Here is a 56,912-nt window from a genome sequence, read left to right as displayed (position 1 = left end):
ACATCAGATATATCTAACCACCCCTAGGGCGTCGGACCCTCTTAGCCCTCTGCTGGGCACGGACAAGGCCCTCGGAGTAGGTGTGACGATCCAGAGACCTCACCTGTCGCTCAGGACGCAAAACGGGCTGCGGTGTCTGCTGCTGAGAGATCCCAAGTGGTGCTCCTCCTAGCTGTGAATACCCCCAAGACATCGGGGTCACCGTGCGCACCAAGTGAGTCTGGAGTCAGGCTGTCGAGTTCGTCTAAGGTGAAACCCTCGTTATCTGGAACGAACGTACTCGAAACAAACCCTGTGTAACACATAAACGTAAACCAATATATGTTGTGTGGTAAATTAGTGAGTGCATTGAGAGAGTGTTATGTACCAGGTCGAAAAGAGGAAGAAGAAGGTCCGACGCCCGCATCGGGGTAGAATCCTACGCATAAAAAGCGGATGTTAGTGTACGCTCGTGTCTTTCGTCATGACATGTAGAAACCGGAATACGAAACATAAACTAACCTGTGTAGGCCGGTATCTGTGGCCCCGGTACCATCCCTGGATACGGTCCGCCAACTGGTGTTGTCCCTCTAAACATTCCAGTATGGCCGAACGCAGTAGCTGGATCGTATCCTGTTTGTGATATTAGTAAATATGTAGGAACACTTGATCTAATTTTAAAGAGATATCTACGTTACCTGCACTTGGTAAGAACTGCGACGTCGGCCCGTGCACGGTCGACGGACACGGGAACGACGACGAGGCCTGGGACGACCCGTGGTTGTCTTCATACTGCACACGGCTTCCCAAGTTGTGCACTACCTGACACAACTGGTCACGCTGCCTCGACCATGCCCCTGTCTGCTCAAACTGGGTCATTGGGGATCTGGCACGTACCCTCGTCAGGTAAGTCGAGCAGTCCGTCTCGATCATGTTGTAAAGGCGAAACTGTATCCATTCAGTAAAAGAACAGTTAGAAAAACACATAAATTATCTTAAGAATATTAATATATATATGCAAATATGATCAAGAGACTAACCGCGCCAGCTATGCCTCCACGTGGTGCCGGGCATAGCCATCCTGAGGCCTCGCCTGGTGTGGCTGCGGGTGAGTGTCAACATAAACCAGACGAGCCCGAGTCCGAGGTAAGTACCAGGTGAGCTAAGCCCTAAAGGAGCTGTCTGTGTGTGGTCCTGTTGGATGGACCAAGTGCTCGTCTGCCTGTTCCCATTGGTCCACCCATGGCTGCATCTTGGTGAGCCAATCATCAGAGCACGGCAAGCCACTCATTGACAACCTACAAAGGTGGACCACGAGGAATCGTTAGATTCGACACGAATGTATGAGCCAAGTTCATTCATAATTACCTGTGGTCCTGGCGACTAACACGCTCCAACGCACTGGGCACCGGAAACTCCTGGCGCTGCCCAAACTGTCTCCTGACTCTCCAGGGGCAATATGCCTCAACCGCGATGCCATAAACCAGGACGGCTGTAGTAAGCCACAGGCCCGCATTCGCGAAGCAATGCAAAGACAGACCTGCTGGTGCACGGGTAGCCACAGCCTCTGGACTGTAAGGCTCCCAGACAATGTCCTCGGGCGTCAGCATGTCGAGCTCCGAAACAAACTCAAGATATGCGCGTCTAACCTGCGCATGCGCCCAGGACCTCTGCATTCCGATTAGGTAAAATTAAAAGTGCGCTAATGCATTATGTAACAATGAATAACAAAATTAGATTTGTTGCGAACATACCTGACGCTAGATCCAGATAGTTCCCATAGTGGGCATGTCGTCCTCCTTGTCGCCGTACATGGCCCCGTGGTAAGGCTCGTGGCTGACCATGGGCCGACCAACGGCTAGCCTCTCGTACGACCAAAGCTGTAGCAGTAGTGGGCACCCTACCAGAATAGCGTTCTCATGTGTCTTCATGCAGCCATCGCAGAGTCCACGGTAAGTGGCTGCAAGTACCGCCTCACCCCAGCTGTAGGCCGGTACGTCCTCGTCTCCATCTGTAATCTCCCGTGCATATGGAAGAAGAATCCTATCGACCGAGTTGCCATGAGTGTTGTTGAACATGATGTAACCAAACAACCAAAGTAGGTACGCCTCCAGCGATCTGGTCACACTGTACTCGTCGGCATCCACAGCCAACAGGACAGGGTGCATAAACAATTAAGATTAATGGTTTCAACTGACAATGCAACATGTGAATTGTAACAATTAAATTTAAATATGCAATGAATACGTACTGTAAACTGTAGGAACCAGGTCTTCGAAGGACCTTCTGCTCGCGGGTGCGGGTTGATCGGACCTGCTTCTTCCACGCGGTCAACCAGGGCAAAACGGGCCTCCAAGTCATCCTTCCACGAGGCCGCCAAGACATGCGGACCTACAGCCTCCCTGACGATAGGGAGGCCGAGGAGGTAGGCCACGTCCTGCAGCGTAGGAGTCATCTCCCCACACGGGAGGTGGAACGTGTGCGTCTCCGGCCTCCATCTGTTAACAAGCGCCGTCAGGAGGGATCGGTCGAGCTGAAAAGGCCCACCCTCGCCAAGACGGCCCAGAGTCAGCAGCATCGTGAAATGCATTCTGAGGACACTTCTTGTAGTTGTGACCCAATGCTCCACATTGGCTGCAACGCTTTTCTGCCTTGCTTGCTTCGGACTCGTCCATACCATTCCGAATACGACGTGTCTGACGGCGGCCTTTACCTTTCTTAGTGGCTGGATCAGGAATAAACATCTTATTCTCATTATCCTGAATGAAAGGCCCCACTATTCCAATCCCGTATACCTCATGTCCCCAGGTTGATACAGCTACTTCCTTGCTGAAGTAAGGTGAAACAAATACTCCTAGCTGCAACCCAGACTCTGCACATGCCGCAATGAGATGCGAGCATGGCAAATGCAATAACTTAGGCTTCATGCAGGAGCAGAAGGCTTTGCTATCTACTATAATCAAACTCTCATGTACCACCCAATCTCTACGGATACCACGACCAGTTCTATCCTTGCATAGAACCTCAAATCTATGCTCCATTGTACCTGTCGATATGACGCGGTGCAGTTTGGCCTTTTCAATCTTCTCTTGCATATATTGTGTCACTCTTGTGCAAAACTGAATTTGGGAGTTGCTGATGTTTATGCTTGCAGCCATGTAACGCTCTCTAAAATACTTCATGCACCCATACATGATGAACTCAACAATTTCCACAAGAGGAAAGGCACGACAAGAATGCATAACCATATTGAAACACTCCGCATGGTTCGTTGTCTAAATACCATACCGTATTCCGTTGGTATCATAAAGGAATGACCATTTCTCCTTAGGTGCACCTCGAATCCAGTGTGAAAATGGCTTCTCAATTGAATCCCTAGCCTCTGCAGCCTGACTCGTGCCTGTTCCTGATGCCCTTACCTTCACTAGCTCTGCAGTCAACTGATCAAGCATCTGCCATAATGCATTGAATTTTCTCTGTTGATTTTGGGTGCACAACCTCTTAAACATGGTCTTAAGATCCTTGTTCTTGAAGTGGTCATAGAAGTTTGCACTCATATGCCTAATGCACCACCTGTTTTGGACATCGAGCCACAATGGAGGCGTTGTCGCAGTTCCACATTGCAATTTCAGTATTGATTGCAGCAGACCCGCATGCCTATCACAAATAAAACACACATCTGGACGTGCAGCAACAACATGAACCTTCACTCGTTCAAGGAACCAATACCAACTGTCTAAGTTCTCATTCTCAACAAATGCAAATGCGAGCGGAACTATTTGGTTGTTGCAATCTACCCCGATTGCGGTGAGTATCTGACCTTTATACCTTACAGTCAGAAATATGCCATCAATGCAGATCACGGGAAGACAACATTGAAATGCTCTAACACAAGCACCTATGCAAAAGAAGGCTCGTTGCATAATTCTTTGCCCCCTAGTCACGGCTGGTACGAGGTATGTGTCATAAAAGCTTCCAGGATTTTTAGCAGCAACCTGGGATAACATACGAGGTAGGTTATCATATGATGCCTCGTATGTTCCGAACCGCATCTCGAACACTCTTTGTTTAGCCCGCCATGCCTTCAAATAACTAATGATGTACTGGTAATTCTGCTCAATGTGTCGAACAATCATTTTTTGGCTCATAATTTAGGTTGTCCATAATCAACCCATATATTTGCTTTGCAACAAAGTCGCATGATATATTGCGATGCGAGGGAAGAACTTCTGACAGCAAACAAGTGTGCTCTGTCACAATGGAACATTTCCAGTTCGACTTCCATTTTCCCTTGAATGCATGTACTCGCCATGGACATCCATCATTCACACACTTCACCTCATATTCTTTACTGCTAGACTTTACGACTCTAAATTCTCGTTTCAATGATATTGCCCATAGTCTCACAGCATCTTTTACGGCTTCAATGTTTGGATATGTTGCACCTTGAACAACCTCATTCCCTCTGTACTCCCACTCCTGATTTCGTACGTCTTCTGCGACATGACTGCCAAAACCATGCTCCTTCCACTCTTTTGGCAATGAGTACTGCTCGTCATCAGATGAGCCCTCATATTCTTCCATCTCTATTGCGGTTTGGTCTTCTGCCACCATCTCGTCCACAATGCTATGTATCCTCTCTCCCTCATCAGCAAGGCCCTGTGGTCCCATGTTTTGGTTCTCTATATCTTCTGACTCATCTTGCTCAACATAATTGGTCTCACTTCGAATAATCGGAGTTACTTGATCTGCACCATGTTGGATTTCATTTTGTATCTTCTCCCGGATTTGAACAAGAATGGCCAGAGGCCACCCACGCTCTAGAGCTACTTGCATGTACTTCTGCCAGTCATCAGTGCTGTGTATCATCATCAATTCCCATAAATCACTTTCTACCTCCCAATTAACAAGAGACTGGACGGTCATCACATGTGTCAACGGATCAACACGGAACCCACGCTGCAGCCACTTACATATGGAACCAAAACTCCTTTCCAGAGGTTTATCTATGGCGCTAGATGTGCACTTAAAGGCAGAAATGTCTACTCCATTTGGCCCATACAAAATATTGTAGTCACCATAAAATACTTGAAACTGCATCTTGCTCCACATATCTGTATATCACAGAATACTTATCGAGTTATACTCTTTACTTCACTACCTTATTCAATAATCCGTAAAAACTAAATATGGAATTCAACTACAACGTATAAGTATTCATAACTACGTGATGACACTCAAATTCTATACTGCATATGCCAAATTCTAATCTAAATCATAATTAATTTATAAACATGTCTCTAATAGTACTGCAATTGTAATAATAAATGCGTAGTACTAATTTTCTAAACTAATTTACTACTAAGTAACTAAAAACTAAAGTATTATTAAGCTCCTACTTAAATGGTTCTACTATAGCACTAATTAAATTAAATTACTCTACAATACAAATGGAAATATACATAAACTAAATATACTAACCTGCAGATCACAAGTGCGGAATCCGGCAGGACTTCGCCGCTTCCCTTCTCCTCACCCCTCTCTTTTTTTCTGGATTTTTGGTGAAATTTTTGGGTTTTCTGGATTTTTGGTGGAATTTTTGGGCTTAAATGAGGAGGAAATAGGGGTAGAATGCTTATATAGGGGAGCATGCCCCGGTCGCCCGAGGGGGGGCGACAGGCCCCCTGTCACGCTTGTGGGCGGGGCCCACCGGTCGCCCTAGGGGGTGCGACATGCCCCCTTTCATTTTTTTTCGGCCATGGATCTCGTTGGAAATTTGAAGAAAAAAAATTACATCTAAGGCCTGTCGCCCACCCATAGGGCGACCGGGGGTAGTTTTGAAATTTTTCAAAATGGACATATATTTTTGAAATTTTAATTTTTTTTTAAATATAAAAAAGAAAAGAACGCAAGGTAGTGGGGGCAAGAATTGGATGAGCAAGTTAAAAATCAGGAAGAATTGGTAGGGCTACGGACATGTTGATGCAGAAGTAACAAGTTATCTATAGATGCAAAAGTGTCTCTCCGCTCTCCTGTCTATCTATTTAATCTATATATATGTCCCGAAAACACGAGGCACCAGGCACAATATTTTAGCCCGATCTAAACACGGCACGGCTCGATAGCATGTGGGCTCTGGCCAGACCCGATATAGATATACCGTGCCACGCTTAAACTACCGTCTCAACCCGTTGGGCGGCACAGGCCCGGCTCGTTAAAAGAGCAGGCCTGAACATGGCCCATTAACCTCCTCAACAAGCAACAACCCACTTAAAATCCCGGCCTACTAACCAGCCTGCTGGAGGCCCACTTACACAACTAGAGCTTTTATGCCATCTTTTTCGCTAGATGCAGCAACCGACGAGCCGTCGAGCATCTAGTCTCCCCATTGTAAAGCAGATCCATGTTAGAAATAAACCACGTCATGTCCGTGCATGGCGTGTGTCAGGTCAAGTCGTCGATTGGCGCGTGTGTTCGAGCTCGCGTTTGTGGTCAAGTCCGTCGTGTGGAGTCCAGGTAGTGTACGTGCTACTTGATATTGTGTGTGCGTTTAGGTTGAGCCTTAGCTTGCTAGTTGTGCGTGTGTGCGTCCATAGGTTCAGGCTAAGACAGTTTGTTAGCATGTGTTAGTCGAGTCAGACACGTACGAGTTCGTGCTCGTGTGTGTGCGATGGCAGCGCGTGTGTGTGCTTGCGTCGTGCGTGTCCAGATCGGTTGAGCACGACGTGTTGGCGTGTGCTGGTAGTTGCAGGGGTGGGCGAGTCAGAGGCCGGTGGCGGCACTAGCGGAGGGAGTCTCATGGAGTACGCAGCTCTGGGAGCGTGGAGACGTGCGGATCGCCAGGAGAGCACGTTCGTGCGCGTGAAGCTGGACGTTGTGTGGGCGCTGCATTGTCTAGGGTCTATAAGAGTCCATGTAATCCCTATGTATCCTTGTTCAAGTCCTTTGTTCAGTAAAGCAGCCAACATACAGGCCGGTGCCATTTTTCTTGTGTAATCCTAGCCTGTACTGTACATCTTCTACCTTGCGTTCGTGTGCGTGAGTGAGAGATCCTAGGACTAGTTCCAACAATCCATTCCTTCGTCGAGTCCAGGCGCCGCCACGGCTGCCAGCCCCCAATGTGACGATGCTTCTAGACCTAGCGCCATTGCATCGCGACGCTCATGGCCGCTACTTCTCACTGCTCCAGCATTGCGCCTGCAGCCGATGCCACGTCGCCGGCCACCGGAAACCAGCCGATGCTCCATCTTCCTCTCCGATCCAGTTAGCCAAGAATCCGAAGGACGATCCGTTATCCGATCCGCGACATCCGCGATCCGTGATCCGGAAGAGAAGTTCCAGGAACGGGGATCGCGGCTACGATCCACACTCCTTGTGATAGTGCTCTCGCGTCGTGCGAGATTTCCAAACCGGCAAATTTACACTCCCGCTTGTCATAAGGGATAAGTCTATTTTACAACCTCGAATTAGTCAAGAAGTCCGTTTTTCAACCTCCTACTACGAAACCGGGTAACCTAGGCCCTCGAACTGGCAAAACCGTCCGAATCACCCCCTCGAGCACTGTAGCAAGATGTTTTGAGGGCGGTTTTGCTACAGTAACATTTTCGAATTTCTGAAATTTCACACCTCTCTCGATTAAATAAGAAAGAAAGCATAGTTAATATTGTCTAAAAATAATGATATTTTTTTAGGAGGTAGATAAAAAGACAAGGAATTTATTTTGGCTAGATGTGATACATTAAACATAATGAAATTTGAATTATAAAATTTTAAAAATGGGTAGAATTCAAAATTTCTTGAATTTTTGGGTTAGCTAAAACTTTGATAAAAATTAAATAAAAATATGATAATTCATAATTTTTTATTTAGTTTAATAAGGTATTTTTTATTGGCCCAAGTTTTTATGAAAGTTTTTGAATTCCTTCGCAATGCTCAAATTTGAATCAAATTTGATTCCTCATATTTTAATTTATGAATTTTCTATAGAACTTGGGCCAATAAAAAGTACCTAACTAAACTAAATAAAAAATTATGAATTATCATATTTTTATTTAATTTTTATCATAGGTTTAGTTGACCTAAAAATTCAAGGAATTTTGAATTCTACCTATTTTTAAAATTTTATCATTCAAATTCCTTTATGTCTATTGTAGCACATCTAGCCAAAATAGATTCCTTGTCTTTTGATCTACCTCCCAAAAAAATATCATGATTTTTAGACAATATTAATTATGCTTTCTTTATTATTTAATTGAGAGAGGTGTGAAATTCCAAAAATTCGAAAATTTTACTGTAGCAAACCCGTCTTTGGCTGAGTCAGGATTGTTTTTCAAACGGTTTCGTTAGTTGGAGGTGTATGATGTCCGATTTCGTAGTTCAAGGGCCAAAATCGGACTATCGTGATAGTTCAGGGAAAAATAGACTTTTCCCTTGTCATAATACTCGCCGAATCGCTTCTCCTAGCGCTCGCCATGCTCCGTGAAATGCTTCTCCAGGTTGCTAATCTCATCGAGGATGAGTTTGATGTCAGGATTCATGGCACCACGGCGACACTGGAACCGAGTGAAGAGATTGTGAGGAGGTGAAAGATCCAGCAGGGATCGGAATACTGGCCGCCGCAGTCTAACAAACTCAGCTGACCAAACCAAATCAAGTTACCAAACCAATCGATTGATCAGAAATTGAGAAGGAAATGCCATGATCGAATGAATCTGATACCAGTTTATTAACACAGCAAGGTAGCGGGGCAAGAATTGGAAGAACAAGGCAGGAATCAAGAAGAATTGGCAGGGTAGAGTAGCTTGATGAAGAAGTAACAAGTTGTTTACAGATGTGAAAGTGTCGCTCCTCTCTCCCTGTCTGTGTATTTAGGGCCTTTTTGGATTGCAGCCATACTCTGCCAAGCCAACTGTGGCGGCCCCACACTTCTTTGTGGCGGTGTTTTTGGCCGCCGCACATTGGGCAGGAAACTGGTCTGTAAAAACTACGGCCGCCGAAGATAAATCACCAACCAAACGACAACCATGCTGTGGCGGATGGTGGCGTCAATCCAAACACCCCTGATGCATGCGTGCAAGCATGTTGGCCCATTTCCGTTCAAAGATCCAAGCGTTGGGCCTCCTCGTATAACGACTTGCTTGCGGATCCGTTTGAGCCACAACTTGTGGTCCATCTCGGCAACGGTAACAGCCTTGTGGGCCTCAAGCCACTCTTTCGTATTACATGCAGATGCAGCACCTGTGTCAGCAGTAATCAAATGGACAAGCTCCCCCCCCCCCCCCCCAAACGTCCCTGGCCTCTCCGATGTTCATCTTCTTCAGGCTCGCCGCGGGTGATCCCATCCTTGGAAATTCGCCGGTGGCGCACGTAGTGAGTGTTGGCAGGGGCGGAGCCGCAGCTTCTCACCAGGTCTGCCGACCCCAACAAAATTTATAAAACACAATAAAACACTGTTTATAGTTGTTAATATTGCTTAATGACTCCGTCGTGTGATAGGCATGACCCGGTGAGCTTGTGTCCTGGCTTCACCCCTGCTGGGAACGTTACACACCTATATCAGAACTAAATTTACCAAATTAGTTTGTGTCGTCTATTGGCAAGCTTTGCAAACTGAAAATAAAAAATGCTCGAGAGCAACCCCAATCATGAGGCGCACATGCACCTCTCTACCTCATCTCCGACGGTGTGCTCCGGTCCACAGATTACGATCATCGACCGCACTTTTGCGCTGACCATTAGTAGTTAGTACCCAAAAACTCGTTCGGTGACCACACAACGCGACGAGGAACTGTGACTCGAGACACAAGTTTAGTCATTTGGAGAGCTTCTGCAAAGCATCACGCTGGGTGGCCTCGACACCTGTACGTGTCTACCTACCCCATGTGCTCGCGAATGAATTCGATCGCGCGACGAGAAAGAAGAATGCGCGTGTCGCGTTGTCAACGCGCGCGCTCACCACCGGCACCGACCGCAGGCAAGGACGTCGCCCGCCGCGGCAGCTGAGCTGCGGCCTCCGGCGTACGCGGTCGCCCAACTGAGGAGAGTCCCTGCTGTCGCCGCGCCATGCTCGCTGCTTTAACAAGTCGTACGCATTTTTTGCGATTAACTTTATCAACTTGGTTAAGCAGTTGACGAGGAATATAATCTATGGTCAGTTGTATGCTGGTATGTTCTGTCATCAATTTAACCCCTTTGGCTATTAATGGTTTTTAGGGAAGAAAATATTTTTAAAATGCAAAAGTCGTGGGTCTTTGGATTGACATAAACAATAATCTCACTACCTCACAAATATATTGTATTTTAAAAATACATACTAGCAGAGGAAATGTTTTATAATCTATTTTTTCACAAATATTTGCTAGAGGAAAAAAGTTGAAATTCATACGAAGACCGTGGGGCTTGCAGGTGTCACTTCACCTTACTGTCTTGTCTTCTCAGTGCAATGTTCAAGCAAAGGCGAACCGCGAACAATTGAACTAAAAATACGATTACAGTTGTCTTATGTGTAATTTTTATTTAGTTTGTACATAGTTTTCCATCAAATGTTTTTCCAAAAGAAAAGTCTGATAGCCTCGAACTATCGCAAAAGCTTGATTTTGAACTTTAAAATACAAAACCAGATACCAATGATCATCCAACTATCAAAATCGGGCAAATTTAGCTCTTATGGTGGTTTCGAAGGTGATTTTATTTTAAAAATTTATAATTTTATCTAAATAAATCAATAATAATTCATTTAAAATCAGAAAAATATGAAACAAGTACTAATTTTTTTTCTAAAAAAGTAATCTTTCTATTGTTACTCTATTTTTCTAAGAAATTTAACTGCCTACTATTTTTATTTTTGTTGATAAATAAAGACGGTTCAAGTTGAAAAATTAACTCCTAAGACTTTTTTACCTGAGGTATGAGGAAGTACTTGGTAGCATACTTAAGACCCGTGTGACCTCGCGTTGAACTTCTTCACAAGAATTGTAGAGCAACAACAATATATTTGCTCCTCCTGCGTACGCTACTAGAGAAAAGGCCGCCAGTTCAAAATGGCCTTAGTTACGGGTGAAAGTGATCGGGTGCTCTAGCCTAAGAGGGGGAGGGGTGAATTAGGCACTAATAAAAATTTAGACATATGGCTCCAACTAATTTGCACAAAACTTAAACTAAAACATGCTATCAAGATGTGCAACTAGGTTGTTCTAGTGTGAAACCCCTATCCCAAAAGAGTTTAGCAACTTTTAGCCTTTCCTATCAAGAAACTATTCTATGAAAGAAGGCACACAAATTGCTGGTGTGAAATGCGGAAGCTTAAAGAGCGGGATAGGAGATAGCAAACTCTTGACGCGGGTGTTTATCCCGTGGTTCGGTTAGCCACAAAGGCACACCTACATCCACATTGTTGTAGCACTCATTAAGAGTATTGCTACTCGGCCACCAAGTCTCTTCCCTAAACACAATCACGGTCACCTTGGCCCCAGGGTTCCATTAAGGAGCTTCTCCACAAAGGATGGGGGTCTCCACGTCCCCCGCACAAAAATGTCGTCGCCGCTCCACACCAAGTCGGAGGGTCGATGACGTTGCCGGCGAGCTTCACACTACAAGGTGCCGGCGCACCAAGCTCTTGTTTTGGTTCTCTAATGAACCATAGCACAAAGGCTTGAAGACTTGCAATCTCACTCACTAAGAGCTAATCCTTTGCACAACACTCTCAAAGTGTGCTAAGGGCTAAGGATATGATCTTGATGCTTTTGTATGGCTTGCAGATGTTCTTGGGTGTGTGTGGGATGTTCAGCAACTCCAGCAATCTTCAAATGGTCGGGGTGAGGCGTATAAATAGGACACCAAGTCTTGTAGTCGTTGCTCCAACGGTCAGCAGAAAATCTGCGTATCATCGGATGAACCGATGCCTCTGGCATGGGTAGCGTCGGTTCATCCGGTCACTCTAAGCAACTGAAGTAGCCGTTGGCTTCTCTGACACAGTTGCAGCGACTCCAGGGACCATCGGTTAAACCGATGCTTATGGCGTCGGTTCAACCGGTCTCTCACAGCAACTTATCGGGCTCTTCTCTTCTGCTGACGTCAATGCACCGACGCAATACTCCGATGCACCGTCGGTTGAACCGATGCTGAAGAAACTTCTCCTGAGCACTTGACATCGTCTCTGGTACATAGTACGCCCAATGCACCGATGCCCTTTCTTGGACCGTCGGTTCAACCGGTGCCTATAGGCTGACTTGGCTTCGATTCCCATCTGCACCAAACATCATAGCGTCGGTTCTTCCGACAAGCGTCGGATGCACCGATGCTTAGGCATCGGTTCTTCCGGTGCTCCTGATCCGAAGAGCTTTCAGGGCGCTGCCCTGAGACCTGTGAGGGGCGGCTCCCCCTCGACCCCCGTCCGCTAACCGGGTAGCAGAACCCCCGTAGGGGCGGCTCTTCGGCCTAGCTACGCCTATCTTCTTTCTCTTCGTCATCACTTGAACCTAAAAGCATGAGAATGGTCATCTTAACAATCATATTAGTCTCATTGATTGCGTTGTCATTCGATCACCAAAATCACTCGAAATGTCATAAATGGTGCCATGTTCATTTCAATCTCCCCCTTTTTGGTGATTGATGACAACACAATCAAAGCAAGCATAATATTTGCAAAAATTAATAAATTTAACCGCTTGATACCAATTGAAACCTCTTATACTTGCTTCGATGCTTACCATCATCCAATGATGACTTTGCCTTATCCAATGATGACTTGGTCTCCCCCTAAAACCATGATTTCCCCCTTTGTTCCTCCCCCTATCTTGCTACTTCTCCCCCATGACTTGATTCACTTAGGTATTTCTCCTCCTTTGGGATATGCTTTTTTTCTTGAGAAAATACCTTGCTTTGATCCACATTTCTCCCCCTTTGGAATCAAATCACCTAAAAGGTCTTGCTCCTAAAAAGGTCTTGCAAAAATAATATAGCTCAAAAGAGATTAGTAGCCTAGGGGGTTAGTTCCATGACTCATGATCCAATTGTATGATATCAATGAAGATATCAATTGAAATTTTTACTACGGTGGATCACAAAATCATGAAACTAGCATGACATGAGCTAAACTCTCCATAAGTGTGTACACAACATGATGATGTAAAAATCAAGTGCACAACTAGATATTATAACTAGAGAGCTTAGATCATATCATTCATGGAGGTAGCTCTAAAGTAAATAGGATATGACAAAGATGTCAATTGAAAGAATTTAGAACATTGCATACCTCCGGGGGTATTTGTTTACTTTGCATGTACCAATTGAAAGTGACATGCAACCAATTGAAAGTCTTTGAAAGAAGGGCTCTTGGTACACCAAGGTTAAGAAAATGTATGAGCGCATAGCTTATGAATTTAGATATGAGCATTTAAGTTCAATAGAGCATGGCTCAATATGCATGAAGCACAATTTATCTAATCACTCTTATAGTGTTGTTTGTTCACATTGAGCGTGAAACACATTCTCTTAGAGTGTTAACTCCACCGTGAGACTACAAAAGATAAACTTGAAAACTCGTTAGTCTCAAAATCACAACCTATAGAATGAACTCCCCCTAAAAGTGTGCATTTAGTGTTTGAATCACCAAGGAAATATATGCACAATATTTTTGACAACAATGGGAAGTTTACTCTATAGCTTGTGCTCATGGTACACATATGAAAGACATACCTTATGAAGTCCATGTACCATGAAAGGTAACCTTGTGTAGCTTTCTACACACTTATTAAACCATGTAGGTTACTCATGGGTTAGAATCATGACACAAGCAACCCACCATATATAACACTAGGAGATGCAATGCAACTATCCTAGCAAAAGGCGATGGAGCTACATGATGCTTGAATTGAATTCTAGCTACCATTACCTTATGGGGGACTTGGTCAACAAAAGTCCAAGTAGTGAGCTTAACTTCTTTGGCTTGAACCTTCACTTCATCTTGTGAGCTAAGCCTCCAAATCCCCCATAGCCGTTCTTGGGCTTCAAGTCTCCTTTGGCACCCACACCATTTGAGGCCCCTTCAAGTTTGTGATGACATCCTTGGGCACCCAAATGGAGTATTTCCAACTCCTTTCTTGCTTCCCAACCTTGTGAGCAACCACCTTGCCATTGATCTTCTTTTTGATCACATAGGAGGTGTTATTGCTTTTGTTCCTCCGGTTGATCTTGGTGTAAATGAGAGAACTCTTGATTGTGAGTTTCTTTTTGTTCTTCTCATCCGAGAGCTTCTTCCTTGGTTGAGGACACTTGTTGGACTTGTGGCCTTCTTTGTGGCACTTAGAGCAAGTCACGGTGGACCCCTTCTCAAGCTTCTTCACCATGTTTTCACGGTTATCTTGAGAAGGTTGAACATTTCTCTCTATGCATTTGCCCTTCATTCTATATAAGTACTTCATGAGCCTTTTCACTTCTTGCTTGAGCTCATCATTTTCCTTGGCAATGAGATCATCACATGATTCTACAACAACATTCTCATTGCATTTCTTATTGCAAGGGTTAGAGCAAGAATCATCAATTAAATCAACGCAAGAAGTTGAAGCATCTACCCTAGAGATAGGAATTGCACAAGGGATAGTTTGCTCCATTTCCAAAGAGTCATTAGTATCATTAATGCTCTCAAATTTTAATTTGAGCTCTTCATGCTCCTTGCTAAGCAAATTGAATTTACACATCAAATCTTCAAAGTTTGTAACAAGAGAAGCATTTAGATTTTTGAGAGCACTAAGGTTTTTAATTTTTTTTGATTGTTTCTTAATGACTTTGTGGTGCTCATGAACAAGGTCAAGAAGTTCATCATTTGAAGGAGAGTCGGAGTCATCATCAATTACATCGCTATTCATACATTTGGCCATGAAGCAAGTGTTGGATGATGATCCCATGCGGGTGGTGAATTTCTTGTTTGATTCATCACTTGAACTTGCACTTGATTCTTCACCACCGCTTACCCATTCACCAAATATGGCAAATGATTCATGCTTGAGCTTCTTCTCCTTCTTTTGCTTGTTCTTTGAGGAAGACCACATACCCCATGGAGTTGATTTACTTCAAGCATTTGTTCATCTTCTTTACTTGCTTGTAAAGGTAAGGGTTCATTGGCTCTTGATCATTACTTGAGGAGGTTTGGCATGCCTCCTCTTCTTCCTCTTCACTTGAGCTACCTTTGATGGCCATCTTCTTCAACTTTTTGCCTTGCTAGCATGCAAGTGCACTATATGTTGGTGAAGAAGGTGGCGCTCTTGGCTTGATATCATGACGTAGCTCATGGGCGATCACCTTGTTTAGGACTTTGTTTGGTGTCATTGTATTGAGATCTTTCTCTTATAGAATTGTTGTCACCAAATCATAGTCCGGCCTTCGAAGTGAGTGAAGGATCTTGCGAATGAGTTCCAAATCTTCAATTTTCTTCACATCTAACGAATTAATCTCATTCACAAGAATATTCAACCGTGAGTAAATAGTTTCGGCATTTTCATGATCAAGTTGCTTGAAACTATTAAGTTTATCAATGAGAACATGATATTTTTCATTTGCAACATCTTTTATGCCTTCATGGTTCTCACTAATAGTTTTCCATAAAACATTAGTATTTTCGCAAGCAAACACACGGTTGAACACATTTTCACCAAGAGAGTTTAAAATAGCACATTTGGCTATAGCATGACATTGCCTCTCTTGTTGACTATTGCTTTTAGTTCCTTCACTCGTAACTCTCAAAATATTTAGGCCCTTTGCTTGGAGGTGTGATTGCATTAGAATCTTTCATCATTGGAAGCCCGTGCCATCGAATCGTGGAGGAGGTCCTAGAGAATCCATCCCTTCCCCTAAAAGAGCTGATTCACTAGGCGGTGAAGCCTACCAATCTAATGAGCCGGTAAACACAAATTTGCCAATAAAATTGGCTTTGTTTGTGAGACAAGTAAGTCCCGGCACTGATACCAATTGAAAGTGATCGGGTGCTCTAGCCTAAGAGGGGGAGGGGGTGAATTAGGCACTAATAAAAACTTAGACATATGGCTCTAACTAGTTTGCACAAAACTTAAACTAAAACATGCTATCAAGATGTGCAACTAGTTTGTTCTAGTGTGAAATCCCTATCCCAAAAGAGTTTAGCAACTTATAGTCTTTCCTATTAAGAAACTATTCTATGAAAGAAGGCACACAAATTGCTGGTATGAAATGCGGAAGCTTAAAGAGCGGGATAGGAGATATCAAACTCTTGACGCGGGTTGAGCTCTTCTCTTCTGCTGACGTCAATGCACCGACGCAATACTCCGATGCACCGTCGGTTGAACCGGTGCTGAAGAAACTTCTCCTGAGCACTTGACATCGTCTCTGGTACATAGTACGCCCAATGCACCGATGCCCTTTCTTGGACCGTCGGTTCAACCGGTGCCTATAGGCTAACTTGGCTTCGATTCCCATCTGCACCAAACATCATAGTGTCGGTTCTTCCGACAAGCGTCGGATGCACCGATGCTTAGGCATCAGTTCTTCCGGTGCTCCTGATCCGAAGAGCTTTCAGGGCGCTGCCCTGAGACCCGTGAGGGGCGGCTCCCCCTCGACCCCCGTCCGCTAACCGGGTAGCAGAACCCCCGTAGGGGCGGCTCTTCGGCCTAGCTACGCCTATCTTCTTTCTTTTTGTATTTACTTGAACCTAAAAGCCTGAGAATGGTCATCTTAATAATCATATTAGTCCCATTGATTGCGTTGTCATTCGATCACTAAAATCACTCGAAATGGCATAAATGGTGCCATGTTCATTTCAACCGGTACTAACAAACCGAGACCAAATACGAGCGTTTAAAATATTCACGCAAAATATCCTTGGGCTGTGATTCAAACCCGCGACCTTTCACTTCACGTGTCGCTCTTTTACCATCTCACCAATGCAAGAGTTGTGATTGAAAAGAAAATAATTTTCTTTTGAAGTAACCCATGGATTGAGCTTTAGGTACCGGTTAGTAACGCTAACTGGTACCCAAGGCTCCTAAGGTATCGGTTGGTAACACCAACCAGTATCTTAGGCTCATCACCACCCGGTACTAATATAAAACTTACCACCCGGTATCTATGGATGAGACTTAGGTACCTAAGGCTCAACTATAGGTTCCATCCATATCAAAAGTTAAGGATTAATTATAGGTTCCATCCATATCAAAAGTACCAGTATGTAGATGAACCGGTACCTACGTCATCAGAATTATTTTTTTCTTTACTGTGTGTCTACAGATCCTGTCGTCGGTTCGAATTCGCCACGCTCTACGACCAACGCGTACGCCCGATCGACACGGGATAGTGGCTCGTTTGGATCTCGCACCACCCCGGTCATGATGTGCATCACAAGCCTTTGGATCCCAGCAAAACTGGCGCCCGCCGGCCATATCATCCACAATGGCACATCGACTCCTGCTGCTTGGCAGCGTAGGAACGTAGTTGCTCTGCGTAAAAGCGAGGTCTTTCGCCGTGGAAAGACAGCGACGACGCAGCGGCGCGGCCGCGGTCAGACCGGCTAGAGCCGCGCCGGGCCGATCGCGCGCAACGACGACGACGCGGCAACAACCACCACCTCTCCGATAGACCCACCCCGGGCCTCTGCGTCCATGAAATATGCATATCCGAAGGCCGGGGAGGAGTGCGAGTGAAGTTACCTGGCACCAACCGCCTAACCGCTAATAACCGGCCGGTCGCCGTCAGGATTGTTATTATTTGCTCATGGTTTCGTTAATCGTTATGCATGTGCATGTTTATATGCATATATATGGGCAAGTCCTCGATGACAAAGTTGCCTGATTTGGTGGGTGTGAGGCCGAGTGGTTAACCAACGGAGAACGCGCAACTAACGCAATGATTATGCAGAGATTAGTGAGCATCAATGGTACGGTGGTACCACTAGTCCACTACTACTATACTTATTATAGGCTGCAGATTATATTCGTCGTCATCAGCTCTTTTGCTTTTCCTGTTAGCAGTCAGCAACGAATATGGTGCGTCTCCACCGTGGGATAGATTGACACATTGTTGCGGGTTTTCTTGGATAGAATATGTGCAAGGGACGAGGACGCGCTTCTTTTTGGAAAAAGAAGAAAGGAACGTCGACCGACACGTACAGCACAAGAAAGAGTACCTAAAAATCTCTTTTTTTTCTAGAAAATTCAATTTACACTCTCAGACTATCACAACAGTCCAATATTATATTCAACCTTCAACGGTTCAACTACAAAACCATATATTGGTGGCCATCCAACTATATATCAAAACCAGACAAATTTGATCCTTTAGGTGATTTTTTTTATTTTTTTGAAAATTTAAAAATATATAAATTTAATTTAGAAAACTCATAAGTAAATCATTTCAAATAAAAAATATAAAACGATTGCTTGCATTCATGCACTACGGGATTCCCCTAATTTGCCGTGTGCAAGGGATGATTTCAAATAAAAAGGTGTCAACTACAAATTTTCATAACTTTTTTAGATCTGAAACTTTCATTTTGGTATTTCTCCATCCGAAGTTGTTTGAAAAATTCTAATTTTAAATTTGAGATATTCAAACATACTTTTCGTTGGCCAAAATTAATTCAAATTAAAAAGTGTTAAACTACAAAGTTGTATAACTTCTAAAGATCTACAACTTCTATTTTGATTATTTGTTCATCCGAAATAGTGGTAGTAACATTGTTCACAAATCTTATATATCTCTTTTCTAGTTTCAGGAAACTATATGAGAGATTGATTTTGTGAACAACATTACTATTACTTTGTCGAATGAAAAAATGACCAAAACAAAAGGTGTACATCTTCAGAAGTTATACAACTTTATAGTTGAACACTTTTCAATTTAAATTAATTTACTATTTCTAAATGTGCTTTGAATTTCTCTTTGCCGAGTGTTTTTTCTCTAGCACTTGGAAAAAAGACTTTCTTTGGCGAGTGCAAAAAAAACACTCTGCAAACAAGCAAGCTTTCCGTATGCCAAAAAGAAGCGCATGACAATTTTATTATTTTGCCGTGTGCCTAGAAAAACACACGACAAAGAGGTTATTTGCCGTGTGCCCGACGGAAAGCACATGGCAAACTACCGGACACACAACAAAGAGCCAGATTTCAATAGTGATGCCTATTATTTTTGAATAAATAAGATTCAAATAGAGCAACAACAAATACGTTACATTTCTAGATTAAAAAAGTTTCGTACTTTTTGATTGAAAATGAATTATTTTTAGTTTTCATCTAATTAGAATTTTTTATTCTCTTTAAAAAATACGAAACCGTCTTTCAGACCACCCAAGAAGTTAAACTTGTCCGGTTTCGATAGTCTGATGACCCTGATTTTGCGGTTTTTTAGTTAAAGGTCTAGAATTAAACTTTTATAATAGTTTAATAGTGTAAAATGGTCTTTTTCCTTTTTTCGCATATATGTAGATGTACTACAAGTCTACAACGCGTGAGATGTGTACGTATCTGGTGTATATATCTAAAAGAAATGATGGAACAACGCACAAGGAAAAAAACATTGACTGGAAAGGTTTATAACATATTAGTAATGGAACTTTATTTCTCTCAGTTCAACAAGAAAATGGATTGTCATATACTTGTCGGTACTATATTAGTATGAGTGTATGACTAAGCAGACAAATGATAAAATTGGAGCGGTTCAATGGAAATCCGCTGTGCTCTTTATTAAAAACATACTCCTCTCAAAAAGAAAAAGAAATACGCTGCGACCACCACATGGCATCATTTCCGGAGACACCGACCTAATTTCCATAGGCCCCACAATAATCTAAGTGTTTCTTAGGACACCACACCAAACTGATGCCTGCAGTGCGTGTATGTGTATGAACCCAAGATCATCGCAACACTTTTGTTCATACGCTAGCCGTCGCCGAGCCATCCGAACCTTCGCGCCACCCGACACTGTGCCCTGCCTGTCCCAGCACCATCCGGGGTGTGCAGAGTGCAGACCCGTATAAAGCCGCGCCACCTCTCCGTGCTTCACCGCACCACCGATCGACCAACCACCGCACTCCACTGATCTCTGGTCGATCACTAACAAGCTCCTTCCCTAGAAGAAGCTCTCCAGCTAGTAGATCGAGCGGCAGCTAGCAACCATGGCGGCGCGGCGGGCTCCGCTGGCTCTGCTCGCGGCGTCCGTGGCCCTCCTGGCCGCCGCCGCGTCGGCGGACTCCTGGCTCTACGAGAAGTTCAACACGGACGGCACCGTCCGCGCCGACTACGACGCGTCGGGCCAGCAGGTCGCCATGCTCAACCTCGACCGGAGCTCCGGCGCCGGGCTCAACTCCAAGGAGCAGTACCTCTACGGCGAGTTCAGCATCCAGATGAAGCTCATCCCCGGCAACTCCGCCGGCACCGTCTCGTGCTTCTATGTAAGTAAGAAATAAAAGTTTTCTTTCGAGTCGACAAGGACGATGACTAGCTAGAGCCTAGAGCTTAATTAGCATGCGTCGACCTCCATCCTGAGCTGAATCACTGACGATCTGCTCCTGTATACATGAACTATATTACCGCAGCTTACCTCGGGTGACATCGACGACCACGACGAGATCGACATGGAGTTCATGGGCAACTCGAGCGGGCAGCCGGTGGTGCTCAACACCAACGTGTGGGCCAGCGGCGACGGCAAGAAGGAGCACCAGTTCGACCTGTGGTTCGACCCGGCCGCCGACTACCACACCTACACCATCGTCTGGAACCCCACCAACATCCTCTTCAAGGTCGACGGCAACGTCATCCGCTGCTTCAAGCGCTACGCCGACCTGCCCTACCCGAGCTCGAGGCCCATGGCGCTGCACGCCACGCTGTGGGACGGCAGCTACTGGGCCACCGAGAAGGGCAAGGTACCCATCGACTGGGCGGGGGCCCCCTTCGTCGTCTCCTACCGCGGCTACTCCGCCGACGCCTGCGTCAGCGGCGGCGCGTGCCCCGCCGGCAGCGACCGGTGGATGAACAAGCAGCCCGACGCCGCCGAGTGGGGGACGGTCAAGTGGGCGGAGAGCAACTACATGCGCTACAACTACTGCGAGGACGGGTGGAGGTTCCTGCAGGGGCTCCCCGCCGAGTGCAGCCGCAGCTGATCGAGCTGATGGTGATTCGTCCGCCGTCTGATGCATTCATCAGGCGTGCATTATTGTTAATAAGCTCTTGATTTATTTCTTTTAATTTTGTTGGACGATGTCCGTATGATTCTTGATCTGTGGTTGTGAATTTGTGATTAAAAGGCAGCCCCGCATGGAGCCATGCAAGGGCGAGAAAATACTAGTTTTCTTGTAAAAGAAAAGCTTTATTCCTACTACTTTGGATAAAGGGTATACTTCTGTCACTTGTGAGTTTCTTTCTTATTTTCAGTCAGTGGGTAGAATCATCTAATGAACAAGTTGAAAATGAGAACCCAATGTATTCCCTTAGCGAAGTCTATATATATCTGCATTTGTGTTATCAGCTAGGATTATTACAGTACAAGGCCCTATTTGGATCAAGTAGAGGCAAAATTTACTGGATGGAAACAAGCTAAGGATGATGGTTTAGTCCACAAGCATTACAAATCGTGTGGCAAATGCAACTGTACGTTTGGCGCTATATATAACGGGACGAAATCACCAAAACAAAACTCCAACCTGCACGTTTGTAGTACCAAATAATGGGACACACAACGCATATCTTGGCGTAAAATGCATGCAATTCAGTTACACGCGATGGCTTGTCCAGAAAGACAGACACAGCATCACCCGAAAGTGCAAAGTGCAAAACCCCAAACATTGGGCGTGTGCATATACCTGTAAGCCGGCTGTGGCCTGCACCTCCAGGTTACTTTTGCGCTGTCATCGTCAATCAGTAGACAACAGCGGGGGGAGTGGTTGGTCGCGGTGCGTGTCATCGTTGTTTCCTCTTCTTCTTCCCACCCAAGTCATGGCACAAGGGCCGGGGAGCATTGTGGCCACTTTTGGCCAAAGTCTGCCGCCCTCTTCGCTGGAGAGTGAAGCGAGACCGCTGCTTTTCGCGGTATCCTCGTGTGCTTTCGCGCATCATCTCCTTGTCAGGGAGATGTGTGGCAACGCGCGTCCGCCCTGCTCAACATAGCCCAATTAAGACACCGCGCGACGCGGCAACTCATGTGCATGGTATGCTGCACAATATTTCTTTTTCTTTATGCACAAATTATGAAATTATATATGTACTGAGACAACTTATAAAACAACTCATTGTGTATATTGTCTGTTACATCGTCTCAAAATGATGTGATGCATAAAACCTCATATTAGACTAGACCAATGTATTTGCTCTTAACAACTCTATCCTCACAACATATATATAGTATCACCAACAGAAGAAATATATGTTTGATAATGCAGAATAGAATTAAGGTAGCTTCCACATCATCCATTTCCACATATTAATAAAGGAGGGTCCTTTTATCCCAGATTAGATAACTGGGACTAATAAGCACCTTTGGAGACCAAAGAGACTGTATCAACGCTAACGTGACGGGCGCACTCTTTGATCTCGGTTAAGGTCCTTTTTTCCCTCTCATCCTTTTTTCTTTTCTTTTTCATTTCAATTATATTTTTTATTGGAATTTAATTTGAGTAAGAACTCCACTAATATATATATTCATTTATATAATATTTATCCTAGATAATTTCCATATATGATCCCCCTTTGGTCCCAGGTGAAGCCACCTCCCGGGACTAAATACCCTTTGGTCCCGGGAGGTGGCTAGACTCGAGACCAAAGGAGGTTTTGTCAGCCCGCGAAAATGCCTAAGCCTGCGGCCCACCTTTAGTCCTGTGTGGATCTACTACCCGGAACAAATAAGACCTGTATTCATCCTCTCGCTCTTTCTGTGGGTGTTTTCATTTATTTCTTTTTATTTTAAATTTTATAAATGGGCTATCAGCTATTTATTGCGTAAAAAATAATTTATGGGTCAAAAAAATGCCAAACAAAGTTTCTCACTTTATTTAGATTTGATATACACAACAAAAATGTTTTATTTTTATTCTAGTGATTTGATCCATGAAATATATAACTTGGTACATATTTCATTTTATATTTTGACCATCCAAATATGCAGCAGCTAAACGAAATGCTACAAATTATTACTTTTACACAAGAAATGAGTTTTCCCACCACTTTATTGTTATAAAGTAATCTTTACATTAAAATATGCCTTTTTATGGAACTAATGAGTGTGTGTGTGTGTGTTTGTGAGTGAGTGTGAGTGTGTGTGAGTGCGTTAGTGTGAGTGTGTGTGTTTGTGAATGAGTGTGAGTGTATATGAATGTTTTAATGAGTGTTTGTGTTAGTGGCAGAGAGTGTGTGACTAATTACAACACATGCATCAACAATTTGTTTATAAAAATTGAACCTGACAATTATGTGAAAATTCCATGAAAATTATACTTGAACCTAAAAATTAAGTGAAAGTTATATAAAAATATATATATATATAAGACATAAGGCACAATGATAAAGTACGTATATATAATAAAAAAATACAAATTGCCCATTACATGTTTATCAAATAATACATAACGATTCTAATACATTAAAGATCAGCAGCTATTGGTACAATTATTACATACTTTCTCTTCACAAATATCCCTTGATTATGATGGCGGCGCAAGTATGGAGCATCTTTATCGACTAACAGGATGCATAGATCAACATTGACTACAAAAGGTGGAATGTCAACAAAGTTATTATAATCCTCTGACATGTCTGTGTTGTTCTCGACTCCAACGATGTTTCTTTTTCCTGAAAGAACTATGTGACGCTTTGGCTCATCTGTTTTTTTTTATCCCCTTCTTTGGCTTGCTGGACATGTCCTTAACGTAGAAAATCTGAGCGACATCCTGAGCTAGGACGAATGGCTCGTCTCTGTACCCAAGATTGTTGAGATCAACCATTGTCATCCCGTATTGATCTTTTGTTACCCCTCTTCCGGTCAGCTTCACCATTGGCACCAAAATAGAGGCACCTTGAAATTGAGACCGTAATCCACTTCCCATATCTATTCAATGGAGCCATAATATGTCTTGTTTTTTCCATTGCTATCCATGGCATCCATACAAACACGGCTGTCTTGGTTGGTGCTCTTTTTATCTTGGGATATTGTGTACAATGTGTTCTCATTTATCTCATACCCTTGGTACGTTAAGATATTCCAAGATGGTCCCCTAATCAACAAGAACAGCTATCTATTTATATCCATGTTATGCATTAGATGCTTCCGCAACTAGCTGGCGAAAGTATCCATGTGATGACGTGTAATCTAGACCTCAGACTTCTCTGGGAATTCGAAGAGCAGAATCTTCTTATGTTTCTCGATATACGGATCCACCAAGGATGATTGTTGAAGAACCGCGTAATGCGCTTTTTTGAATGAGAAATCATCTGTGCAGTCATAGGATTTCTTTACTAGTGTACCCTTTCCACCTAGTCTCCCCTCACATCGCGATTCAAGACCCCAATCGGTTTAAGCTCATCACTAAAGTCAACACAAAATTCAATGACCTCATCTGTTCCATAAGCACTGGCGATGCTTCCTTCCAAACGAGCACGATTATGAACATATTTCTTTAGTAACCCTCGCTACCAGAAAATGCACGTTGCGCGACGCCCCCAAAATCGTCGCAATAAGCCCATTTTCGTTGCAATATCAAGGAAATGCAACAAATTTAGGGTCGTTGGGAAAAGAATCTGGGAGTCGCATATACCTGGATGGCAATAAGCTATCTCATCGCATTGTTTTCAGTTGGGATAATGCAGGTTTGTTGCAACGACGGTCGGCGTGGCAATATGTTGTTGAAACAATGACCTTGGTCGTCGCGCTAACCAGTGCGAGGGTTGCTATAGTTGATTTTGCAACCATGTAGATTAGATGCAATCACGCATTAGTGCAATGGAAGATTTTGGTTGCAATAGCATATATTGCAACGATATCCAGGTGTAGCAATAACTCATATGGTGTTGCAATATCCTTGTAAGATATAGCAACGATTTGTCACCTGTTGCTACTAGTAAGTTGGCCCGTGCTAACGCTACGGATTAAAAAAACAAATATATTTAAGTGCAGACCACATAATTATGCCAGTCCTGACTCCTAAGTCATAACAATTATTAATATCATACCCATAGATAACCCAGCATGGCAGCATTTGAAGTTAGAGCACGATATAGCTGCCGGTTCAACGAAACATAGCAAATATCTCACTTTATACATATTCCATTTTAAGTGCCGAAAGACTATTAAAGCTAATCAGAGTGCAATATAGATAGGGGGAAAACATAATTGACTTAACATAGATTATGGTCTAGGGAGGTGAGTTATTAGTACCTGTGACCAAACCATGGCACCAGCTAAGAATGCAAGGGTGTGTATTATCTCATTCTCAGCATGACACTTGAGTAAGATTATATTGCCCAAGAATCTCTAGAGTTTCAGTGATCAAGTGTATTAGAATTAAGCAACCATCAGAAGATCACTCAATTAACCAGAGAAAATAACAAAAAAAACTAACAGCAATGCAAAGTGGCAAGTTCATGATTCAAGGTAATCATCAGAGAAACATACCTGTGCTCCAGATAAAATTAGAAAGAACTTTGAAGCAATTGCTCACTTATAGCATCTTCTTGTAGCACATATGAGCAAATTTTCTCACTGCAATATTTTACATTGTAAAGAAAGTCTGGCAAATCCATTAGCATATCCCTCGGATTAGCAATGATAAAAGGGTGAGAGATACAGAAAGAACAGAAAGAAGTTATCATGTTTTCAGTCATAAAAAATATCATCACAACTGTGCACAGCAAGCCATTGCCATTAAGCTTCAGCAGTTCATCATGCATTCTATCCATGGCAAAAACTTAAAACTCTTGAGCATATTCTGGTATTGCTGCCGTCCAGGCTGTGTTCCTGGACAGGCTGCCCGTGCTAACGCTCTGGGTGACACTTTGTCCATGCACATCAAAACAACCAAAAGACAATAAGACATAATATGTTTCCTTAGTTAAGAATAAAATGATCATATCCATGCAAATGAAAATTACTAAAATGATCATATCTAACGCTATGGGTGCATTTCAGACATACAAAAAACAACACATGATTTATAGTCCAAAATAAGAAATAAATGTTTCACACAAAGAAGATGTAACATATAGTTATTATGTTAATTACAGAACCACATCCATAGAGCAAAATTAAATTTAAAATTTTAAAACCACAGCCTCTCTCCTTCTCTCTTTTCTCCCGCGCAGACCAACCCCAGCCCAGCTCCCTCTCTCTCTCTCTCTCTCTCTCTCTCTCTCTCTCTCTCTCCCTCCCTCCCTTCCTTCCCCGCTCGGCCCAGCTCGCCACCCCGGCCCGATCCGCCTCCTCTCTCTCTGTCAAGCAGAAACCAGGAAAAAACTTTACCTGAAGTTTTTTCTTCTTCAAAACCTGATCCACTCAAGGCTCTACCCTCAACCTTAAGCTTATTTCATTTCGGCAGCATATCAGATAGCTCTTGTTGATAGCCTAAAAAAAATAAACTGATTAGGAGTAGCAGAGGGGCAAGAAGAATTAGTTCAGAGCATGCATCTGTCAGGTTAGAACAACAACTCTAAGTAAGGGTGCTACATACTTACAAACTAACTAAATGAATTATTAATATCTGTTATGAACTGGACCTTCTCTTAAGACAAATTTTATGATAATAGAAAGTAGGATGCTTCCATGGATATCCAATAAGACAAAAACATAGTTACTTTGAATATTCCTACTGAGTAGACACAACATGAATTGTGATATGAACTCCAGTTAGTTTTCCTACAAGCTACGACTCATACAAAATCTATATTTGGACCAGCAAAATAGCAAAATATTGTCTGATACTCTGATCTAAGTGTAAACCGTAAAGATAAAAACCCAAAATAAAAGATATAACTGATCACTCATAGAAAATCTATATTTGGACCAGCAAAACAGCAAAATGTTGTCTGATACTCTGATCTAATCTAAGTGTAAACGGTAAAAATAAAAACCCAAAATAAAAGATATAACTGATCAACCAATTTCCGAATGCATGCTTTGCATCCTCCAAATTAAACTTGGTGCAAGTGCTATCTTTAGCAACTGAAGCATTAAGTTGTCCAGAGTTATATGGTACACCGGCTTTATGAGCTGAATCTACCTTACTGATGCTAGTTTGAGTTGCAGAAATTTAAAATTTGTAGTGTGCGTGTGCTCACAAGTTTGTGATGGTCAGTGACAGGCAGAAAAATAAAAGCCTTTCCAAAGAAACCAGCAGTCTGCCTGCATCTATCATGGTCTAGCATGGGCTGCATGAGGCTTCCTTTCTCAACTGCTGGCATCTCGCAAGTAATGTACACAATACAGATCGAGTGTGACATCGAACAAAGATCCAACGAAGCACTTTTATTGGCTTTCTATTAATTAGGTATTCAGTTAAGTTGTCATAGGATAAATCTTCAGGCTGACTTTACTTCACATGCCAAAATAACTCTGATCATACTGTATTAGGATCAAATTCGATATCAACTCTATTTTCCAGAGGGTAAAAAAGATTACCTTACTGTTAGCCTCATGGAACACCTGGTTCTCGAATTTGACAGCAACCCTTTTGAAGTTCTCGGCAGAGTCAAGTTGGCCATGGTAAGTTTGGGCCAATTTCCTCACTCTGATTGAATTGAACATAGGTTAATCCGTGGAAATAAAGCTTGAAGACAAAACCAAAAATGCATGTTGCCGAACCACTTCACCATGGGCAATCCGTGGAAATAAAGCATATGCAGCACATGTATTATTGGGGCACAGTCGGGGGGCGTCGCCGCGCGGGCTGGATGCCGTCGCATGGGCCTCCGCGGGAGGCGGCGCCGCGCGGATCCTGGCCGTGCCGCCGGGGGGCCGGCGTGCACCCTTGCGCGGCGCCGGTTCCTCGCCGGGACGTGGCGTGCGCCCTTGCAGGGGGGCCGCCGCTCGCCCGTGGTGTCCGCCGGCGGTGGCCGCGCTGGTCGCCAAGGACCCGGCCCCTTCTCTGCCTGTGGGGGATGGGTGGCACCTGGTCGTCCCCCGTCGGATCTGGCGTCGCCTCGAGCCGGGCCCCTCGCCGCCCACCCGGCGCCAGGAGCCTGTCCGGTGTCGCGAGCCCCGGCCGGTCCCGACGGACCTCGTCGGCCATGGCGCGGAGCAGCAGGTGGCGGCGGCGGCAGCGACAGAGGGATGCGGAGGCCGCGAGGGGGAGGTGGGGAGAGGAGGCGGCAGCCGCGGGGAGAGGGAGAGTGTGGTGTTTTTTATTTTATTTTACTCGAGGAAACCGTGGTTCGAACGCGGAGCGTGATTCGAACGCTGGTCGAGGGCCGCGCAGATATGCGGCGGCGCGGACGAAGGGGTACGCGTTGAAGCGCGGATCCTTAGAAGCTGAACCGTTCGATCGCATTGAAGTCCGGTAGGTAGTGTTAGGAGCCGTCGATTTTGATGGAATCGTTTCTTTTGGTACAATTCCTTGAGTACACAATGGTTTGGATATGACTGCCGGGTGCAATTTTTGGGGTGGCCTTAGGGAAGTTTGTTTGGTGCCTTATAGGATGGATATCCTAAGAGGATGTCACAACTCCAATTGAAGTCGTCGCTATACACTTAGAGGATATACCAACGCCAAGACTTATCGTCGCTATATCTTTAGAAGATATCACAACAATAGGACAAGACGTCGCTATATATCCTTATAGGATATCACAATGCCAGTAAGAGTCATCGCTATATCTTTAGAAGATATCACAACAATAGGACAAGTCGTCGCTATATATCCTTATAGGATATCACAATGCCAGTAAGTGTCGTCGCTATATACTTAAACGATATCACAACAAAGTACTAATTGTTGCTATATGCTTAAAGGATGTCGCAACAAAATATAATGTTGCTATATCCTTATAATGTAGCACAACGAAAATATGGCGTTGCTATATGCTTATAAGGTAGCGCAACAAAACTTGGGTTGTCACTATATGCTTTGATTCATATTGCAACGGGATATATCATCTCTATATTCTTAACGAATATTCTTTAATGCAATAGAATATTCAAAAATATAAATTGCTGCAACACACATATATATATATTATTAATAAATCAATCCATTATTCAATCTAACATCCCTTTCAAAATAGTGATGACATCAATAACGAAACATTGTGAACTGAAGTCTCATTTAAATAATACAATCAGCTTTGGGCCACGATCGAAGCCATAGCACGGCACTGGCTTCACCACCTCGACCATCACTTTGTTCAAGAACTCTACAATTGTCTACTGCACCACATATCCCCATCTTGTTGCTCATCTGCAGCATTAACCAATAATCACCAAGGAGTAAGACACTCAATAACGTCAAAAAAATTCACATTAATCAATAATCACTAAGGAGCAAGATAGATGTAATAATGCAAAGGAGTATGGAAGAGACAAATTTAATCAAAGCTGTAAACCTTCCTATAATCCTATAGGAATATGTTCAGAAACTGAAATGGGCCAAGTACCATGAGAAATAGTGTCTTTCCTGAAATGTGAGGATTTCAAATATTTCAGAAACTGGAATGCAGTCAAACTGTAACTGCTAGATATAGATGAACTAATGAATCATTAAGTCTTGACTTCTAAATATTCTGAACTAGTAAGTTCTGACACTATAATGTGATAAGTTCATTCTGCCAGAAATTTGAAAGACTCCAACCAAGTTCTTCTAGCCTATATCACTACATCACATTTTACAGGAAGCATGTTAGCATTTAATGCATAGAGTATTACAACTATTCCCTCATCTGTAAATATAGTAAGAAAAGTAAGATTCCATATCAATATGGAACAGTGAGGGCCTAGACTGTTGTTACTAACAAGCCAAGTTGGATGAGCACAATGTGAAATAATTGCTGGTCAAATAATGTTATGTACATTGTTCACAGCGTAACCAAAGAGAATTCAATTATTAGTCCAATGTGAAATCAACCCATCACAAACATAATGGCTAGAGTGAAAAAAAATATAGATTACCAAAAGGGCCTTGTTAGTTTTCATCAATAAACTGCAACAACCAAAATAGAGTATGCATCAACACCTTGTTAGTTTACATGTTTTTTGTCATCCAAGATTCATAGCCTATATATATCATACAGCAGACAACTGAGTGCAAACCATCACTATCAGGTTACATCAACTTCCAACCACACGAGAAACCAATATAAGAAACCAATATAAGTTGTTACGGCAAAGAACATCCATCTACAGATACTTGGACCTGATCATTCATACCAGACACATGCATAACTTTTAGGATACATGTCGCTACATGCAAACTGCAGGTTTAGATGTTTGATTATATCACTAAGAGAATGACAAAAAACATACAGAGCTAAACTCTAACATAGACCAATTTCTGAATAATTTGGGCACAAGATTAGATAAAGTTAGCGCTATAATTTAATAATTTAAATATAACTTTAATATAATGAGCAGCACTAAAAAATAACATACGAGTCAATTGATCATTCAAAGACGATAAAAATTGAAAGACAGGCAAAAACAACAGTCAGAAGAAGTAAGAACAGAAACAATAGAATAATGGGCTCAACTCAAATTAGAACTACACAATCTCTGCAAATACTAGTTATTAGCCAACTATAGATAGCCACTGTTGCGCTGCGAAAGAAAAATTGTGTGCTAACAGGTGAAATTAAGGGGAGCTGTTTTAGCTAATGCAATAGCCTAATAGCGCAAGACCATCACTAAGCATGTTGCCACTTTTTTTAATCATTGCAGCAGATAGCATGCAAAATTACATGCTAACTTTCAGCTGATCTGTTAACTTAGTACCACAATTGTCTAATATTTCAATGTCATATAGCCCCGAAAACAGTACCAAAACAAGTTGAGTCATATCGTACCAAAACAAGTTGAGTCATATCGTACCAAAACAAGTTGAGTCATATCGGCCGACAACATATATTACCTTTGAAAGACCAATTACTTGTTCTTCCCGGACTTCTTCTTACCCCCTGCTCCCGCGCCGGTGGCGCCGACCTGCAGGCGCGGGTGGCGCTCGGCATCGGCGGCGTCAAGCCACTTGAGCAGGTTGCGGTTGAAGAAGGGCCAGTTGGGGATGGTGACGAGCATCGTGAGCACGACGCCGGCGGCATAGACGAGCAGCATGAGCTGGAAGTCCCCGCGCACGTAGCCCGCCAGGAACGCCGCCACGGCCGACGCCACATGCAGCACCTACATCAGCATCTCCGTGAGCTTCCCCCTGCCAATCCATCCTCTGCCACGAAAAGGCCTGCCTCTATCTCTTCATCCAGTAACCTGCGAGAGGGGTTAAAGCTCCAGAAATATGAGTAGATGTGCAGTGCTGAAACCATGTATCTCCAGAAAACAAAGCACATTGTTTGTTTGTCACTGTCAAGAGTTCATGGCAGATATATAGCAATGTCCATTCAGTATAAGCAATAAGTAAACAGAATAAAATGGAGAGTGATAATAAGGACACTGGTTCGTGCTGTGCCTCTAAAAAACATGCAGACATTGCAGAACTTGATTGGTGGAGCTTTGGTTATTTATGCCAGGAATCTATTTCTGCTAGCTTCAATAAACATGGTAAGGAACACCAAGTATCAAAGGCACCATACAGAAAGACCACCGGCAGCTATACCATTGAAATAACCCCTTCATTGTACAATTAAGTAAACCATTTCTACCTTGTTTGGATGCTCATGATATCCTTCACGCTAGGAGCAATACTACAATATTATCATTTCCCTTAAGCTGTTAATGGAGTTAGATAAGAAGCAAGCAGAGCATTCTATTTTCTATGGTACACAGACTTAATCCGCAGTCCAACATGGCCGCTTGCACACCACGGTCTACCCGGCCAAAAAAAAAAAAAGAAAACGAAACCAAGCTATCATGATACACTGGAAAGGAGTAAAATTTATCGCGTCCATCATAGCTACTATCTGGAGGAGTAAAATATCCTACTAATCTCGGAAAGCTCTTGTGCATGTTGTAAACTTTGGATCAGATGCTGTCTCGATGCATGTTTGCGCTATGGTCCATCTGAATCCAAAGCCTGATTGTAAACTATTGTGCAGGGCGCCGGTGAAGAGCAAGCTGAGCTTTGCCGCAGAGCAGATGCAGGACACGAGCAAGCAGTTTCCTCATGACTAAAAAGCCATCCGAGCAAGGTAATCACGAATCAAGTACCGGATCCGGCCTTCCAGGCATGCCAATCACGAATCAAGAACCGGATCCGGTCTTCCAGGAATGCAAATCACGAATCAAGAATTGGATCCGGACATCCAGGCATACAAATCAAGAACCTACCAAACCCTAGCCCGTGAGAGAAGAGGGAAAGGAAGAGGAGGAAAACGGGATTACCGGAGAGAAGGCAGCCGAAGGGGATGGACGCTGGAGGGAAGACCGTGGCTCCGCCGGTGGCTCCGCCTGACGCTGCGCGGGGTGCCCCGAACAGCGGCGCAGGAGACCCGAACGGAGGTGCGGGGTGGCCCGGAAGGCGGCGCAGGGAGCCCCCAACGGCGGCGCGGAGAGGCGAGGGGAGGGCCGGTGGCTCGGGCATGTGCCGGACGGAGGCGCGGGGTGGCCCGGACAGCGGCACAGGGAGGCGCCGCGGGGGAGCTCTGGACGGCGGCGCGGCGTGCTGTCCCCAACCCTAGATGGGGGGTGCGGGAATGAAAGAGCCAGAGCCGATTCGGGTTTACCAAACCGTCGGTAACCGGACCGGTTCCCGGTCCGGACCGGTTCCGGTTCGGTCCGGTACGAAACCGGTCCAAATTCAAAATTTAAATTTAAATTCAAAAAAATAAAAAAAATTCAAAAAATTCCTAAAAATAATTCAAGGTGCGACGAATCTAATGGTGTCAAATTTTCTCAAAAATTCGTTAATTTAGTATAGTTTGCGGGGATTTGAAGTTAAACAAAAAAACGTGTATACAAAAGTATACAAATACAATGTAAAAGTAGTACAAAAGAGGGTTGGATGGTTCATTTAGACTAAAATATGTTGTACAAACATTTATTTAGTATATTTTGCGGGCATTTGAATTTAAACCAAAAAAGAAAAAAATTGAATTTGACCGGTTACCAGTCAAACCGGCCGGTATACCGGCCAAACCGGCCGGTATACCGGTCGGTCGGAACCGGTTGAACGGCGAAGTTTGAATTCAAATTTGAATTCCACCGGTTCCGACCGGTAACCGGTCAAACCGGACCGGTATACCGGAACCGGAGGCCGGCGGTTACCAGTTAGCGGTCGGATATGTTAACCCTGGAGTCGAACGGGCCTTAATCAATCCGCTCCTGGACTCTTGGCGGGCTATAAAAATTTGGATTGGTGGGATAGGCTTCGAATTCCACATTTAATCACAAATGATTTTTCACATTTAGCAGCATTTTCTTTTTCTTTTTTATTTTAAGTCGACCTTATGAAGTATTCTAGGTTCATAAACTTATGATTAAAATTTCAAACAGTTTTGATAAAGTATGGTCATATGTTGTTCACAAATTGATGCATCACTCAACTAGTTTCATATAACTTAAGTCATATATTGAAGTTTACATACCTTGTAAGATTTTTGAACTCATGAACCTCAAATTTGGACACAACCTTATATTTACTATAGTAATAGAAAATATAAAGTTGCATTAGCAATTGTTATGCTGACAAATGATTTTCTATTATCCACCTAGCTGTAAAAAAATAAGCTATACAAAAAAGATCCAAACAATAGCAATATAAATGCAAAAAAAGTTTTTGATTGAAAGAGCGTGATTTTATAAAATATTTAGAAAAAAAAATAATCAAATTCGGAGTTTTTATGAAAAAGAAATACCAATTACAAGTTTTGATTCCAAATCAAAAAGAAATAATGCATCATCCATGTGTTCTTCATCTTCTCCTCGGTGTTGCCATGTAGCGAAATGGGATTGATCCAAGTAGTCAGCCTGCCAATCGCTGCCACATGAGAAGGAAGGGAGGCAAAAAAAAATCACGCTGGTTTGTGGATATATAAATTAAATACCATGTGGAAGCAGTAACAAAGTCGCAGTGCAATGGTAAGGCATGCAAATTTAAACGCAGTGACCTTTGTTCAATCCCTAATTTGGTATTTTTTTTCTTTATTTGCCCTAAAAAACAAAACGCTTGAACTTGACAAAAAAGATTATGTGGCGCAGCGATCCGTGCATATGCCACTCAGCTAATTGTTCATTGCCACGTGGCAAGGATATGACTTTTGATGTAGTAATCTTTTATAAAATAATTCGAATTCCACATTTAATCAGAAGTTATTTTCTTTTGTGGTGGTAATGTATGGGAATCTAGTGTCTGAGTCCTCTATGCGCCATATCTTTTTTAGTTTTCCACATTTAATAATTTTTTTTCTTTTTTATTTTAAAACCATCTTTTGAAGTAACTTATAAAAATATTTATCTTGTATGTGTAAATATATTTCTTTATATGTAATAGACTTAAAATAATTTATTTATATTGACTTTCGTGTAGTGGTAAGGTATGGAAATCTTGTGAAGGCACATCTAAGGTTCGAACCCGAGACCACATGGTTCAGATTGACTCTACCTAACATATGGACTCATGCTTATTGGATTTTCCACATTTAGTATTTTTCTTTTTATTTTTTATTTTAAGGCAATTTTTAAGTAACTTATACAAATAGTTATCTTATATGTGTAAATATATTTCTTTATATGTAATAGACTTAAAATAATTGATACATCACTCAACAAGTTTCATATAACTCAAGTCATTTATAGAAGTTTTCATTTGACCTTTTCATTTGACATTGTTTAGGGTTGAAAAATCTTGGTTTTAGATGTCATTGTTTGAAATTCAAAACTTGGATTGTTCAATTTTTTCATATAAAAGAGATGGACAAAGTGAACGCCATAAATGGATAAAGCATGATTTTAGAAAAAATTAGAAAAAAAATCATTGAAATTGGAGTTAGTATGAGGGAGAAAAACTAGTTACAAGTTTTAATTAGACATTTAAAAGAGAAATTATTCTTGTTCGTAACTTGTTCTTGATGAGAAGGTGATTTCTCTTTTTAATCTCTAATTAAAACTTGTAACTAGTCTTTCTCCCTCATACTAACTCCAAATTTGATGATTTTTTCCTGAATTTTTCTAAAATCATGCTCTATCATTTTAGGTCGTGAATCGTTAGATGTGGCAAAGTTTGAATAACTCAAAATTTTGAATTTCAAAAAATTACATCTAAGAGCAAGATTTTTGAACCCTAAACGATGTCAAATGAAAAAGTCGTCACTACCAAAGTTGTAGAACTCATCAAGATCTACAAACCTTACTTAGATCATTACTCCATTTGACAAAGTTTGTAGAATCCAAATTTTGAATTTCAAAAAATGACATCTAGCATCAAGTTTTTGGAACACCAAATGATGTCAAATGAAAAAGTCAAGAATACCAAATATTCATAACTCATCAAGATCTGCAAACTTTATATAGCTTATTTTTCCATTTGACAAAGTGGTTATAACATATAGTACAAATTCCACAAACCCCTCACATAATATTACCATTTTTGAAAATGATAAAATAACCTAAATAAAGTTTGTCCATCTTGATGAGTTATGAAACTTTGGTATTCATGACTTTTTCATTTGACATCAATTAGTGTTAAAAAAATCTTGCTTTTACTTGTCATTTTTTGGAATTCAAAATTTGAACTGTTCAGATTTTGTCACATGAAGATATGACCAAAGTCAACGCAATAAATTGGTAGAGCATGATTTTAGAAAATTTTAGAAAAAACCATCAAATTCGGAGTTAGTACGAGGGAGAAAAATTAGTTACAAGTTTTGACTACTGATTAAAAAGAGAAAATCTTGTGTTCATTCATGTTCTTGATGTTTCTGTATAGCTCAATTCAACATCTACGGGTATTTACTTAAAAAGGTGAAAAATTGCTATTTCTATCACAAACTAAGGATTGGTTTGGTGGTATGACTTAGCATTTCTCTTGAAGAGATCTTAGGTTCGATCCCCATGCGTAACATATTTTTTAAGTTTGTTTTATTAGATTTATTGTGGTTTTATTAATAAAAAAATGAAACACTCTAATACAACACAAATCGATTTTTGTCCTAGTGGTTTGCACACTTGACTTTTGTTCCAAAGGTCTCAGGTTCGATCCCTGTCTGTCACATTTTTTTCAAGTTTGTTTTAAAGGATTTATTATAGTTCAATTGATAAAAGAAATAAAACACACTAGTACAACATGAACTGATGCTTGTCCTAGTGGTCAATGCACTTCACTTTTATTCCAAAGGTCTTAAGTTCAACGCCCATGTACCACATATTTTTTAAATTTGTTTTACAGAGTTTATTGCTGTTCAATTAATAAAAAGAAATAAAACACCTTAATATCACACAACTTGATGCTTGTCCTAGTGGTTTGGGCACTTCATTTTTGTTCTAAAGGTCTCAAGTTCGATCCCAGAGCATGGATTTTTTTTGCCAATTTATATCACGCTCTACCGTTGGGCCGCCAGACATTTTGTGACCAACGATTGTGACACATAAATACATGTCATCATAAATAGTTCTGCCTCCCAACAAATTATGACGACACCAAAAATTTTGGTCACAAAATGGTACATCATATGACGAAAACATGCCCCGCCATGAGGAATTTCATCATAAAAAGACAAATTTTTTGTAGTGGGGTCTCGCCGCCGCACATGTTGTAGGTATATACGTAGCCTCATCAGGGTTTTGTGTGGGCCAATTCCTTTGGTCGTTGCTATATCCTAAGCTTGTTGCAACGATTCCTTATTTTGTTGCTATATCTAATCCTTGCTACAATGACCCTTAGGTTCGTTGCCATATCTCTTAGCCTCACTGCAATGACCATTAAATCGTTGCAATACAATAACCACATTGCAACGCCTCTGGTTTGCGTCGCAATATCCAAGCTTCCATTCCCAACAACCTGGTATGCGTCGCAACATCTATGCTTCCATTTGCAATGACTGAATTTTGTGTTGTCATAACAAGGATCTATTGCAACAGTAGATAATAATAATAGCAACGCTTCATTTTGGTTGTGACATTATCAAGAATAGCAACCAATCCAAGATACGTTGCATTAGCCTCACCCTACATGCAACGCATTTTTTCTGTTGGGAATACCCCACCTTGTTGCAACGATCAAAAACATGTGTTGTGATATCTCCTACTTATCGCAACCAACAAAATTTTAATCGCGACACTAAGATTTTGATTGCAAAAATTCACCCTAACACAACCAAAATCGCCTGCCGTTGCGCTAAACGTACTTATCGCAACAAAATTATGGGTGTCGCAATAAAAACCGGTCGCATTAGCCAGTTTTTCTGGTAGTGCCTGTGAACCTCTCGAAGGGTAACATGCTATGTAGAAATACAGGTTCGATGATATCAATCTCTTTTATAAGGTGCAATAGAAGATGTGTCATAATATTGAAGAATGATTGTGGAAATATCAACTCAAAGCCAACAAGGAATTGCACCATGTTGTTTTGCACCTTTATTAGTCTGTCTGGGTCAATTACCTTCCGAGGAATTCCATTGAGGAAGGCATATAGCTTCACAATGGTTGATCGGACGTTCTCAGGAAGAATCCCCTGCAACACAAGCGGGAGAAGTTCAGTCATAAGCACGTGGCAGTCATGAGACTTTAGGTTTGTGATTTTCTTCTCAGGAAAATTTAGAGTTCCTTTTATATTGGACGAGTATCCAGATGGATCCTTGATACTACTCAAGCATTCAAACATGTTTTCATTGGTGTTTTTCATCTAGTAAATGGAAAAATTGGTTCTTCCAACTATAAGGACTATTTTAGAGGGATAAAAGTCATGACTGCCATCAAAATTTCATATTTTTGTTTTGTATAATCTAAGTTACCCGGATACGGATACGCGTATCAGTATCGAGGCTGATACGGATACGCCGATACGGCACTCTCCCAAAAAACTCCGATACGTGGATACATTTCAATTTTTTAATAAAATTAAATAAAGACAATGCATATCAAAGTTGACAACAATAAGAAATCGATGTTCAACATAGAGATAGCAGTCAATACAAATACATAACAGGTGCTTCATGGTTCGATGTTCAACATAGGTAAATAGCTTATAGCAGTCAATACAAATACATAACAGGCGCTTCATGGTTTAATTTTTCTTGACAGCTTGGAGTTCAATGCTTCATAGTTTATTCTTCTACATCCTCAACAGGTGCTTCATTCTCTTCCAGGCTGACAACCTCAAGACCAAAGGACACAGCTTGCAATTCAGGCTCATCAAGGGAGAGTTCAACCACTTCAAGAAGACCTACACCAGCCATAGTGTCAAAAGAATCTCCTCCCACATCCCACATTCTTGTCTCTCCTATCTTGTATGCATCTGTTTTTCTTGACATATGCCTCAGATTTGAGTGCACAAAGACCAAATCCTCAGCCCTCTCTGGAGTTAAGGCATTTCTTTTAACACAATGTATGAAGCTATATGTACTCCAATTGCGTTCACAGCAAGAAGATGAGGCTGGTTGGTTAATCAATTTGATCGCCAAATTCATCAATAGAGGAACAAACTGCCCATGATTTGTCCACCAAGTCATGGGGGAAACAGCCCATCTATCATGAATTGAATCGGGATCATTGAATTCTTCTGAACAACTTGAGAACCTTTCATATTCTTCTTTTACTTGAGCCAATTCTTCTGGTATGCGAAAAAACTTTTTGAAGGAAGTCATCTTCATTTGGGATACCTCTTTGTCCTTGTGGGGTGGTACTCATTGAACATTGAAAGACGCATGCTATGATTCATTTTGAAATTTTTTATCATGTTAGCCTCAGTTTTAACAGTATTGTAAAATTCAAGCTGGCTCCAAGCAAATAACTCTTCCATAGAAGGATCCCTTGAGAGTTTAGGCTCACATATACTTTTCAAAGCCAAATTAAGAGTATGCACAACACATGGTGTCCAAAATATGTTACCATATTCAGCTTCCAGTATTAGACCCTCACCTTTACAGTTCAAGGCATTGTCGGTGATGATATGTACCACATTTTGCCGGCCTACTTCTTCAATAACAGACCTCAACTTCTCAGCAATGTATTCTTTTGTCTTGATCTCTCCCTGACAACTATCAGCCCTCAAGAACATAGGTGCTTTCTCAGAAATGGCAACAAAATTGATGATTGGCCGCCTCTGCAGATTTGACCAACCATCGCAGCAGATTGTGACTCCCTTCTCTGCCATGTACTCTTTGTACTCTCCATTAGAGTCTCAATGTGCCTCCTTTCCTGAACCAGGAATCCCTCCCTTGCCCTATTGAACCCAGGAGGCGTGTATCCAGGCATGGTGCGGCTACAAGCAAATGAAAAGGCCTCTCAAAAATATGGATTTCTTAAGAAATTGAAAGATACACCTCCGGAGTAAATTGATCTTACAATTAGAGCATCCAAATGTTTGCGGTCTTCCAATGCCCAAACTTTCTCCAATGCTGAAGCAGGTCCCCTTTTCTTCTTACTAGCTAGTATTGCCTGAAGGAGCAGGAGCAGGAGCAGTAGGCATGGAAACAGTGCGTGCCTTTCCTCTTTGCACTAGTTCTTCACATCTTTTAACTTCCCTCTTCATCTCACAGAGCACTTCATATGGCATCTTGTCACACTTGATAATTCCCCTTCCTGATTTCTGCAGCAAGTGAGCCTCAACTCTAGTGTAGCTAGTGAACTTCTCCATTGAGCAATACTTGCATTTCCAAAGAACATTGCCGCCTCCTGTTTTAGGCTTCTCTAAAATGTTAACATAAGCCCATAGTGGAGCCTTTATATCAACAGTGGATGCAGATCCTGTACTACCACTAGCATTTGTGCTAGCACCTCCAGCAGTAGCACTAGCATTGCTCGATGTAGCCATCTACGGTCTACAAAACTACAGAAGAAAGCAAGAACAGGCCTGAGGTAGTGAGGTCTCTAGATCTGGGAGGAGAAAATCAGAGAGGGAAAAGGTGGGAAGAAGAAATCAATCCTAAGGCTAGAGGACGACGGGAACGGGAAACTCACCTGAGATTGCAGCCGACAGTCCTCCTCGCCGGCGGGCGGCGGCTCGTCGCTGGCGACGGTGAGCGGCGGCGCTCGTGCGCTGCTGGCGGGCACTTGCGTGCGTCGAGCCGTCGAGTGCTGGCTGCGGGCTGCCGTGACGGGCTAGGTCAGAAGGGGTTGGGATATGGATGAGTGCTTCGTGGGTTGGGCCGTATCCAAAAATGTCCAGATACGTGTCCGGCCCGCGTATCCGTTTATTTGCCATTTATTTTTATCCTGATACTCCGCGGACACGTATCGGCGCCGTATCCACGGCGTATCCGTGTCCGGCGCGTATCGGACACGCAATACGTGGCCTGAGCGCCGTGTCCGGGTAACAGAGTGTATAATCTAGGAGATATGGATTTCTCTATATTGGTGCACGGGCTGTTAGGCAGATTCAGAAGTGCTGTTTTAAGTGGTGTTTTACGTGATCTTAGAGGCTTAATGAAATTTTAGTTTGACTACAAAAGCTCTAGTTTATTATCTGAAGTTTCCAAATATGTATTTATTTGGCACCTATTCTTATGTATAAAAATAGATATGAAAAGAAGCACGGCTGCTCTTCTCGATGTTGGTGACGAGAATTGTTGTCCGTAGGTTTCCTTTTGTATTGGGGTTTTGGACATATGATCACTTTGTATTTCTTTGGCTATCTCATTTGGAGTTGTTTTTCTGATACATGGGTGGTTTAGCAGGTAATGTTGCTACGAGGCATCTATGCCATGTCTACATGGTCGGTAAAGGCAAGTGGACGTAGATGTTGCGTTGCTTCAACTTTAACAATCTATTTTTACTGCCTCCACTTATAAAATATAGGAAACATGCTTATATGTGATAATATAACAAATTTGGACATGACTCATAATTATTGGGTGAAGTATGAAACATTATTGCTAATATAAATCTAGAGGTAACGTGTTTTTTTTACTTCAACATGGGTGGATAGATAAGTGAAATGGACTATATGTGGCGAATCTTGAATTTTGTGGATGGGGGATGAAAGTATATTTACATATGATATATACTTAGTACTTTATCCTATGATATGTTTTCCTATGAGTAAATTTTTTGGAATCCTTAGCGATTTACTAATAAGTGGGCTTGTTATATTAGAGGTTATATTAATCTTGGTATATGAAAATCTCTATGGTGTTTATGCTACTTATGTCTCATAGTGCTATTATGCGTGGGTAAATTGTAGTTTGGATTACGAATAAGGTTCGAAGTAGTTTCCTACTATTCTTTGGTATATGTGTTAAAATATAAGGATTGAACTTTGGGTTGACTAGCTCTATTTAGAAACACTATTTTTCTTTCTTTGGTATGATAGATATGCTTTGGGCTTGGATTATGAAATTAGTGTTCATCTCTATGTTTAAATTACTACCTTAAGATTACGGAGATCTACATACATGATGGTATGATTAACTATTTGGTTGATGTTTGGCATATGTGAGATTACATTATTTAATCATGATCGATGCAATTTATGTTACAGAAGCACTGCTTGTACCTCTCAATATAAATTATCATGGACTATTCTCTTTTCCATCACGGAGTACATGGTATTTGGATATGGAGTATATGGTATTTGGATATTATTTAATTTTGATATGACATTTATCTTGTGGCATTGCATCATATTGCATTGCATTGGCATATGGAGTTATGTCACGAACCTATGGTTCGGAGATATGACATTTATCTTGTGGCATTATAATATCGTTTATTGGGCATAACGATGCAGCTTCATTCCTTGTTGGGTATGAAGGCAGGAGTTCATATACATCCATATGCATACATCATTGGTTTGGCATAATGTTGCAGCTTCATACCTTGTTGGGTATGAAGTCAGGAGTTCATATGCATCCATATGCATACAGCATCATTGGTTTGGCATAATGTTGCAGCTTCATACCTTGATGGGTATGAAGGGAGGAGTTCATGTGCATTGATATGTTTTTTTAAATGGTGGAACGTTGGATGTGATGGAGTTACCTTTGTCAATACATATGTTATGCTGTTATGCTAACTCACTGTGGTGTTGCTTATGGATTTTCGAAATACCATATGTGTGCCTCTTGCATTCGCTTACTTTATTATTTGGATATTTGGGTATAGGTTATAAATCATATTGAAGCTAATATGGTTGTGAAACTTCTCCATTGTGATGTGCATTTTGGTATGACTTACAGGATTATGGAGATATTGTACATGTTGTTTCCTTGCATTTCATGGCATCCTAATTGGATTGCAAACATTATTCCATTTTTATTTATATATGATCACCACATTGCTACCTTTATTTCTAGTCGCTACGGAGACCTACATACTATGATGGTGTTAAGGGCTGCTTATTATCATCCTGTTTGGATCTTACATTAATTTATTATTAGTAGCTCGGTATCAAAATAATATTATTTTATTCTTGCTATACTCTCGGTACATCTGATGAATGGTGGAACTATCTTTTGATACTTGCTACTTTGTCAAATGATTAATTAATCTATTGTGGTTTAAATAGCTTGTTAAAGTAGTTCACTTGCTGAGATTATTCAATCTCACTCTTGTTATATCCCTCCCCAGGTTATTTCTTGAAGCTAACATGAAGGGAAGTGGGTTAGTTGCACGCCATATACTTCTACGGGATCTCGTAATAATGTGTTGCACAATTCTGAGTTTTGTTAGATTTTATAGCATTTTTAATCCTTTTGTCCAGGATCTAGAGTTGTCTTGTTGGAGAACCACGCATTTCATATACATCTGTCTGTTGATGTTTTCGCGTTGTGCTTGTTCATAGGGTTTTGCGGCTGAAATTTTAATTTTCAGCTTTTTGTAGTGTAGAATGTAGTATCTCAGTGTTGCGTGATACCTGGGGTGTTACATGGAGGCACGGCCACGCGGTACGCGCATCGCCGAGAGAGAGCTGGAGGGCTGGTGACCGAGTGGCAGCGAGGGGAGGAGAGGGAGGGGGTGGTGATTAGGGTTTTGAAGTGGATGGAGAATATATATATATATATATATATATATATATATATATATATATATATATATATATATATATATATGAGGATGTTACTGACCATTAACGGGTCTAACCATGCTAGGCCTAAAATGGTGCGATGATCAGATCAGCCTACGGGCTAAGATGGTGGCCCAGAAACATCTTGTCAGGCAGCCCAAGTACTGTAGCTATCGGGCCAGGTTTGTGCTAGCTAGTATTGGGTAGTATTTTAGTGCCGGGTCTCATGCCGCCCGATGGGCCTGGCCCATCTAGGCATCTATATCTGGCATATAAGCTAAGCGTCGCATGATTCAAGTTCAACTATGGTCATGCTCGTGTCACACCCAATGTATTTCTGGTATCCAAGACGGAAATTTTCCTGATCCACACACGTTGTGGCAGGCCAATGTCCAGGCTCAGGTTGAATGCAGCATCCGATGCTAGCGCTCGGATATCGGACGTCGGGGCGCTAACATGAGACGTTGCATTGCGCCTAGATCAGACGCCCATACGCTAGCAGCTCCAATATATTATTAACGAGATATTGAAATATGTTAAAACTAGCATTAGGGTGCGAGGGTCTTATTTCATCTAATTACGTCCGACCTCATGAGTCAGAATTAAATACAGTCGCCATCCTATGTAACATCAGGGCATGTACAACATATAGACAGCAAGCTGTCTGTATGATGATGTCACAGCTTATAAAGACAGCTAAAAAACAGTACATACAACCCATGATCTATTTAGTTGTCTGTATACTATTTAATGCATGTATGTGCACATAAATCATGGTGATCAAATGTATCTTATATCTTTGTATGCTATGATATTGCTTCCTTGAGATAATTATTATCTCCTTAAAAAATACATATAAATAAATTTATAAGCTTATATAGACTAATGCTCTTCCGTGGGGATGTAGAAGATAAAAAACAAAAAACAAAAAACAAAAATAAGCCACCAACCTTATCCCTTCCGTGGGGATGTGCTCACATCGCTCTCACTCTCTCTGCTCTCTGTGCTCACTAGCTCTCTCTCTGCTCTCTGTGCTCACTCGATCTCTCTCTCTCTGCTCTGTGCTCGCGTTGCCAGCGCACGCATGAGCATCGCAGTTGGCCGGCGAGCGCGACCGTAGCGTCGGTGGGCGCAGAGGAGCATCGGAGGTAGGGGCTCACCGGAGCGGGATCTTGGCGGCGTCAACGGCGCGCATGGTGCTGCGGCGGAGCGGCGGGGAGGCGGCTCCGGCGTGCTGCGGGCCGGGGAGATGCAACAAGAGTCTCGGCAAAGGCGCGGAGGAGCTACCTGTGCAAGGAATCGGTCCGAGGGGCTCGGTGTCCGGCGGATTTGGCCGCGGGCGCCGGCGGTCTTGAAGCTGGGAGGCGTCAGCGTGGGCAAACGGCGCTTCCCGTCGGAACGCCCTTCCAGCCCAAATCGTGGCCACCCGCACTTGATCCGTGGTTGCCGTCGACGAGCCGCAACACAGTGTACAATGGGGCGCTGAGGTCGTCTTCTTGCATTGGGCAACGAGCCCACGTCGTCGCCTCGCGTCGGCGGGGTGTTTTTTTTGCAAATTCTTCCTCTTGCAGACGGCGTCCGCAGAGTGACATCGTCACTGCACGTGGGCTCAGCCGCTCGTCGGACCCACGCGTCGGTCACTGCAGTCGACTGCAGAGGATCTCAATCCTCCGCGTGGAATCAACTCCTCTGACCGCTCCGCGTTGTACGTGCCCTAAATATAATAAAGCATCGGAGGATGTTTAATTAATCAGCTCACAGTACACAGTACTCTAGACAATGCGCCACACTTAGAACGAAATGTCAGGATTGACCTAGGAGAAAAACACAAGAAAAATAATTTATTGACGGGCCGTTCCATTGCAAACTTGATATGCCACCTTGAAGAATTGAAACATGAAAGCTAGGGGTGTCAATTGGTATCTATTAGGTGCCCTCCAACCCTTTCTAATTTAAAATTTTGTACTAAATTTCTAAAATAATATTTCAATTTAAAAAATTAGTACAAAATTTTAAACTTAAGAGAGATGAAGATGCACCTAAGAGTCATCCATTTGTACCCCTAATAAAAGTATCCCATAATTCAACATTATCGCATCGAGTACCTCACTGGCATGACTTTGAGGATGATTAGCACAAGTAGAACGGTTTGGTCTGAACACATCTCGTGGCTTTCCAGTGTATAAATGCACAAGCCAAGTGGAAAAGCAAGCTTTATTCTTTTTTTTGGCAACCAATCAAGCTTTATTCTACTTGTACCCCACAAGGCATCATTGATGCATGGCCCGTCACTAACTGCTGCCAACCAGGTGTGTATTGACCTTGTTTGGTTGGCGCTAAGATAGCGTGCTAATGAATAGCGATATTTTGACTGCTAATACAGTATCAAACAAAGTCAGTTTACAAAACCAACTCCAGAACCCCGTGCTAGTGACGCTGAAGAATCTAATCAGGCCTTTGACCACGTGATTAGAGGATGATTACTATAGCATCACTGCAGCCAATCATCAATTAATTACCGTCATTAGATTCGTCGCGAAAAGTTACAACCATCCCTAAAAAAAGTTTTATAAATAGACTTCGTTTAGGGGCCGTTTAGTTCCCAAAAAATCCCAAAAATTTTCGGACTGCCAGATGTTCCCTATACAACCCAAAAACTTTTGGTCCTTAGTGGTGCAGGTGTTTAGATGCCGAAAATTTTTGGACTGCATAGCAGCCGCATTCAATGCATGCATACAGTGTGGAAACATGCAAAGCTGGACTGGCCAGCATGCGCGGTGCCACTGTAGCATTTGGGGCGGCGAAAATTTTCGCGGTGCGGACGTTGGGCCGTTTAGTTAACGAAATTCGGAACGGGCTGAAAACCGAAATTTTCCGAGAACTAAACGGGCTCTTAGTGGTTCATGCATGCGAATTTTTTTTTTTCGGAAAACGTGCGCACTAGTTTTGTGGAAAAAACAAAGCCAATAGCTCACTTCGTTATATATGCATGCAACGAGCTCTGGTGCTCTATGAACAACGACGCCCGCCGACTCCGCCACTCTCCAACGCGCCTCCTGCCGCTCGCGAGCTCCGTCGTCCACCACCCGCAGCGGCCGCAGATCCGAGCTAGGCCGTCCTCCCGCTCGGCCTCTGCACGGCTGCCTCTCGCTAGGCCTCTGCATGGTGGCCTCCAGCTCGGCCTCGGCACGGCCGCCCGCCGCATCCGCGTCTGCCGCGGACCACGCGCGCCGTCGTGCCCGCCACACGCGCCGCAGCCCGCACGCCGCCGCCCGTCGCCCGCATACGTGTCTGCCGCGGCTGCGCCTCGCCGCGCGCGCCGCGGCCCGCGTACGCCGTGCCGCGTCGGCGCCGCACCGGCCGCCGCGGCTGCGCCTCACCGTGGTCTCCCCGCCGCGCACGCGCGGCTCGCGTTCGTCGTGCTGGCTGCCGCGTACGTGTCTGCCGCGGCTGCGCCTCGCCGCGCTCGCCGCCGCCCGCCGCGGCCTGCGTCCGCCGTGCCGCGTCGGCGCCGCCCCGGCCGCGGCGGCGGCTCGCATCTCACCGCGGTCACCCCACCGCGCGCGCCGCAGCCCGCGTCGGCGCCGCGCCCGCCACCGCACGACGCGCCGCCGAGCGCCGCCGCTCTAGGCCTTGCCGCGTTTCCATGACGGCCGCTGCTCTCCCATAGCACCAAAGTGCCCTGCGCTTGGATGAGGGAAGAGATAAGGAGAGAGAGAGAGGGGGAGAGGGAAGAGACAACGTGAGAGAGAGAAGGGGAAGAGATAAGGCCAGCCACGTGACTCGAGGAATAGATAAGGAGGGAGGAAAGAGAGAGTACGCCCCGATGGATTTCAAATTTTTAACAAGACTAAGCGCCGGTGGTTTTGAACTTTTTAGGGCGGATGATTTCATCACCCACTTCTACAAATGACCTCTATTTGTAGGGGCGGGTGGAGATCCGCCCCTAAAAATATATTATTAGGTGCGGGTCGAATGCTACAGTACGTCTGCTCTATTTATAGCAATGTGGTGAAATTTCAGTTCGCCCCTAAAAAAGTTGGGGTGTTCCTACAAATCGTTTTTGTAGTAGTGGTTTCATATCTAAGTTTTAGTGGTATGATCGAAAATTTTATAGTTTATGCATTATTCATTTAAGAATGTTTAGTATCACATGATCATTTACTAGTTGTGCCATACATATGGCTATAACTATATAATAGCACTACAACACAAATCTAATGTAGAGACACTTCTGTATAGACATTTCACAATTTGTCTTTACAAATATGTCATAATGTATTGTAGACACATTTTTATGGTACTTTTGAAAGTGTCACATGTATTGAGACAATATTTGAGGTATTTTAAATCATAGAGACACTTTTTCAAGTCATTTTATAAAATGTCAATATAGATTATTAGGGGCAAGTTTGAGACACTTCAATTTTCGACATCAGCCCCTTAAAGGCATAGTTTGACTCATTCCATTTAATATTTTGAGATACTATTTAGATCATTGAGGCGTGTTATAGAATACTAATAAGAATTATACTGATTATATAAGTAACAATTGTTGTAAGGTTGAGATGGCTAGCAGGCTGAGGATTGTGCAATATGACGTGAGGTCTTGAGTTTAAAGCTTCAAAGCTATATTATTCACATTTTTTTCAATATTTTTTAGTGCATTTTAGTGCACCTAGAGGGTAGAGACATATTAGTATGTCATTACAAGTTGTCTTATGGTATATAGAGACAACTAGGTCAGCACGCGCGCTACGCCATGCCCATGTTGTCTCTTCGTTTTTCCGATGGTTTTAATATGATGCATTAGTAAACCGGAATCAAATATGAATTACAGTGCGGTGCAGGGGTCCGATTTCCATTACACTAAGAGCAAAGAGAGGCATTCTTTTAGCTTTGCATTAAAAGGTGGCTATCAAATGAGCAGGAAATCACCATTGCAGCATGTAGTGCTCTCATTAATTGTGGAGGAATATGCTGCTCACCATAACAGAAACCGCTCGGAGGTACCAGTCGTCAACAGGCAGGAAGCCGTGCATTAACCAGAGACATTATAATTCTAATGGTACGTTTGCTGCCTTCATCCAAACACAAATCAGTGTTTGATGCCCTAAAAAAGATGAAAACATTCCAAACAACAATATAGGACAATACTTAATTAAATGAAGAAACATAGAAAATATATATTTGGATGTTAACTGCGAAGTACAGATGCAACTTGACATGTTACCACTCAATGTTTTACTGAAAGAGAAGTATGCCGCAAAAAACTGTAAGAATGGAATCAAACTACAAAGTAGAATATAAACCATATTGCTGCTAAACCATACTATGAAGAAAACAAAGTATAGTAGAAGAAACCAGGAGATTTTCCATTATATCTGAAGCACTACTGCCTTCTTATCTGAAATGAGTAATAATACCTTACCCGTAAGTTCAATTAAACTGTCTGTTCTGTCTTGCAACACTAAGAAAAGATATACACTTTTTGTGAGGAGAAAAATACATAATCTCTCTTACCACTGTTCTTGTGCTAAAAGCATTCAAGTGTCATTCTTCTCAGTTACTATCACCCAGCCATTGAACAGCAGTGGGATGCTCAACCTACAGTAAATAGATCAACCAATTATCCTAGATGGGGAGATGGAACGAACAAAACTTCAACAGTTATCATGGTTGCCAAAAGTGAATCGAGAACCAACAAAGGAATAGTGGACAAAATTTCAGGGGTGAGAGAAATAAAGGGGAAAAGGACATGAGCAGCAGAGCACACCTGAGCACAGGCAGCAAGAAACAGGTCCCCCGAAGCAAGCAGCCCAAATCCTCGCTCGAATTCTACTGACATAGAGACAGCACGGAAGAGAACATCCACAAAGATCTGGATCCACAGAGGGGGCGATGCAAAAGTAGACAGGAAGGAGGAGTCAACATAAGAATGAAATGAAACGGCGCAAAAAGACACAAACGCAGAGCGAACTCACCAACAACACGAGCGGCGACGCTGAATCGAGGGGCACGGGTTGCGGCGCTGTGTGTGTGAAATAATTTGTAATGGCAGATCTATTCCTGCAAATAAAAGAAAATCATTAAAATAGGAGCAGAAGAATTGGATAAAAAAGTTGCTATTTAAAATTAGTGTCGGTGATTTTGATAAAGCGGCTAGTGCAGCCACACTCCGCGGGCAGCTATGGATATTAACTGCTGATTATAGTAATAATACCATGAGAACAAAGGCTCAAACATTACTTACAAAAAGAGGTACAATTAACAAATTATTTCTTACGAAGACACAATGGAAAATCCAAGTAAATAGCTCAATGCTTTACCACTCAATTGGCAAGCTACAGATTGAAATCAAAATAGACACCAATACTCAACATGTTCTCTGATACATTGTAAAGAGAGGTTCATTCATGTTCCCAGATTTGTTTAATAGAGAGGCACATGTAGAATGCATATCGGATATTACTCAGCATAAAACTTATCAAGTCGCTACCAAAGTTCTCAGATGTATTGTGGAGCAAGATTCATGCATAGTATATTAGATAGTAATCAGTAAGGACCTTAAGCAGTTTGGTATGGTTGCTACATCTAAGGGAAACAACATCTCAAGACAGTAGATGCTTGCAAAAGGGGAAGATCCATGCCTTTATAATCAGAGAGAGAGAGAGAGAGATCTATTGCGGTCAGCAAAAACATGCGCAGGAAGGATGTGATTTGGTGATGGAGTCAGTGTGCCCCTCAATAGCGGGGAGGAAGAAGAATGGGATCGCATCCACGCGAGCGTGAGGCAAAGAAGACGAAGCCACGAGGAGAGAGGCGGGAGCACATCAACGAAGGGAGGAGGCCGCCACGGTCGCCGGCCATGACGCCATTGCGCGTGCGCGCCGCCATGCCGCGCGTACGCCGGCGGGGAGGAAGGGCCGCGGGCCGCGGGCCGCCGCCGCAGCGCGTGCGCGCTGCCGTGCCTCGCATCCGCCGGCGGGGACCTCTGCGGACGATGGCGCCAAAGCCGCGCGCCTGGAGGACGACGCCGTCGGTCGGGCCGGTCGCCGACGGCCGGGCTGAGGACTCCCGCGCCGCCGCTCTCCTGCAATGGCAGCGAGATCCAAGCGTGGGATCGCATGCACGCGAGTGTGAGGCAGAGAAGACGTAGCCACGAGGAGGGAGGAGGGGGCACATCGACGAAGGGAGGAGGCCGCCACGGTCGCCGGCCCCGACGCCGCTGCACGTGCGCGTCGCCGTGTCACGTGTACGCCGGCAGGGAGGGAGGGCCGCAGGTTGCCGCCGCGGCGCATGCGCACCGCCGTGCCGCGCATCCGCCGGCGGGGACCTCCGCGGACGATGGCGCCGAAGCCGCGCGCCTGGAGGACGACGCCGTCGGTCGGGCCGGTCGCCGATGGCCGGGCTGAGGACTCCCGCGCCGCCGCTCTCCTGCAATGTCGGCGAGGTCCTGCCTTCCCCAAACCCTCCCAAACCCTAGGCCACCGCGAGAGGAGGAAAACGAAAGCGGAAAAGAGGCAGGAAGGGAACGGGCGGTGTCCCGTGGAGACAGAGGCAGCGCACCGTGGCGAGGCCCGCGTGGATCAGAGGCGGTGCGGCACCAAAGAGGCCCACACGTAGAGCACGGAGCGCGACCTCGGCAAGAGGGCAGAGTGAGGAACCCATGGCCCGTGTCGCGCGTCCTCTGCCCGGCACGTGTTGCGACGGGAGCAGCGGGTTGCTCTCGCCGCTCCCTCTCCATGGTGCACAGTGACTAGAGTATTAACAAAGTGTCTCACCTATCAAAGTGATATTGGATGTAGTGACATCTCTACGACATAGTAAAAAATGACTCTACAATTATGTAGAGACAACGTAACCTAAAATATCTCTACAAGCTAAAAATAATATCTCTACTTGCATGTTTTGTTGTAGTGTAGTATCACTACTTCAGAAATCTTTACAGAGGCGGGCAAAAAAAACATTAATCGAGGTAGTTATTGCAACCGTCTCGGAGCAATGGTCATAGTTAATCGTGCCTTAATGGAGGTAGTTTCCTTGCCCGCCACGGTTAATCAAATAAAAAATTAAAACAAAAAGAAAAAGCCTGCCGAGCCCATCATAAGCCTGTCGAGCCAACCACAGACCCTGCCGAGCCCATCACGGCCCATCGCCGTGCCTGGTGCTGCTCCACCACCACCGTCAGCTCGGCTGCTGTCCTCCCGCGCTGCCTCTGCTTGATTGCTGCCCTTCTCGCCACAGCCGCCGCCGCCGCTCCGGGTCGAGGCCACCATCGTTCGGGCCACCGTGGTCGCTCCAGGTGCCGGCCGCCGTCCTTCGCGCTGCCGCCGCCGCTCCAGGCCACGGCTCAGCGGCGTCAGCGCTGCCGCCGCCCCTGCTCTGAGGCGCTGCTCCGTGCCGCCACTGCTGCTCGGCTCCGGCGCCAGTAGTCGGAAGGGAGAGGAAGGGCCGGGGCAGAGGAAGAGGGCCGTGCGTGAGTGCGGGAGGGAGTGGAGAGGGTGAGGAAGGGCGGCAACTGACTGTGGTGGAGGGGGAGAGAGAGAAGTGTGGCACTCCAAACCCTAAGAGATATATACACTAAGCGGGATATCGGGCCAGGATGGGATGTTTGGCCTTTTAGTTGAGTCTGTATTTTCTGAGGCAAGCCTTATAGTGCGCCCGTGTTGGTTAATCGATTAACTGAGGCATTTGCTTTAGAACAACCGCTTCAGTTAATCAATATTAACTGAGACGGGCTTTTTAAGTGTACCCGCCACAGTTAATCCATTTTGCGAGATGGTTTCTTTTAAACACTTCAGTTAATAAAAACTGACCTCCTCGGATGTGTTAAAAAAGGGTCACCATAAACTATTTTTTGTAGTAGTGTGTCTCATACAACTCAAGACATATTTTGAAGTTATCACAATCTTAATATTTATATACACTAAAATGTATTTGACATATTCTTTCGGTATCTGTAGATCAAAATAACCATAGCGTAGAAATTTCACTTTTTTTACTTTTTTGCTATATTTAAAGATTTAAATGGATTTTCGGAATGAAAACAAAAAATATTTGTATAGGCTAGTCACGGCGTCACTCGCCCCTAAAAATAAATTTGTAGGGGCGGGTCATGGCTTCACCAGCCCCTACACATCATTTTCAAAGTTACTATAAAGAAATATCATGTCTCATAGAGTCACAAGTGTTTGTGTAGTATGGTGGAGAGGAGGGTACGTGCAAAGCTTGAGACAAGTGGTTCGAACCTTATTTACGCAAATGCACATATTTCATAAAAAAAAGTTGTACCTCGATAGTAGATGGTCTTGTGGTGGTGGGCAGTTAGCTAGGATATTTTTTCTTTTTGCTTTTGATGTTTTCAAAAATTTTCTGATTTTTTTATTTTCTGAAAATGATTTGTAGGGGCGGGTACGTTACCCACTTGTACAAATCGATTTTTAGCTGTGAGAATTAGAGACAGATATCGCACCTGCCCCTAAAAATACAATCTTATACCCGCTCCTAAAAATATTTTTTGTAGTAGAATAAACGATGACGTTGCTTGCTTAATGTGATGGGTGAGGCGGCCGGAGTGGTTAAGCAACGAAGGCGCAACTAACGCTATGAATGGAGAGATTAGCAAGGCATCATCGTGTCCGTCCATGTTGGAAACGCGTCTTCATGGGTCTGGTGTGGTAGAGGTTGTCAGGTTCGGACTCTCACTTGGCAAGGTAGCTTTCATGTGTTTAGCCCGGGCTTTGGACCGGCGGTCAAGCAAGTGAATTTTTTTCAGTGGACTGATTAGCGGGTCACCTATTTTCTACTCCCTTCATTTCAAATTATAAGTCATTTTGGAATTTCTTGATGCATAGATTTTTTGCAATGTATCTAAATATAGTGTATATTTATTCTAGGTGTATAGTAAAAACTATGATCCAGAAAAAATACCAAAATGACCATTAATTCGGAATGGAGGGAGTAATGTCAATCAGGCAGTCTTTTTACCTCTTATGGAAGGAGACATGCATGCTTGTGGCAAAATTGGTACAATTGAGCAAATGAAAGTAGTACCCTATCTGAAGCTTATACCACCCTTTCAGTTCTGGCTCTTAATCTCTGGGACCCACGATATTCTAGGTGTTCCTTAGGACACATCATCAAACTGCCAATGTATGAACACCCAAGATTATCGCCGGTTGTACTTGTAGCCCATGTGCAACACGAATAATTGTAACGACCTTCGCGCCGACCCGATAATGCATGAAAAAAATGTACCCAATCTTCAGCATCAGCAGGACGTCTGTGCCCCCCAGCACTGGCGGCCACTAGTATAAAGGCGACCCATCCCCTGTGCTTTCTTCGCACCACAACCCAAACGCACTCCACTTTCCAAGCACATTTCCAAGACGCTCAAGATCGAGTAGCCACCATGGCGCGGCGTTCTCTAGCTCTTCTCGCCGCCGCCCTTGCGATTTTGCAGGTCGCCTCGGCGAGGTCCTGGCTCAGACAATTCACCACAGACGGCACCGTGCGCATGGGAAGCGACGCTTCGGGCCAGCAGGTGGTGATGCTCAACCTAGACCGGAGCTCCGGCGCCGCCGGCCTAAACTCCAAGCAGCAGTTCCTCTACGGCGAGTTCAGCTTCGAGATGAAGCTCATCCGGGGAAACTCCGCCGGCACCGTCTCATGCTTTTACGTAAGTCGATCAGCTTTCTCCCGACTCGCACAAAACCTCTCACTGGATCCGCAGATAACTCACAGATGCTGCTGCTTTGTGGACAATTGCAGCTTTCGTCCGGCACCGACGACTGGCGCGACGAGATCGACACGGAGCTCTTGGGCAACTCAAGTTGCCAGCCCGTTGTACTCAACACCAACGTCTGGGCCAATGGTGACGGCAAGAAGGAGCACCAGTTCGACCTCTGGTTCGACCCCTCGGCCGACCACCACACCTACACCATCATCTGGAACCCCAGCAACATCCTCTTCAAGGTCGACAACGTCTTCATCCGCTCCTTCAAGCGCTACGCCGACCTCCCCTACCCGAGCTCCAAGCCCATGACCCTGCATGCTACCCTGTGGGACGGCAGCTACTGGGCCACCGAGAAGGGCAAGGTCCCCATCGACTGGAACAACGCGCCCTTCGTCGTCTCCTACCGGAGCTTCTACGCCAGCGCCTGCGTCAGCGGCGGCGCGTGCCACGCCGGCAGGGATGGCTGGATGAGGAAGCAGCTCAGCCGCGCCGAGTTGGGGACCGTGAAGTGGGCGGAGCGCAACTACATGCGCTACAACTACTGCCAGGATGGGTGGAGGTTCCCGCAGGGGCTCCCAGCTGAATGCAGCCGCAGCTAAGCTGAGTCCTCCGCCTTTTGATCCAGAGCTGGGCACCTATTGCTATTGGTTCTTATTTTTATTGGATTTATGGTTCGTGTTCTTCTTTGCAAAGTTGTGATAAATAGCAGCCCCGCCGCAACGTGTGGGCGGTTGGACACCTAGTTTTTCCTCAAGAAAGAAAGCATGCGATTTTTATGTGTCTTTGGATACCGCAATACAATTGTTCAAGTGAGCTGTGAGAATCTTCGTTCCTAAAGTCAAGGAGCAAAGCAAATATCATTATAGTAAAAGGGAATACTACAAAATGTTCCATCACTAACTGAGAGGATACAATTAAAAAACCTATATTGCACATTTGCACTACACTGCAGACCATCTCATCCGTGTCAGCCCGAAGCGCACCGAACATTGATCCAGAAGATCCGTGCCAGTAATTTTTTTGGTTATCAGTTAGTTTCTGTGCCGGCACTTATTACTGACGACATCACCGAACTCATTTTTGCTGTTCTTCCATGGATAGAAGATGTTAAATCATTTATCTTGCCAGACCGTTCCAGCCCCCGCGTCGTCTCTCCCGTGGGAGGCGACTTTTTTTTTTAGAAAAGGGAAACTTTATTAACTTCAAGTCTGATACATCGAGGTGTATATATTGTCTTAAAATGTTCCGGCCTCTGCCCTAACGACACACAATCCTTTAAAAAGTTTTGGAATAGCTATCAATCCTAAGATTAGACTGCCACCCATGTACCCGGGCAAAAAAATCATTGGCCACCTGGGCCAAAAAATGCGATGCCGCCACAAGGGTGTCATGCGAAGAAGGCCGTTGTGGGATAGCCCATGTTTGTAGCCAATGTGTAGTCGCAAAGATAACCTGCAAGAAAGAATGTTTTTGTTATAAAAAAACCACCACATTTCTGCAGCGCCAAATAGACCAGCAGAGGGCTGCAGCACCTACAAGGACAAGTGGTTTGTAATCTTTTAGTATACCATTCAACCAGTTTCCAAACATATTAGATACACTACTTTGTTTAGGCAAATCCCAAGCCACGTAGACCGAGGCCCATACCAATCGTGTAAAGTGGCAATCAAAGAAAAGATGTTGTATTGTCTCATCTTCATGACAAAAGCAGCATTGTTGGCTCCCTTGCCAATTGCGTCTTGCTAGGTTGTCTTTTGTAAGTATGACCCCCCCATTTTAGGTACCATAGAAAGATCTTGATCTTTGATTGTATTTGGGATATTCTGATGTATTAGTCCGAGGTAATGTGATTTTACAGTAAAAACACATGTTTGGTGTAGATTCTATTTGAAATCATCCCATTCGTGATTAAGTGTAATGTTAGCTAGGCGTGTAGCAAGGTTATTCCACATTACTAATTTGCTGCCAATTAGATCTCTTCGCCAAGATAGATTGGGGGGGTACCTGAACACACACAGTACCTCAGCCACCGTATTCTGTTTTTTGCGAACAATGTTATAAAGTTGTGGGTATTGTTCGCGAAGGGATCTATTACCCAACCATTCATCTTCCCAAAATCTTATCTGAGAGCCATCCTTAATGATGAAGGTGCCGAATTTTAAGAAGTTTGCTTTGACCTTCATTAGGCTTGCCTAGAAATGTGAATCCCCACTCTTCCATTGGACTTGTACTAAAGGTTTATTCCTAAGTACTTATTACATGGGAGACGACTTGGGTGGCACCCCTAACGTCCTTCGCCGCCACCCCCTCCCAGACTTTCTCTCCACCACGCCACCGCAGGAGCAGGGTCCCGGAAGTCCGTATGTCTGCTAGGAAGCAGTGGCGGTGGCGGGGCTTCTTCATCAGTAGGCTTGCTCCCGCTCAGGTGGAGGATGCTGCAGCATCGACCATGCGAGCAGTGGCGGCGGTGATCCGGGCCTGAAGATCCGGCACCTATGGGGGTGGATCTACGCGGTGCGGCAGCGGAGCGGTCCTTTGGCGGGTCCGGTAAGTAGCACTAGCGGCGGCCGCGTGTGGCTTGGTGGTGATGCTCCCTTCTACATGCGGCGGCACCCTGGCCTGAAGTTATGTGATCTTGCGGAGGCGACGGCTAATCGCAGTGCGGGCGCGAAGAAGGTGCGCTGGCCTGGCTGCAAGGAAGTGTGGGCGCGGTGTTGTCGGCTATCAGCAGCGGGGCCGCGTGGGGCGGCAGTACTTGCTATCCCTGGCGAGCTTCATGGTGATGTGGGCGGTGGCAAGCTAGCTTGAGCTGGGCGTGGGGCGGGGCCTGGCTCACGTCGTGGAGGAATACTTCTTCCAGGAGGTGGCCACGGAGGTGATGTGGTCGTGTGCGGCGTTCCTGGGTGGCGACACAGTCGGGCCAACTACGGACTTGCTCGCCCAGTGCCT

At 43.9% G+C, this 56,912-nt stretch overlaps 2 protein-coding genes and 2 long non-coding RNA genes across 5 annotated transcripts; 2 read left to right on the top strand and 2 right to left on the bottom strand.

The window, feature by feature from the left end:
- Positions 1-19,969: 19,969 nt before the first annotated feature.
- On the top strand, positions 19,970-21,342 carry LOC120679548 (xyloglucan endotransglycosylase/hydrolase protein 8-like). Its single transcript, XM_039961154.1, has 2 exons — positions 19,970-20,389; positions 20,534-21,342. The coding sequence occupies exons 1-2, from the start codon at positions 20,114-20,116 to the stop codon at positions 21,095-21,097; spliced, it is 840 nt and encodes a 279-aa protein (XP_039817088.1). The 5' UTR covers positions 19,970-20,113; the 3' UTR covers positions 21,098-21,342.
- Positions 21,343-25,538: 4,196 nt separating this feature from the next.
- LOC120680180 lies at positions 25,539-27,907 on the bottom strand. 2 transcript variants are annotated; one of them, XR_005677502.1, is made up of 3 exons: positions 27,786-27,907; positions 27,595-27,703; positions 25,539-25,683 (listed from the first exon to the last, which is right to left on the bottom strand). It is a non-coding gene; the product is annotated as an uncharacterized LOC120680180 (long non-coding RNA). The 2 variants fall into 2 exon arrangements; XR_005677501.1 differs by lacking the exon at positions 25,539-25,683 and adding an exon at positions 26,448-26,541.
- A 1,208-nt stretch (positions 27,908-29,115) lies between these two features.
- LOC120679256 lies at positions 29,116-32,771 on the bottom strand. Its single transcript, XR_005677078.1, has 3 exons — positions 32,452-32,771; positions 31,031-31,380; positions 29,116-29,368 (listed from the first exon to the last, which is right to left on the bottom strand). It is a non-coding gene; the product is annotated as an uncharacterized LOC120679256 (long non-coding RNA).
- Positions 32,772-53,584: 20,813 nt separating this feature from the next.
- On the top strand, positions 53,585-54,745 carry LOC120677265 (xyloglucan endotransglycosylase/hydrolase protein 8-like). The gene is made up of 2 exons (XM_039958412.1): positions 53,585-53,906; positions 53,999-54,745. Exons 1-2 carry the CDS (start codon positions 53,640-53,642, stop codon positions 54,560-54,562), a joined length of 831 nt encoding a protein of 276 aa, XP_039814346.1. The 5' UTR covers positions 53,585-53,639; the 3' UTR covers positions 54,563-54,745.
- The last annotated feature ends 2,167 nt before the right edge of the window (positions 54,746-56,912 follow it).

The sequence above is a fragment of the Panicum virgatum genome, chromosome 6N (assembly GCF_016808335.1).
Source record: "Panicum virgatum strain AP13 chromosome 6N, P.virgatum_v5, whole genome shotgun sequence".
In the NCBI taxonomy this organism is placed as follows: domain Eukaryota; kingdom Viridiplantae; phylum Streptophyta; class Magnoliopsida; order Poales; family Poaceae; genus Panicum; species Panicum virgatum.
Note: the sequence above shows the minus strand (reverse complement) of the source record. Positions and strands in the feature narration are given on the sequence as shown.

Bases quoted from the DNA above. Each gene is read 5' to 3' on its own strand.
- LOC120677265 (XM_039958412.1), top strand. From the start codon at position 53,640: ATGGCGCGGCGTTCTCTAGCTCTTCTCGCCGCCGCCCTTGCGATTTTG. The intron at 53,907-53,998 runs GTAAGTCGATCA...GGACAATTGCAG, and splicing joins GCACCGTCTCATGCTTTTAC to CTTTCGTCCGGCACCGACGA.
- LOC120679548 (XM_039961154.1), top strand. From the start codon at position 20,114: ATGGCGGCGCGGCGGGCTCCGCTGGCTCTGCTCGCGGCGTCCGTGGCC. The intron at 20,390-20,533 runs GTAAGTAAGAAA...ATATTACCGCAG, and splicing joins GCACCGTCTCGTGCTTCTAT to CTTACCTCGGGTGACATCGA.